The sequence below is a fragment of the Dermacentor silvarum genome, chromosome 1, assembly GCF_013339745.2.
Source record: "Dermacentor silvarum isolate Dsil-2018 chromosome 1, BIME_Dsil_1.4, whole genome shotgun sequence".
In the NCBI taxonomy this organism is placed as follows: domain Eukaryota; kingdom Metazoa; phylum Arthropoda; class Arachnida; order Ixodida; family Ixodidae; genus Dermacentor; species Dermacentor silvarum.
This window is the reverse complement of record NC_051154.1, coordinates 140,523,368-140,588,033: the sequence shown is the minus strand read 5'-3', so window position 1 is coordinate 140,588,033 and position 64,666 is coordinate 140,523,368. Positions and strand designations below refer to the sequence as shown.

At 46.5% G+C, this 64,666-nt stretch overlaps 1 protein-coding gene across 1 annotated transcript; it reads left to right on the top strand.

Annotated features, from left to right (window-relative positions):
- Positions 1-31,588: 31,588 nt before the first annotated feature.
- LOC119436145 (uncharacterized) lies at positions 31,589-57,058 on the top strand. Its single transcript, XM_037702907.2, has 4 exons — positions 31,589-31,766; positions 52,638-52,896; positions 53,767-54,035; positions 56,938-57,058. The coding sequence occupies exons 1-3, from the start codon at positions 31,755-31,757 to the stop codon at positions 53,997-53,999; spliced, it is 504 nt and encodes a 167-aa protein (XP_037558835.1). The 5' UTR covers positions 31,589-31,754; the 3' UTR covers positions 54,000-54,035; positions 56,938-57,058.
- Positions 57,059-64,666: the final 7,608 nt, after the last annotated feature.

Here is a 64,666-nt window from a genome sequence, read left to right as displayed (position 1 = left end):
ATACTCATTCTTGCAGACAAAAGGGCTGTGGTTTGGTGCCCTGTCAATCATATGCATTACCCTCGCACACAAACGCGACATTTTCTGAGGGGCGCAGAATATAACGCTGACCCCATACCTCTGCGCTAGATTCTTCAAATTGTGTGCAACTTTATGCTGGTACGGAATCACAGCATACGCTCTTCTTTCCTTGTTATTGGTGCAGGGTGTGTGCACACCACTACTCTTAACTTTCTTTACTAATTTATCACAGGTTGCTCCAATTACAGAGTTTGGGTATCCAGCATTCGTCAGCCTAGTCACTTGGAAACTAACACTTTCCGTTACTACATGAGGCCATGACTTCTGTAGTGTTGCATCTATGCAAGACAAGGTAATTCCACTCTTTACAATCTTTGAATGCCTCGAGGAAAAATTGAGGGGGGACTTATGGGACCTTGGTCAATAAAACCAACATGTACGGAACAACTCGAAACGCAGACGTATGTCTAGAAATTGCAATTCATTCTCGTGGGGAAGTTCTATACTAAAATTGAGGCCCAGCCCCGACCTACAAAAAGCTTCCTTCACTTGAGAGACAGTTCTTCAAGCCTACTTGAAATCAGGTAATCATCGACATAACGAAAGACACGGGAAGCCATACCACCGATTGTTTTATTAACAACCCTATCCACTTTAGCTAAGATGTTGCTGAGGGTAGGGGCCACCTTAGACCCTATGCACACCCCTGACTTCTGGATGTATTGCTGGCCTCGCCAGCATACACATGTAGACGACAAAAACATCCCAATAATTCCAAAAAGGCCTCAAGGGAACACACTGCAAGACAAACATATGTTCATCATTAAACTCAGTAATGCACTCTTTTACTGCCACCATGAATTCGCCTTGCGGAATTGCTTAAAACAAGTCCTCAACATCTAGGCTGAACGCTTGGTACCCTCCTGGGTTTTCCTTCTCTAGGTAGCGTACCAAAGCAGTAGAATTAGGCACCAAATACGGATCTGTTATCTCTAAATTGGCGAGGTGCTCTTGAAGGAACCCTGCCAACACGTACTGCCATGTACCCTTTTCCGAAACGATGGAACGTAAAGGCAAGCCTAGCTTATGGGTTTTCACAGAGAAAAACAGCTGGAGAGACAACCCGTTACTGTTCTTAACACACGAACGTAACTTACTGAGGTTCAGGTCTCCCCGAAAGGGCTAAAGCCCTGTCCTTAATCCTTTTGCACTTCACAGAGTCGGGACTGAAGTTTTTTGCCAATGCGGAATGGGCCTTGTCTAAATATGCTGCCTCTGGAACCACCACAAACATCCCCTCCTTATCGGACTGAAGAAGGCACAAATTAGAAGAAGTCAGGTGTTCAACAAGGCGGCTTAACGTTCCGCGAATCCCGTGGTCTTCCTGGTGCACACCTGAGGACCTGGATGCATTCCTGCGTGCACCTCAAGCGGACGTTTTCCGGCCCCTGACGGGAGATGCTCTTGCCATGGACATCTTGTCTGTGGGGGAAGGTGCCGGTTCCTGGCAAAATTCCGGGCCCAGTTGCAAAATCCTTTTAAGGTGCTGCGGTAATTCCGCATCATCCACACACATGACTTTTTCTTCCGGTGCACATGCTTTCCTTTTCCCTTTCTTCGGCAATAGAGGGAAAAAAGACGACCACAACGGTTACGTAGCTTTGTCTGCCTCTCTCTTCCAGTCCTTGAAGTTCCTGTCAATCCTTCGAGGTTCTTCCCATCTTTGGCGCAAGCAATTTTGCTTCTACACGCACATAAAATAAACATTAAAAAACGACAAACGTTTACTTATCTCTGACTAACGTGATGTGTAGTGTCATCCATTTATTGAAGAACTCAATGTATCGAAGTGGATTGAAAAGAGGAAAAAGGTGACACTGGTTTATGGCTAAAATTATAACAGCGCGGCCAAGACGAAGACGAATGCGAGCGACACCACTCAAGTGATGTACTACGGTGTAGTACACTAGAGCTGTGTTTTGCTTCGCTCGCCTTCATCTTCGCCGCGCTGCTAGTTTTGAGCGTGAACCACTGTTCAAGTGAAGGAAATGAAACAGATTACATATTAGTAGAGTCTCCTTAACCATTTCAATCTACTCGTGAGAGCGACGGTCCACTCACGTTATCAACGGGATCAGCTGGCCAGGAGCGGTGGATGATAAGACTAGTATCGAATAAAGCGTAACGCATTGCTACAAAATATCGGCCCTGGTAATCTGCTCCACCAAATTAGGAGGGTCATGCTGTTTATTATTTTCGGGAGGTAGGTGGTGTTCTGAAAACGAAACACTCTTCCTTGGCTGTACCCGTGCCGACTGTGTTACGAAATGGTGATGATGATGTTGATGATGATGATGATGATGATCATCATCATCATCATCAGCAGCAGCAGCAGCAGCAGCAGCAGCAGTTTATTTTTATGTACACTACAGGACTAAGGCTTCTCCTAGCGATCTCCAATCACCCCTATCTTGCGCTAGCTTATTCCAACTTGCGCCTGCAAATTTCCTAATTTTATCACCTTACCTGATTTTCTGCCATCCTCGACTGCGCTTCCCTTCCCTTGGCACCCATTCTGTAATTCTAATGGTCTACCGGTTATCTGCTGTACGTATTAAATGGCCTTCCCAGCTCCGGTTTGTTCTCTTAATTACAGCGAAGTTGTTAAAGGCTCAGTCTTCGATGGTCGCGTCCGGATGTAGAAAAAAATTCTCATTGGCCGCATGCTGTATGTGTGAGTGAAAGCGCGCGAGGGACGCGTGCTTTCACGTAGAGCGAACGCACGGCGGAGAGCAAACGCCACTTCTTCTGTCGCGCTAAAGGCCGTGGGGGGACGAAAGGGAGAGAGGGAGGGGAGGCGACGTTTAGCTGCGGCACCAAATGCGTATCTTGCGACCGGGCGCAAGGGGAACTGGCGACTCAATGTACCACGCGAAAGGAGGACAGCGGGAAGGCAGCGCGGGAGGGAGGGGTTGCGGCTTATGCTCTGCGAGCAACTTGTACTTTGCGCGGCGCCGGGCGGTCGCGCGCACGGTATCTTGAAAGCGATCTGCAACACGGCTCCTACTTTTGTATGCGCTGTGCTTTTGCCGCTCAGTTTCCGTTAAAGTGATAGACTGCATGAATCTTCGCTCGCTGCTGCTGGCGCGCTTTCTCACGCCAGCGTTTTGACAGCGATTGTGTGCGGTAACACAAACAACGCTCAGAACTGTTGTCAACTGCGGCGGCGTTTTGCCCGCGTTCGCACTGAACATGCGCGGAGTTGGTGACGTGTTTATGAAGAACGTGCCAACCTTTGCCGTACACCCTATGGCGGTGTACCGTAGCGACCATAAGGCCATGGTCCCTGTGGTCACTAAATAAATGAAAACCACCGGATCATATATATTTCGCATTATTTAATAGTCCAAATAACGAATTACACTATCACATCTTAATAGTCATAATTGGAAATACATAATTCCCACCATACTATAGCTTCGCTGGTCTTCCATCTCCACCCCAGTGGAAGGGCTGACAGTTTTTTAACGAGAGTATCAGCTAGTTGACATATCACTAGTTCACATAAGCTAGGTGACATAAGCTAGTTGACGAAGAGATAATTGCTTACAACTCCTCAAACACGAGCGCTCAATAAGACGCCTAGACGTCGACCAAGCACACGACCCACCTAATAGTGGAGATCACTTAACGCATGCGTATAGCAAACACGCACAGGCAAACGACCTGACCCATGAGCAGGCTTTATTAGTGCCAGAAAGTGGCTGCGAACGAATGTACGCACGTGCACAAATGAAGAGCTGTGAGAAACAGCGCAGGTGAAATGGAGCACGGCGCGACACGGGTGTGTCGTCTCGGGCGAGGACAGACGCGCAAGCGATCCCTGTCTCTGGTCACGCCGCACCAGAGGCAGGGAAAGCGTGCGCCCTCTCTTGGGCTGTCCAGAGGTCATTGCTCGCCTGCGCGGGACGTGTACACAGGACAGGAGCGGAAACGTGCTGGATGCGGACGTCGGCAGGGCAAATCGCAGAAAATGAGTATATCACTGTAAATATAATCTCCGTAACCAAAGATTTCAGTGGAGGCAATTATGTCTTTTTCTTCAACACATTATTAGCGGAATCGTGCGCCTCTATAGACGCATCGTTATAACTAAGCAACTAGTTAATCGTCTGATATTAACTAATTAACTGTCAAAGCGCATTACCGCTCAAGTTGAAATCGTTTTATTCAAGCAGGTTAGTGCCCAAGGCGTACCACCGCTTAGTGGAATTCCTGAGGTTAGGAGCGGCGTCGATACATATCTTTAACGACATCGCGTAGTAACGCATTCACACTTCATTCATTTGCCAACAAAGCCTTATTTTTCAATTACGCAATTATGTACGCTAAGGTTTTTACCAGTCCTTTGCAATCATCCTCAGCATTATCACTGCAGTACGACGGCATGTTCCTCCGATTTACAATTACCCCCGTCCTGAACCAGCCGACTCCCTTCCTATGTCTGCGAATTTCCTAATCTCATCACGTCACCTAATCAACTGCTTTCCTCAATTGCGCTTCCCTTCACTTGTCACCCCTTCTGTTTTTCACAGAAGGGGTGACCTTTACCGCACCTAACAAGCTCGCTAAAATATGTGCCGGGCTGGATCGTAGAATTCCATCAACAAAAAAATAAATAGGTAAAGTGCACGGTAAGGTGAGGTAAGGTAAAGTAAGGTGGGGGTAAGGTAGGGTAAGGTAAGGTGCTAGGTAAGTGCACGGTAAAGCATACGCTAGCCTTTTTCAAGTGTAGAACGTCCGTTGTATACTGTTTGCCCTATCTTGTGGAAAAGTATAGATCGGCTAAAAAGGTCGGTATACATCGGCTAAAAGGAAACATTCATTCCCACATTAAAGGGGATTGTTCACAGTGGGTGCTTGCCGCTTTTCAGTGATGCTACAGTTATGCCTCACCATAAGGATCAGCTTACCAAGGAAATAGTGAAAGCTTTCCACGTTAACAAAAGAAAAGAGGGTTGTATCAGTCAACCATCTGTTCTATACTCAGCCAATCGTAAGGTCACATTTTTGAAAGGTCACCAGATTAAATTTGTGAATAATAAAAATAAATGTGTTATGGTTGCAACGATTAGAGCACACCGTGTTAGATATGTTGCCTATCTTTGACGCCCGAGGGTGCGCAGGTATATAAATATGAAGTTATTGTTCTGAAATAAAGTAATGGCGAGTACAGCGAGTGTCGTGTATTCTTGTGTCTCTCCAATTTGTCCTGGTCAGTGCGCTGCTTCACCCACACGCTATGATGAATACACACAAAGTATTTTAAGGAAGCCATTACTCTCTGCCGGGACTGCCTGCCGCGGCGGCAACATTACGATGCGGACGCAATGCAAAAATGGTGTGTGCCGCGCTTTCGGTGCACGCCAAAGAAACCCAGGTATGACAGAAGTTATTCCGGAGAGCACACCGTGTTGTGTCTCTCCAATTGTCCTGGTCAGTGCGCTGCTTCACCCACACGCTATGATGAATACACACAAAGTATTTTAAGGAAGCCATTACTCTCTGCCGGGACTGCCTGCCGCGGCGGCAACATTACGATGCGGACGCAATGCAAAAATGGTGTGTGCCGCGCTTTCGGTGCACGCCAAAGAAACCCAGGTATGACAGAAGTTATTCCGGAGCTCTCCACCACTGCGCCTCTTAAACATTGTGTGTCGCTTTGGGATGTTAAACCCACCGATCAATCAACCTTATTTTCATTCCTGCTTCTTAATGAGCTAGTCAGAGAGCACAATTTATTATTATGAATGCAAACACCATAACGAGACGAAGACCACAATTTGTTCTGCAAAGTATCAATGTGTACTTCGCAAAGTGCATATTGCTATGATGCAAACTCTCTCGATTCATTGCGCTCAGTATGCAGCGCAGTGCGCAGGTGGAGGCCGGAGCACCCGTTGCCCTATATCGCAGCATAATGAAATGCAAACAGGCTCTCTCCCCTTGGTTGCAAAGTGCGTGGCCCTTTGAAGCCGCCGAAAACATATATACTTCAAGCCACACTACAGCCGGCGCTCATAGACTCCCCCCCCCCCCCCCCCCCCCCTTTACCTCCTCTCTTTGGAAGCCTTACCAAAACGCGATACAGCGGCGCGGCCTCTGAGACCGTCGAGGTGAATCGTTTCTCCTAAAAATGTTTACGCTATAATTTTTCCACGCGTGCCGCGCAACTTCTCCGTCAACGTAGGCAAGCCGCGCTGCTTGAAACCTGAGCGTCTCGCGATGAGGAAGCCAAGGGAGAAAAAGAGAAGTGCCAGACGATCGCGGAAGAGATGCCGAAAGCCCTTCCTCACAGGAGGCATAAAATGACTCAGAAGTGCGGAATGGCGAGGAGGAGACGGCTGCACCGGCGGCAAAATGAAGGCGGACGCGGCGAAAGCGCATTAGAATATCTGCGCACCTGTTGCGATTCTGCAGGCACTTGTCGAAGGTGTCCTAAGCTATCAGCGTGTGCTGTATCTTCAATTGCGAACGAAAAGCACAGTGTGTTGACTGGTTAAGTGCTATGCGATTCAAACCGCTCGAGCTGATGCCGGCGCATTTTCCACAGCGCGCGCTTGGTGGTGACTCTGCATGCAAGGAGAAAGTATGTGCATGACCGCAACGACGCCTCGGGCTAAGATGCAGAGGCGAGTGCTTACACAGATACACTTCCGTCGCGATGTCAAGCGTCTTGCACCGCCACTGATACGTGAGCTAAGTGAAAAGCGCAAAGCGCAACCTTAATGTGCGTCCTTCTAACGAGTACATCGTAGGTGATAAACACATCCGTAACCAGAGCTTTCTGGAAGCTCCCGCGCTTTTGTGCAATACTGTAGCGCATTTTATCTGGTCACTAGTTGACTGTGGTGCAACAACAATAAAAAAAAAATGCTGGTGTACACCAGTGACTGTTTCGCATGCCAAATATGCCAGGCAGGAGAATGAGCTGCTGCACCATCTCCAGCCTGGCATATTCGAAGAGAACCGCCGCGGTATATCTCAGTGGCTATATGACGTTGCGCTGCTGAGCTCGAAGTCCTGGTTTAAATAAAAAAGAAAAAGAGACGGAACCTATTCTCGCGAAATCATTGAAAATATAGTTTTCGAAGAATACTTTATCAGCGTAAACTGATTTGGTGTTTCCCTTCAGTGTCCCTAGGTGGATACACACGCGAGGGCAAAATCCCGCCTCCTCCGCGGGCCAAACAGTCACGTGATAACTTGAATCCGGCTCAGCCGAGTTAGGTCGCATTCCCACAGCCGGGGTGCTGTTTGCGGAATCCGCGTGCTTACTCTCGACACCAACGCTTAGCAGCTGCGCGTTTCATATTCCATAGTGCTGTGAATCCCTCAACAAGAGCCAAAAAAGTGACGGTTGCCTCTTCACTTAGCGTTTTCTTGTGCACCTCACTCATGTTGAGGTCACGCAGGCTGCGCGGTCTGAGTAAATAGAAATGCGCGCGCAGCCACGACTCGCCTTTCCCGCTGCACCACAACAAAAGCACATGCGGTCACTGCTGCACAACAAAAACACACGTGACTTCAAGCCAACAACACGCCATCGTAGCCACGCCAATTCGTCTAATGTTGATTTGACGCTGACTACGCTAAATTAGGTCAGACGACCGCCAAACGGACGGATGGAAATACCGGCGAGCATTTTCAATCCGGACCGCGAGAGGAGGAGGCCGGACAAGGCGAGGGCTGCACGTTTTGATGACGCGCGCGTCACGTGATACGCCATCCGCTGCGAAAATTCCTCCTCCGTCCGGTCGTGTAAATGCACCTTTAAAGAGCCCTAGGTGGTCAAAATTAATCTGGAGTCCCCCACTACGGCATGCGTCATAATCAGATCGTGGCTTTGGCCTGTAAAACATCAGAGTTTATTTAAAATAACTCTGATGGAGCTAAGCCGTGACGTCACTGCGCCAACCCACGGGATATATAGCTCAGCGTCGCCGCCGCGGCGACACAAAAACCCCGCCGTCTCCGCGCCGAGCACATCGCCGCGAAGATGAGGCAACCGAAGAAGAGCGTCACTCCCGAAGAAGAGGAAGCGCGGCGCAAAAGCCGCCACGCCGCTACTCGAGAGCGAGTGAGACGACTTCGTTCCGATCCCGAGTATCGCGCCGCCGAAGCGGCGGCGAAACGTCGGTGATTCGCGCAGAAGATCCGGAGTTACGAGCCCGCAAAACCGAGCAAAAGCGTTTGAGCGTCCAGATACTTTAACGACCGAGTGTTCGTTGCTCCTTGGGCTGTCGATGATTCCGGGGTGATCTTGCGCAAAACGTGGCCGAGTCTCGAAGCATAACCTCGCAAAAACTTGGCCGAACCGAGATAAAGCTAGGTGGGGTCGCCAGCTTCGCTTTTTGCCCAGTCTTCGCACCACTAGTGTGAAGCTGCCCCTAATTTTTTTCCTGAATGGTTCCGCTGCTGGATCCTCGTGTGTGTTTGCCAGAATTTTGATTTTCCCTTTACTGCGAAGCTATATATGGCTAGCCGATTCGTCCGCCCGTCGCCTGTACGCAGAAACTATCATCATCAGCAATGACTCGAGCGTCGTCGTCTTCTTCTCCAGCTGGTTCATTGGCGCCCCTCGGCGCAACCCTTACGAAAATGAATTTAGAGTTCCTTTAGAACTCCTAATGAGTTCCTATGAAGTCAAAAGGAACTCTATAGGAACTCGCGCTCTATACGAAGAATAAATAGAATCTCTATACGAAGTCTAAAGCAACCTGTCTATAGAAACATGTCATTTCACACACAATAAAAGTGCAATAGAGGGTGTATTGACGTTATATGTACTGAATTCTATAAAGTATTCTTTAAAGAACGTCTTTAGAACTTCTAACGTGACCTCTCTATAGAATGGCTCTCCATTGGCTTTCTATAAATGCTCTATAGAGGGTGTATTGATATCTTATGTACTAAATTCTATAGAGGAACGTTTATAGAGCGTTTTTAGCACTTCTAATGCGGTCTGTCTATAGACTGGCTCTCAATTAGCCCTCTACAAATGTTCTATAGACGGTGTATTGATATCTTACATACTCAATTCTATAGAAGAACGTTTATAGAAAGTTTTTTGCACTTCTAATGTGACTTGTCTATAGACAAGCTCTCCATTCGCTCTCTATAAACGTTCTATAGAGGGTGTGTCGATATCATATGTACTAAATTCTATAGAAGAATGCTTATAGAACGTTTTTAACACTTCTAATACTGCCTGTCTATAGACTGGCTCTCCATTCGCCCTCTGTAAAAGTTCTATAGAGGTTGCATTTACATCGTATATGTACTAAATTCTATAGAAGAATGTTTATAGAAAATTTCTAGCAGTTCTAATGTGGTCTGTCTATAGAGCGGCTCTCTATTCGCGCTCTTTAAGCATTCTTCAGGGTGTTTCACTTACCTTGTGCCAAACATAAAAAAATATGCAAATGCAACGTAGCTGGAGAGAACCAAGGTAATGTTTGCCGTCGCCCTCAGATGCTCAAATTATTTTTACATTCCGCCTAATTCGATAATTAGTCTTAATTAATTATTGAACTTCTCAAGTATTATAATTCGTCGTTTTCTTCCATAGCTGGTTCCGTTTCCGCTCATCATTCCAGCGTAGAATTTCACTTCTCTTCTGTCGTCTTTGTGGGGAGGCCGCGTTTGCAGGGGTATGAGCCATTGCTTAAGGGGCTATGAGCCATTCATTGTCTTACGTGAAGGATAGATTTAATTTTGAATCAATTTCTTTTTGAAGAATTGCAAGTGGCAATGCGACAACGGCGGACTGCGGGCATACCGTCAGTGACGTCGCTTTCTCCGTCGCAGCCGAACGTGTATGTAACCTCATTAAAAAACACAAAGACGTAACCAATAATTGAGAAATACTTTAATGTACCGTCAGGATTAACGCAGTGATTAACACCGGGGCCGCACGTTTCAGCTTCGCTGGTTCACCATCTGTACGGGGAGCTTGAGCGGTATTTCTTGTCTTGGCTCTTGACAATTATCATAGGCGAATCAATTACCATGTAACAAAAACATAACTCGCTCTATAGGTTTGTGTCAATATTTTCATAAAATAAAGAAAAAAGTGGACGTGGTGTAGTCGTTTGGGCACACGGCTTCTAGACGTTTGAGAGGTTGTTCGATTCCCCAGACATGTTTTTTTTTTTAAATTCAGTATGAGATGTGCCCGAAATTGTTGCCCTGTGGACGGAAACCTTCAGACTATTCCACAGCTGACAACAGCTGTTGGCAGTAAAATTCTTTTAGTTGACTGCATAGGATATCAACAAATGCTCCGCGCCTTCGTTTCTTTGCCCATAGATGTTGCGCGGGGCAGCGGTGCAATTTGCGCAACACGCCAGTTAAACCGAGGAGAGGAATGGTCTGTGACACACAGCACGCTGCGCGGCCACATACGCCCATAACACGCTGGCGAGCAACACACGGAATATCCAACCCTCTCGCACTATAGACTCCGCTCCGGCCATAGCAATCGCGGCGGCGGTATCACATTAACAGTTTCCAGGCTCGACTAGTGAAGTAAGCGAACGAAGCGCTTTCGTCCTGCCCTGCAGGCAAATGCAGATTGTGTTCTGTCTCCCTACGTTCTTTGCCAGTGGTTGGCCACGTAGACGAACTGCATGTCCGCAAAGCAACGCTGATTGTAACTCATACGCGGCTTGTCGATAAAACGACCTTCATCGGAAAACGTTAGGAATGTCGCTATCGATCGTTAGCGAGCCACTGCTACTTCTAGCGGATAGAAAAAAAGGTGCGCGGCCGTGAAATACGGCTGAAAGGATTCAGAAATTGTTGGGCATATCTAAATGCAAGCGCGCGTTTTTTTTCCCCTACCCTACCGGCTGCTCAACACATGGCAACCGCGGCCCAAGGTTAAAATGTTGATAAGTGTGCAACCGATACATTGGTCTTGCTATTGTGCTTCCTTCCCATAATATTTAACGCTCGAATGAAAGGACAACGCACATGCCTATATTGAGCTGGAGAGCAAGGCCAATTGTTGTTTTCATCGTACATGTCATGGTTCGTTCAGAAAAGAAAACTCCTTCGCTGCTTTTCGCAGCACGTTTGGCGTCTCTACTGTGTACGGTGCCGTATTCCTCTTCCCTTACAGGTATAATAAGCCACTGCAGCGCTTTAGCATGCTGACTGAATCGTGTTCCCAACTGTGCGACTCGTCAATTTGGCTTTTGCGCTGGCACTACTATATGCGAGCGCTGACCACACACTAAAAGGACACACATGACGGCACAACGCTCATTTTCTTCAATTAATTCCATCTCCTGTGGGCTTATTGCGACTCCGACAACGAAAGAAAAGCCGTGCTAGCTCTGAGATGTCTTTGTTTACTTAAGAGGAAGACAGAAAAACCCGTTTCGTGGCAGCGACTGAGCAGGCGGCCGTACTGAAAATAGCGCCCACCACGCCTTTGACTGATGATGGACAGCGCAGATGATAAATTGGAGCGATAAGAAAAGAGAAAACAACGGGCAGCAGTGGTTTGCCGCCGCAGAAAAAGACAAACAAACGCTAAGCGGGGCACCGCCGTTGCGGATAATTGATTCTGAATGCAGCAGAACAGTTCAGCCACGCGAAAATTGTTGGTCAGGTGGCTGCGGCGGTTCAAGTTTTTCTTCAAAAGCAAACATTTTTAAATGAAACTGCAGTACTTTGAACTGCCTATCTAACAACCGGTTGCTCACTTACTCACGCAAACACTCATTTTTTGCTCGCTCACAAACTCACTCACTCACTCACTCACTCACTCACTCACTCACTCACTCACTCACTCACTCACTCACTCACTCACTCACTCACTCACTCACTCACTCACTCACTCACTCACTCACTCACTCACTCACTCACTCACTCACTCACTCACTCACTCACTTTCACTCACTCACTGAAACCACTTCTTACAAACTTGTGTTCCTTAAAAATTGGCGCCTTGGAAGGGCAACTGCAGAAAGACCGTTATTTCAACGGCAAGTGAACAGTACGTTGCTTACTAATCTCTTGTATGACGCCCTTTGTTGCTTGCCTTCTGCTGTCAACGTAAAATATATTTTGAAAGCGAAGCTTTGTATGTCCAGGCGAAATTGCATATGGCCAGGCGAAATCGCCTGTGTGCAGAAAACTATCATCATCAGCACTGGCACGAGCGTCGTCGTCTTCTTCCGCAGCTGGCTCGTTGGCGCCCCTCGGGTTGCGCTCGTGCTCGCGCTCGGCACGCGCTCGTGCCACTGCTCCCACGTTCCTCGTCGTCGTCTTCTTCCACAGCTGGCGGCGTTGCCACTCCTCATTCCAGCGTAGAGTGCCAGTGGAGCCCTGGACTAGGGGTCCCAACCACGGGACCTCCAACTTTGTTTTATTCATTAAAGTTTATCTCTCTCTTCTGTCGTCGTAATGGGGAGGCCGCGTTTACGGGGGTATAAGCCATTGCTTAAGGGGGTATAAGCCATTCATCACGTTTCAGCTTCGCTGGTTAACCATCTTCACGGAGTGGAAGGGCCGCCGATTTTTTTTTTTAAATATAGCGGTAAAGAAGCCAGAACATCATATGCCAAATGTACCGCTTTCTATTTCTTAAAATTGCTAAAATTAATTGTGTGCTCCACTCGCGTACGAAAGCACCATGTTGCTGACTCCCTTGTTTAGTTCTGTCTCACCGTTAACTAGCATATCTGTGCTCCCCAGTAAGCTGAAGGCCTTTTTCTTCTGCGTGATCGACGGTCATGGAAATCAATTATTGGCTAAGCGTCTCTTGCTTTGTCAAGTATATATTCCTGCCTGTGTTTATTCCTGCTTTTCCTTGTCGTTTCTTGCATTCTCAGAGACAATAGACAAAAATGTTACCGTGGACGGAAGCTGAGAATGCTAGTTCAGCTGCACAGAATGCAAGCGAAAGTCCAAGTCACTCAGCACTTCAGGTCACTTAGACCTACAACAGCACGTTTGGCACATCACTTTCAAATGCAATTCAGTACGACTGCTTTCTACGAAACGAATCCTGTTTGGTAAAGCAGAGGTTAGCTGACTAGCACGCTTTCGCGTGACGAGAAGTCGTGCTGTGGAGATTTTGCTTCGTGCATTCGTCCCTATGCAATATCCGTTCACTCCGGAAAATGTTTTGCTGCTCAATTTCTCGTGATGTCAAAACCTGCTAGGGGAATCGTGTGTCCTCGCTATGTTGCGCTTAACTGCAAGACCACGCTGTCTTTACTGCTGATGTTTCGTTGCCTCCGGTTTCTTCACTCTGCTTGTTAACTCCGTTCCTCTCCGAGAAGCAGCAATGCACTCAGACAAGCGAAGTATTCGTCCAACTATGTAACACCTCATTTACGCCGCACGCGTTGAGCTACCTAACACATTTACGATGAAATAGCACACATGGACACGACGCATGCACGATGAAGAGGACGGCACAAGCACTTGCCTACGCAGGAAGGGAGCAAAGCATCGTGTTTTCGAAAGCGCAGCGCTCAAACGTATTACACAGCAAGTGCCCCACATAAAAAAAAAGAAAGAAAGAAAAATGCGGACGTGCGTGAGCCGGAGGTTCGTGCGAGAGAGCGCGGGTCTATCGAAGACACAGCGCACATGCTGAGCGTTCACGTGCACTGTTTTTATAAGGATAAATAAAACGTGCATGGATACAGCTCGGTGCATTGGCGCATTACTCGTTCTTATATGTAAGCCTAAACTCTTTTGTGCGACCTCCTTAAGTTAACTCGAAGTTAAGCTAGTTGGTTCATGATTTTACGCGTATGGTAAAATACTCGCGTTTAAGAAGGCTAGTAGAAATGAAATTTTCTTGTTTTCTTGTCTGGTTACGTTGCTGTCTGCAACGCGCTGTGCGTGGGGTATACGCTCTCTCGTTTTCTGCTGCACGCACCGAAGGAAACCTGACGCAGGCACTACCTCGGTCATGAATGGCCATTGCTTCTATCGTTTCGTGTGATAACCTGTTCTTCTCGAAGAGTTTTGCCTTGCGGGATTTGCCTGTGCAAGTGCAGTTCCTGAAATGTAACGTGAAATTTTCAAGGTTGACTTTTGAATTTCGCTTTTCGTGTACCCTTCTTCAACGCACCTTTTTTGACTAAAATACAAAACTTTGTTCGTCCAGTACTGTACGAATATTTCCAGTATTGCCAGCATTGCCGCGCCCAGTTCGTGCTTCTCTGTATCTATTTCCTGTTTGCTGGGCGTACACGTAGAAGCCTTAAATACTGCCATGTGCCGCTCCCGAAGCGCATATACTCGTATTGTGCGCTTGCGCGGAAAGGCACTTTGCCTATAGTTCCAACCACTCCCGTACAAAGACTCCGAGTGCGGAATCACATCAGGAGTGGCACATAATTGCTTAAGTCTCACACACAAATGCCCGGTCTCTACGTTTGTTGCATTTAGATCGGGATGTTATTAAGGGCATGGCCGATGTAAGCATGCACGGTCGAATGAAAGGAAGCGATAAAGTAGCAGCAATACTTACCACGGCGATCGCAGGAAGTTCTCTAGACACGGATATTTTCGTGACCTTCGTTTAGCGAGAGCAGCTTATTCCGTCATAGTCAATTATAGCACACGCGCGGAAAACAAACAGACAAGATATCGAGGGGGCTGGCGAACAGCCGTGGTAGAGGAAGGGTGTCCGGGGACACGTGCCGCCCGGCTCGCTCCACGTCGTCTGGCGACGGGAATCGCGAGGGAGCATCCCGCCGCTTCGGGGCTTGCAGAAGCGCACCGCGTCGGCCGCCCGGTAACATAGCATCCGCTGCGGCCCGGAGGCCGGACGGACTTGCCAGAGAAGCTGCGAGAAATGGCAGGCTAAATTTAGCCCGGGTGCCGGCCGAAACCGCGCCGAACTGCTGCGAAAAAGAGCGGCTGCTGTTTCGGAAGTTCCTAAAGGGAGACGCGAGCTGCCTAGTGTTCACGGCGAATTAGCGAGAGCCGGACCAATTAAGGCCCCATGCGCACACTTCCTCCTCCGCACGACGGAGATCCCCCGCCGACTACTCCTAATTCCATCGGCGGCGGGCGACCGGCGCAGGGGACAGGATTCCCCCTTCCCCGATGCCGATCGCTTCCTCTTCCCCGCCGCCACCGCCTGTGCTGTTCCGCCAGCCCGAGGGCCAGCAAAAGCGCTGGCCGCGCGCTCGCCTGCGTAGGCCGGGGGCGTCGCCGGACCAGCTGCACCCTTGTCGAGCACACGGAGCATGTCACGACGCTGGCGGCGGAGGTCACCGCGGCGGCGGAGTCGCTGTGGCCCCGGATTCAGCGGAGGCGCCTCTCTTGTCGTCCGGGTGCTGCCGTCGCCCTTGTATGTAGGAACGGCGCAAAATGCAACGCCACCCGCCGTTTTTATATATATATATATATACGCGCAGAACGGCAGCAGCGCGAAGCTGATACATACTGTGTCTTCTTGTTGCCCTTATGTATAGAGAAGCGTGAGGAAAGCGTTACGATGAAGGAAGAACCGGTGTATATCGCCTTGTTGCCAGGAAGGAGAGCTTCTGATATTTATTTACGGAAAAGTGCAGATTTTTTTTTTCGCGCAGTATAAGGTGGCGGAGTCAATAAAGGTGATGAATTTACAGACTCGAGGCATCTATGCCTGCAAGTTGGACAGGAAAGCATTTGCAAGCACGTGATAATATAGTATACCTAATCACGTGTTTGAATTAACGTATTTATTAGAAGAGCAAGGAACCTATCATTACGATTAGCACGTTGGCTGCACATGAACGGAGGAAAATGTTGTGAGGAGTAATTTCCTCCTCGGTTAGCAAACTCGGTCTGCACAGCATACTAGCTGATGCATATCCGGAACGCCGTTGTTTCTAAACATGAAATAAGAGCCAGAACTTGTTCTTGTGGCCTCAAATCGGACTCCTTGAAGAACACTCTCGCGAGTGTTCGCTTTTCCTTCCTCGGTGCCACTGAGATGGGCACGAGCCCTTGTGAGAGTCGTTTTGTTCACCTGTCCAGTGCTCCTGTTCACCCACTGGAACTCTCACATGAATTGCGAAGCGCCGATGGGGCATGGCGCTGTCAGCCACACGTCAAACAATATCAGTAGAATCTATCTACTGTTAAGTGCTGGATGGTGCTACGTGAGGCCATGGCAAAATACTCTCAGAGTGGACGTCGTCATCATCTGTTGATCAAAGCCAGTTACACGCTTCCCCGTCTAACCGCTCAATTTAATTATTTTTTAATAATCATAATAATGATTGATATAAATAAATAAAAATCTATCTATCTATCTATCTATCTATCTATCTATCTATCTATCTATCTATCTATCTATCTATCTATCTATCTATCTATCTATCTATCTATCTATCTATCTATCTACGTGACGTCGGCGCGCATGTAGAAACTGCCCCTGCTGAATGTCAACAATATAACAAAGAGTTATACTGCGAATGGAAGTATATTTGCTTTGCTACTACATTGCCTATGTTACGCGTCAATGTTTTGTTCACTTGCTTAATCAGCTACTTCAATGAAGTAATCATGAAACTTTTATTAACCACTTAATCACCAAAGGGGTAGCAATTAAATATCACAGAGCGATTCCAGAAAGGTCGGAGTTGAGGCAATCTAGCCCTGACGCAATTCTGTCGTAGGCCACAAAAGCAAGGCCCTGAAACAAGAAGAAAAAAAGAAGAAGAAAGGAATACGCATTTCACGCTTCCTCGTACCCCATCTAGCTTACTTTTCCCTCATCCTGGCGTAAGGAAAAAGAGAGAGCGATACAAGAGATACAGCAGCCTAAAGCATGCTCATTTTTAACCATCACTTTTTTGTACCATCATGGCGTCAGTTAAACCATGTTGTTAACCTACCCCTTCAGAACAACGCAAAAGTTATCTAACCACTTTGCGCGAACGTTTTGCGAACGTGGGTGGGTTTTTCACTTAGTGCGAACGTGGTGGGTTTTTCAACCCACCATGTAACCTTCTTATTGACACCTCTGTCATTAGAAACTAAATTAAGTTAGTCTACCGAATTACTAATCTTTGGTAGGGGTGTTCGAATAATGAAATTTTCGAACCGAATCAAATATACAAGCGAAAACGACTTTCGAATATCGAATCAAATACCGAATATTTTCTCATTTCTGAACAAAGTTAAATATACAATTTATATAATCTTCTACTTGCAGCGCACACACGAACGAGACACAAAGCTGACCATGCGCCACCAACTGCCCCAAGCAGCAGCCCGAATAAAATATCCATGATGCCCGTTCCGTAAAGAAAGAAAGAAAGAAAGAAAGAAAGAAAGAAAGAAAGAAAGAAAGAAAGAAAGAAAGAAAGAAAGAAAGAAAGAAAGAAATGAACGAAGAACCTATCTACATTTGTTGATACATGTCTCTAATGCCACTCAAAACTGAACGTCTGGTCAACAGAGGAGCATGCACATGGTAAACAACAGCTTTCAGTTATCAGGAGCGCTTATCACATTGCAGTAATGGAACAAGGGAACTGCACGTCACCAGATGCACCTTGAGTGCTGTGTTCGTTCAAGGAAAAAAGTGCGACACTACAGCACCTCACTTGTCCTAAAGCGATGCAAACCAGGTGAGACTAGAAAAGAAAAATTTGCTTTGGCTAAATCGAGAGAACGGTTTCGCAAGCCGCTTAAAAACGAGGCCTTCTTATTGAATGACTGCAAGTTATTCAGCCGAAGTTATCTGCCTCGTGCTTTCGCTCCGGAAATGCGGCCTCTGCGCAACAATCGTGGCTATTCTGCGGCAGAATCATTCGAAACCGTTCATCGATTTCCATCGGTCGTTCTCCCTCGAGGCTCCCATAACCTCTCCTATCCCACCTTCCTTTAGAACAAAAACGACTACTCCACAATTTCCGTATATCCTACCCGCAGCCCGAACATCGCATCGTACACGGCACACTTTCCAAGTGGGCCGCTCTCGCGTGCGCACTGTTACCTTTTCCGCCTCATTCTTTTACCGTGCTGCTACTGAGTGGAACAACCTGGCCCACCAAATTTCCGTCATCACCTGCCCTTCTACGTTTATGGAGTGGGCTACTGCGCACTTTTCACAATGAAACTGATGTGGCTCATGTTTAGCGTACTTAATTGCTCGTGCCCTTGTAGTTTGAATTATTTGGGTCTATGTATTTGTGTTTTACCTAATGTTGTTTCTTGTTGGTGTGCTCAATTAAGTATTATGCGAAGTTATGTACTGATGTATTTCCATTTCTTATGTAATACCCTTATCAAGGGGTCTTTAAGGTATTAAAGTGAAGTGGAAATTCGAATTGTGAATACTCTCGTCGAATACGATTCGAATAACGAAAAGGATATTCGATTCGTATTGAAAATTTTGAACATTCGCACATCCCTCATGTTTGGTTTTTGTGCAACAGAAGTTCTACTTGTGACCCTTCACTATATGTCAAAGTAGGATATCAAAGTATATGATCAGCATTCTCATGCGTGTGCACCTGACACAGAGCACCTGACACAGAGTCAAGATTTATGGTATTTACCCTGAACCTATTACGTCGCTTCTTCTAAGTAATCTTCGCAGAAACAATTCGGCATGGTCTTTGCCAGTGCCTGCAGAACAGTGTGCAGAGAGTGCAGACAGCACGGTTTCGGTCGTGCTGAAGCAGTTGAACGACCAGCCTCTGTCGGAACAAAGAATTCTGCAACATCGACGCGACACATCGCATCAGACGGCCGTGCAAGCGCTACTGCGCTTCTTGAGATCGACCGGCCTGTGTGAACACCTGTGATTGGAAGGCCTTTTCTGCTACCTGTTCCTGTTTTTTTAATTGTTTTTCTTTCTCTCTCTCTCTCTGTCTCTTTGGCATCTTTCCAACCGCTGTATCCCCCACCCCAGTGCAGGGTAACAAACCGGAAACTCGCCTCTGGTTAACCTTACTGCATTTCCTCTCTCTCTCTCTTCTGAAAGGTTGGTACACTCAACAATGGCTTCTGTGCGCCGAAGTAATCGAATTATACGAAGTAAACATTATATTATACGAAGTAAACATTATATTATTTTGAGTTTCATTCGCTCAACTCACATACTCTAATTGGTCTCCCCTATGAAATCTGGTAACAACGGCGACCACATTCACACTAATGTTCCGGGATGCTATAATTGATACTTCAGAGTAACTTGTACTCGTGTGGGGTAACATGGCCGTACCTAGAACGTGTTTCAAATTTGTTTTCTGGCTGCTCACGAATTCTTGGCTCATGAGGAAACGATACCCGAAGCTGACGTGTCCACTGCGTGCACCGGTGTAGATCGCTGAGGTAGCAGTCCACTTCACGCTGATGAAGCCAATATATCGCGCGTGTTCTCCTCCAGTATTTCGTTGCTGCTTCAACAAGGGCGATTGCCACGAAGGCCCGCATTCCTAAAGCAGTTTGTAGAGTGGTTCGTAATAACAGGGGCCGTCCATTCGTAATAACAGGCATAAATTAGCGAATGTGACGAGCCACTAAGAGCTCTTACGAGTGAAAAGCTTTCCGGAATTTTTAAAGATTGCCTGCGGCAGATAGCATAATTTTTGTCCCTGAGCTGGATTATTCGAAGAGGCAGACATTACTAGCACAAGAAAACGAAACACATATTAAAAAGGACCAAAAGTTCGTTAATTAACATTTTAATTATTGCAGAACATTTTGCAATTTAGGAATTCTAGCCAATGAGCTTGCAAGACGTATCCACTTGAAACGAATCTCTAAGATGACACCAGTTTCAATATATTATTTCTCAAAATGTGGGATGAAATACGTACATGGGCGTTCCAGTTACTTTTGTCCTTCAATGTATAAGAGAGCGTTTTGTTAAAAACGTGGAACAGCGCATTTTTACTGGGAATTTGATGGCGCATTTCTCCGAACTGGTGTCACTCTGGAAATTCATTCCAACTGGATACGCCTTGCAAACTCACCTGCTGCTGCACGTAAATTGAAATACGGGCGCCCCTTAAAGTGATTAACTAAGAAGTTAATAAGTAAATTTTTAATTAGCTGAGTATGTTTTTCGATTTCTCGGGCAAGTAATGTCCGCCTCTCTGAAAAATCCAGCTCGAGGACAAGAATTATGTTATCTGCAACAGATGATTTTAAAAAATTACGGCAACTTAAAAATTATCACCCCTTATTTCCTTCTTCCAGCCGCCTGACGCCACCGTTAAGTGAATCGACAGAAACAACCATCGTCTTTAAAAAATCTCGCTGCAGGCGTCCTTAAATTTAAGTTGAACTTTGAACTTTATTTGCGTCAAGTAGGCTTCACATGATGCGGGAGGCCCAACAGAAAAAAGCTCTCACAGATGACAGTTTGACGGAGCCCCGGGCTCGCCTTTACTGGCAGTAAGGCAGCGTACAAAAAAGCGACAAAACAAGTACCTAATATAATACACGTAATACATAATAAATGAATACATAATATATAGTACATAATAACCAAGTAGCAATTAAAATTGCGTGCACGTTAAAAGCAAATAACATAATTAACATAGAATGTAGTTAATTCCGATCAATACACACAACATAGAGCATATAAATGTAACATAGGAGTGCAATTTACGAAATGTAGGAAATGTAACATAACGACCGGGTAAGACAATTCAATATTACACAGAAAACAGAATAAACACCAAGGCAATTAAAACAAGAAGCAAAGAAGGAAAAATTAGTGTAACGTCATAAAAAAAGTAAGGGGGGTGCTATACTTATCAACGCTACAAAAGTATGGTATTTTAGTAAATATTAGGTATTTCTCGAAAAGAGAAGGTTTTAATGTTTATTGATCGACTGTGTAAATTGTTTAATAGTCGCAAAAGTATGTTTTGTTGCGTTCGAATGGACGTATGTTCTGAATGTTGCAACCATCCACTGCTCAATGTTGCGTGTATGGTTCATTGTAGCATTTTCTTGAAGATTCGCGAGTTGTCGTCAAGAAATTATTTTATTCTTTATTTCTTGTTTGTATGACTTTGCAAAGGCGATAGTCATACATATTGGAAAAAGGCTTTACATTGTATTTAATGAATAAGTTCTGAGTATGGAAGCTTGATGGCACATTTTCCATGCACGTAACAACTTTTTTTTTGTATTTTGTGTATTTTGACTAAGTTCTCTATAGTCATATAGCCCCATACCAGGTGGCAGTATGGAGTTAAACAAGGGCTGTGAGTTAAATAAGGCAGTGCCTTGTTATATGAGACTCGAGCTTGTTGCCTAAGGGCAAAAACAAACCGGAACAAGTATTCCCCGCAAGATGAGGCATGTGCATGCTGCAGCAAAAATCCTCAGAACACTCAGCTCATACTTATGGAATGCGAAGGAATTCACCCAGTGGTAACGTACCCTTTCCAGAAGCGCATAGATTTAAAGTGGATAGGAGCATCAGGCCGGTTAGCAGTCGAGATAAGCGAGATACGATTAGAGTATTGGTAGAAAAAAAAAGCAGGGAAGAGATTGATACGACCGGATCCGCTCCAAGCATAGGTAGCGGTACAAGGTAAATAGAGAAGTTTTGAGAAAGAGAAAAAAAATTAGGGAGATGTTTACAAAAATGCTAGAATGAAAAAGCATGTATAGCATACCTGATAACTCAAGCAGGCGTGACTGTTTGTCGCCGCCCCGTTTCAAAGGGGATGCCAATAAATCATCATCATCATCACGTTAAACAATGTGTTTAACAAGTTGTGCAGTCAAATCGGAGCGCCCACCATTGAAGAATAGCAGCACGAAGATTTCCAGAGAAGTTGAGAGCCAAGGGAAGCAAGGAACTTCGATGACGCCTTTCTTTGATAGAATGAGACTGAAAACAAAGCCAAGATACATGATGCTATCACTAGAGCGATCTACGCTAGTCTTTGTGAATTATTGTAAACAGCTACTGGGCGATATTTTTGCTAGCTCCGCAGGGCTACGTTCGTGCCTTCGCGGTAAAAGATAGCGCGTTTGCTTAGGCGCCATGAAACATGGGCGTACAATGTAATTAATGAACAATGCAGGGTGGATTTGCCAGCCACTCAGCTCACGTGCATTTTCACACTTGGTGAAGTCGAGGGCCAATTACGCTCTCTGCGTGCAGGCCCAAATGTCCATGGGGAGACGAGGCAGAACGTCTGATCTGGCTTTCGAAGTAAGCTGTACACCCGAAGTTCGTTAAATGACAGCATTTCTACGCTCCGAAAACAGGAACCTTTGTGAAGGGTGCACGTTTTCATAGTTTTGTATGTAAGAGGTGATCTTTAGAAAGAGCCACGCTTTGGTTATCGTTCGTTAGGTCTGAAGATAGCACTGACGTTATTAAAATTTGCAATATCAATGGTACACTTCAGCACCGGCCGTCATGTTATGCATGCTGTAACGTGCCAGCTGTCGCGGCAGTTAGATGTAGCTGGCTCCTGTAAGTCTCACTTCGATTAATGTATGCTTTAGACATCAGATACTGTGAGGCTCATGTTAGCAATATTTAGTGCACATTACCATTATTTAAAACATTGCCATTATCCAGGAAATATTATTCAGAACAAGAAGTACCAGTTACCTATAAAAATGAGAAATTGAACACCTTTAGAAGAGTTACCGTATGCAGGGTGTCCCAGCTATCACGCAGCACGATTTAAAAAAAGGAGAACGGCGTTACGCGAAGCAGACCTAGTGCTCCAGTACAGTGGAGTAGCCGCCAGTAATTTCTTTGATGCTGAGATCTAATTAGCTAATTGTAATGAATTATCTAACTCGAGAAGTACTGTCCTAATTGTCAAAGTGTCAATGAGAAAATTGTAGAGCAACATGAAAAACTACCGATACAGCTTTCTGTTGCTCAATACGTGCCACATAAATGTGTTTTTCCGAGTGTGAAAGAAGCCCGCGAATACACGCAGAATTGCCGCGCGACTGGTAGCTCGAGGCACTTTGCGTGTATTCGCGGGCTTCTTTCATGCTCGGAAAAACACTTTTATCTGGCACGTATTGAGCAACAGAAAGCTGTACCGGTAGTTTCTCATGTTGTTCTACAATTTTCTCATTGACACTTTGACAATTAGGACAGTACTTCTCGAGTTAGATAATTCATTACAATTAGCTAATTAGATCACAGCAACAAAGAAATTACTGGCGGCTACTCCACTCTACTGGAAACAATACGCACTAGGTCTGCTTCGCGTAACGCCGTTCCTCTTTTTTTAAATCGTGCTGCGTGATAGCTGGGACACCCTGTGTATATGTCAGGCTACCCTTCCTGCCCACTTTTATTCTTCAATGAACTGGCATATAAAGTATGTACAATCCCCAACAAGAATACATTTCAAGCCTGGTGCTCAGAGGAACGAACATTGTATATACTGTTAAACCACTTAGCATTAAATATAATACACACACTGGATGCAACGATTTGTGATGTGAGAATTTACACTCGCGAAGTGACACCAACGCTAGTTCACGAGTTTTCGTGTCCGGTAACTCCGTCACTGTCTTGCGCGCGTCAGTGCAAGATCGCGACATGTTGTACAAGAGTTTCAGACGATCGCTAAAGACAATTAGATTGGGTTAGGGAACTAAGACTTTGCACATATGTCGTGTAAAGTCTCTGTGAAAGTTCTAGAAATCAGCGGGAGTTATTAGAACAGTCACAATTCATTTCTAAGCGAAGCCAGGGTGCCATTGAACATAACGTAGTGGATACAGATTGGCTATACCGAGGCAAGGCGCACGTTTGCCGCGACGCCGCGACTCCTGACACTCGGTGATCGTTCTTAAACGGCTGCATTTAGAGAAAGTGCTGCCACGCATTTCCTTGCAAGCGCCCGCTAAGTCGACAGCCGTGTTCTGAGGACGGTCGTCTGAGGTGTTCGTCGCCGAGATGCGCTTGGCACATGCAAGGAAAGATCGAGCAGCGTCATCTTGCTCTGTCTCATTAAATGTGTCGGCTCAGTTCGTGCGTGCTGCGTTTGTTTTGCGGCCCGATTACACTTCATCGGATGCTGTAACCCACGGAGAGTTTCTTAAACCTGCAGTGGACTTTTTGTTATCCTTGTTTCTCAAAGGTTCCCAACTCATGGTCGAATGTTAGCTGCAGTGCATCTGCAAAGAATAAGTGTTCGAGTATATATTCCCTGAAATTGATATCACACCTCCATATTGTTCTCACGGTTGGGTAGGCGATACTGGTGTTAACAGACGGAAGTTGAACGCTGATGAGAAAATGGCTTAAGTTTGTCAATCTCGTTTGTGTGCTCGTGCTGTGCGTACGTGCGCCTGCCAGGGCTTGTGTGAGCAGACAAAAAAGACGATCGCGTGCTTAAATAGTAAAAATTTCCCACTCAGTTTTATAGGAAATGACACAAAGTATTTAATGAAGACTTTGCAGAACACACTTCTTTAAATTGTAGGGCTCTAAGAGACGTATTAAGCTAAGACGCTATTTATTACATCGTGTCTGATGAGGCGTGCTAGGCGAAACACTTAGTACGAATCAACCCTTTTAAGTGCGAGTCATATATAACTGCCAATCAGAATTTAAGTTAGTCGTATTTAGGGGATTAGATTTCAGGAACGATCCATTATATTTTCTATTCGTTCAGTCCTTCTTCATTGGCTCAGACGCCGCCGTGCCACCATTATAGCTCGCATTCGCCACAGCACGCGACGCATTTAGCCCTTTCAGCACCAATGACGTACCGGTACGTTTCTGTGTTTCTGTCCCGCCATATTTTTTTTTTCATTTCTGCGCAACCAAAAAATAAAGCGTTGAGTTCGTTTTATAATATTCGAGAGAAAAGCCCGACGTTGGGGACCGCGTCGCCTCCGAAAGAACCCGACAGTGAGAGGTTTAAGAAAAGGAGAATTAAATGAAACGTTACGAAATTCCGGAACACTGTTTGATCATTGAAAAACACTGACACACATTGATACCAAAATTCACTGATTTTGTTGCTTTGTAAATTGTATAGCGATGTTTGTAAATTGCACCATTTTACAAATTGCACGCCTTAAGACGAAGCTTGGGCTCCGGGGCTCCTGTCTTAATACATGGGAAATGACAAATCGTTTTCTCTGCAAACACTGCACCAAATTTGATGCCGCTATGTGCTTTTAAAAGAAAGCATTAAAATCTAGTGACTATTGGATGCGGATTTTTTTATTTAGGCCGTCTATGTTTTAATAAAAATGTATGAAAAGCGCAAATTTTCAGAAAACAGAACTATCAAGTTTACAACTCTGTAACTCGGCAATAAAAATGAAATCAAAATTCTGTAAATTGCTTCTAATAGTACATCTAAAGCGGACAAAGCTGATGTATTGAACATGGCTCTAAATTACGCCGCTATTACGTGAGTAGGACTTTTGCAAACCCTTTATATACATTGTAACCAATTCTCGTAAGATATAAATTATTATATGAAATTTGCTCACTTCGGATGTTCTAACGGATGCAGTTTACAGAACGGCGATATCGGTTCTTGGTGCAGAGTTGCGGATTTGTAAACTTGGTGCTTCTATTTTTTTTTCAACGTACCGATTTTTAGAAATATCTGTAAAAAACTTCAGCCCCCAAATAAAAGTGGAGTTTCCAACAGTCACTAGAATTTTTTTTGTTTCTCAAGCGCAACGAATTTCATTAAAATAGGCCCAGGAGTTATCTCAGAAAAGCATTTCTGCGCTTTACACGTATTTGAACAGGCGGCACCGGAATTGGGCCCGAGCTGACGCGAGTCAGATCACGTCCGCATTCTGAAATTCGCGGTCTGTGTATACCGCCGCGCACGGCCGCTTCGCACGGTGTGAGAGGCCCATGTGAAAACCGATGTGTTCGACTCTTGATGCTTCGCATCAGGGGATCATCAGACAGGACTGTGCACGCTTGAGCTCAGACGTGCGCGAACGTTAAAACAGGCACGCTGGTAAGACGCCGTTTAAACTGGAACGACCCGATGTTGAAGGCAGCGCTGGCTCTGCAGCAACTTCCCTGATGATAACGATGCGACCAGGCAGCGAGACGACGTACCACGTTGCCCATGGATGAGAACTGCGTTGCTCCGGTTCTCCAAACCATGACGAACACGAAGCTCTGCCGGGTGATTCACGGGGGCGAAACCAATCCTGCCTTCCTCTTCGTCAACAACTCACCCCGGCATCGTGCTGGTGTAACCTGTCTGCTAGAGGGACGGGCGTCGGCTTTTGATATTTAATCGCATGCGCATTGTCAAGCTGAAATTATATCAATACAGCCTGTAGGTGCTACACGAAAGCGGGACATTTTTGCCGGCGACGCTTTGACAGATGGGTGCGCAGAGTTATGTTATTACATTTTGAACAAATTAGTTTGTAAAGTTTGAACGCCGAAAACTAGCTTGCGAGGTGGCTCCGTGGCTATGGCGTTGTGCTTATGAGCACGAGGTCACGGGTTCGTTTGATGCATGTCAAACAATCCCAGGTGGTCAATAGTAATCCGGAGCCATCCACGACGGTGTCCGACATAACCCACTCTGCTGTTTCGAGACGTTATAAATACACCACAATTTAATTTTAATTTAGTTCTACTTCGAGGTCTCTGACCTTCCACTGTTGAGCGCTAGTTAGTCTGCAGTATCTGGTTGAGCGGTAGCCGTATTTCTAGCAAGATAGAATGCCAAGAGGCTAGCGCGCTTGTATTTAGACGAGCGCTTAAGAACACAGGAGGGCAAAAATAACATGTGTACATAACCACGGTAGTTCCTTATATCCCACAACGTAGTGTTGGGAGGTTAAAAGCTAATAAGTATTATTTATGAGGTCTCTGACCATTAAAAATTAAATATTCTAATTTACAGGATACGCCTTGCAAGCAACTGAACCAAATGTCTTCTCTTCTGATTTAAGCAAACGAAAACTTGGGCTTTCCGAACTGATTCTAAATCTTTTACCGAAACTAATTTATACCGATGGCATGAATGGCAGCGTGCTTCTTGTAAGACGATCGACAGCTAAACACACGCGTCTGAAGGCATGTAATGTAAGAATCGAGGTGTGTAGGCCACGTCCAGCCACAATTATAGGCTTCGAAGGAGAGTATCGACGGTACGCTGAGTCTATAGGTTGACCGAGCAGCGCCAGAAACGGGTCAATTCTATACAGCGATGATGTCTTCGTGCGCTCATTGAACCACGCGGCCACGCGCAGCCTTTTCCGCAAACTATACATACCCGCAGTTCGAAAACAGTCTCCTTCGAGAAGCGCCGGCAGCGTCTTCAGACGCCCTGGCACAAAAACAAGAGTAATTACATATGAGGCTCTGACATGCCCCGTAACAAAAACAAATCTGGATCAGATACTTGAAGTACTTATGAAAACGTCTAACAACTTACTTTATAGTTGCTCGTTCATGTTTATTCCATCATAAACTTGTTCTTCCGTCCGCTATATCCCATTTCTAAGGGAGCTGCCGTCTTTTACGAGCTTCCCCGACTGCTTTATCACTCTCCTGCTCTTTCCTAAGCTTCTTCGTATTGTGACCTTCCTCTTCTTAGGTCACTCTCGCTTGCTTTTGCCAGTAGAGTCAATCGTCATTGATTTCTTGCCGATGTAGCTTTCGTCCGTTCCCAAAACTCGCCCTAAACCATTGTCTTCCTCTTTGAAGCTTCGCTGCAATGTCGCATACTCCTACGATTCCTCGACTACTGTTCTGATCTCTGAACTTGCCTGTCACTCGGAAAAGCTATCGCAACATCGCCATTTCAGCCACATTCACCTTGGGAATAATACATTTCTCATTAGAATCGTTTCAGTTCCTCACAGCTTGCTAGTTCGTGTCGTAAATAAGTCCATTCAACTGGGGTTTTGTTGTGGTTCATGTACTCTGTTTTGCTTCTGCTGTTAATTGAACCCAGTTTCTCTAAACGCTTCCTTCGGTGGTCGAACTTCGCTTCAGTAACTTCTTTCAACTATGCATAGAGTAAAGAGTATCCACTCTGCATAGAGAACGTTGGAAGGCGCTTCTTTAAAATACTCCACGAGAACCATCACGGTGTTAATCAGGAAGCACCAAACATCAGCGCATCCTCTCGGCTACGCCGAAGGTTCCAGTATCTTCTAGGCCGGTGCGAACCTGCGGACTTGCTTCCTTGTACGTTTGCTTGATCAGAGGGACGTACTTCTCCCGGGTGTTCATTATTCTGAGCACCTCCGGAAAACAAGTCTCGGCTCTGTGTCACACGCGTCAACGAGTTTACACAACGTACACGCCTCAGGGCCGCCAGTGGCTCAGTGAGGCGCGTATTGAAAACAGAGGAACTAGACAGCAGTGTTCCTGTCCGCAGTATGAACCTAGGATATCCCGAAATTGAAAAACCGAAATGAATTCATACGACTGGAATTAATTAATTATTTATTTACTTATTTAAATGAAACTATAAATTGAAAAGTATTTGTCATCGTATGCTCGCGACGGCTACCCCATTTTGCTTAGTTGTAAAATAAAAAGGTTATAGTGAAAATATATATGCATTGTTACATAGTAACTTGGAAAAAAAAACGAAATTAATTTCCTGGAAATTAATTTCAAGTGTCTCGCAAACTCACTGGCTACAATCCGTAAATTGCAGTATGTGGCCTAAAGTAACGAATTAAGAAGTTAATTATCGTTTTGTGTTAATTAGTTGAACATGTGTTTCGATTTCTCGTGCAAGTAATATCTGCCTCTTCGAACAGTCCAGCTCAATGACAAGAATTATGCTGTTAGCACAGGCGATTTTCGAAAATTCCGGAAAGCTTTAAAATGATCACACCGTATATAGCGTGCGCCTCCGCTGTTGCAGGGAGTCTCACCGATCCTGCCGGCGCCACGCACGCTTTGCTTGTCATCTCGTCGTTTCAGCGCTCGTCTTGAGTCTGTCGCAGCTGCCTTGTGCGACCCGATTCTCCGTTTGCTCGTCCATGTTTCCCGGCAGGCTCCTCTTGTCGTGCACGCACTGCTTTGGCAACGGGACGTTTCAGCCCTCCTGTCTGCATCGCACGTCGAGAAAACGAGGCCTCGAGCGACTTAGTTCTCGAATCAATTGTTCGGCAGGTAACCCCTGCTTTGGCAGCGCATAACGGCAGCCGCTCGTTCAAAGCGAGTCTCGCTCCCCTCGGTAACAAGAACGCAGTTCGTTCTGCGCCGCGAGACGTTGACATATCATCATCATCAACCTCATCATCATCATCATCATCGCTGCGAATGAGCGCGTTCGACACTATACAGAATTCGTCCACGTAACGCGTGCTTCTCCCCGATCATTTGTGGTCTTATAGCTAATGTCGCTGTTGTGCCGAAGCCAACTGCTCAATGACAATACCTAAGTGGAAATAAATACTGTACGTTCGCCTCTTTCCTCTGAGATTTCTTTCCATAACCGCGCTTTCATAATCAGAACTGTTTGGTAGCCCGAGGATGCTGTGTGTGTATGTGTGCTTTTTTTTTTCCGGTACGTTTGAGGCCACAGCTTCAGCCGTGGGTATAAACACTGTAGCCTGTGAGACAGTGTTCTATAATAGAGTACAAGCCCTTCAAAATTTGCCTTATTGAACAACTATTTTGTGCATCTCACAACTTGACCCCCCTCCCTCCCCCTCATTCCTTTAAGAAAACAAAACATGGTGTATTAGTGAAGGAGTGATGCTGCCTGGCTGAATGACAGTGATTAGAAATCGTATGACGGGCCTGCGGACAAATCATCCATACTTCGTTACAGGGACGTGTGCACAACCTGCCCTTCACTGCTTCACGGGTTCTACTATTAGCGATATAATCGTGACACATTAGCAAAGAATTAAAATAGAGCAAATAAAATAGCGCAACGACCCCTCTGCTCAAATTTGAGCCAATTGTTATCGACCATCGAAGATGGTTGCTGACACGAGCTCAGTTTTGCCACTCCGCAACGCAGAAGCTCATACTTTATTTAAGGACATGCGTTATTACGGATGAAAAGTAAGAAAGTATAGAGAGAGGGAAGAAGGTATTCTCAGTGCGAACACGTGCGGTTGTTCATCGCTTCACAATCGATCAATGAGGCCAGTCGATTTCATGAATCGTAGCAACGCCCGCGTCGCTTTGTAAGCCTGCGACACGTGGGGCCATGGTCCAAGAAGCTTTGTCTCTGGAAATGGTCTGCTGTCTAATGGGTTTAACATACTCCGAAGAACATCTTAAAACCCTTACCCCTTGTAGGGTAGCAAACCGCACGTGCGTCTGGTTGACCTCCCAGCCTTTCCTTCCTTATTTTTCTCCTCCTCCTCCTCCTACTTTATTACGGAATTTCTTTGAGGTTAACGGTATAGTGCTGTTCATAGCAGCCTCTAACTTAAACTTCTTTACCGTCACAGTGGCTCAATATCTATGGCGTCCCGCCGGAGCACGACGTCGCGGGCGCGTGTCCCGGTCGCTGCTGTCGTATTCTGATGATGACGAAATGTAGAAATGATCGAGTACTGATCATTAGGTCACATTTAAGAAAAACGGGATGTCAAAATTAACCCCTTGCCTACCACTATACGGCGTCTCTCATAGCCCTCTGGTTACGTGGGAACGTTAACCCCATCAATAAATCAATTTCATTATCTTTTCTTTACATTCGTCAATAGATGTCTGTTGCTACGCCGCGCAAACCACAGGGTTGTCAGCACGAAATCAAGGGGCTCTCCAACGAGGTTAGTACTGTATAGAGGTATATAAAAAAAAAGAGAAGAGATAAAGTGCGTGATCTTACGAAGTATGCAGGGCGATAAAAACACACCGTAGTCACAAGGCGGATCCACTCCGTTCGCGTCTTTTATGCGAAAAAGAATGCCTTCCTGCATCTTTTCGAATACGCGCAAGCTTTCAAAGGCTTGCAAAGAAGCTTCGCGCCTCGGCAAGAATGCGGAAGCCGGACGCTAACAAGAACTCAGGTTTTCGTTAGAGAGCGTCGAGGTCGAAAGCAACGCGTGCTTTCCGGCATAACAGTTTATCGAGAAGTGGGGCTACGCGGAGCGCGCCTGTTCCGCGAGCAACACGTGAAAAAGAAAGCAAGTCGCGGGAGTCGTGTTTTACAAAATGACAGGCGAAGAATGACAAGAAGAAAGAGACGGGGAAGACGAAGAGTGCCGCCGCCGTGTCCTTTCCTCCTACTGACGCGGCAATTAAGCGCCTGCCCAGCGAGAGAGCCACGCGCGCTGCAGCCATGATGAGCGGAGGCAGAAGCAGCATCAAGAGAGACTCCTCGTACACACAAACACGCACCGGCACCACTCTGCGGTCTCTTCTTTCCCGCGTGTGTGTGTGTACGCATGCCCACGCGGGAGTGACGTGCGGGGCACACCCGGTGTGTTCGGCGCCTTCTATTTCGGCGCTCCGGCGGGTCGGCTCTTTCCCTTTCTGTTACAGTTTTCTCTAGGTCAGTTCCCGGCTGGAGGAGCGGACGCTTCCTCCTCCCGCTATATAAGCGCCGCTCGTCCCACCGCAGCATGCCAGTCGCTTCTGCCGGGTCCCGCCGCAAGCGATAGCAGCAGTATCAGCGCAGTGCGCGGCGCGCGTGCAACTCGTCCCCTTTGAAGTGTTCTCGAGGTTCGATCGCCTCGCCGAAGGTCACCAACTCGCCGCCGTGTGTTGTTTATCGGCGCACCGCTTGACACCGACTAGGATCATCATGAGAGGCGTGGTGAGTGGGAACCTGTCCTCCGGCCGCTCGTTCCGGTATATAGCGGACCTTCCGGTCGCGCTCGTGCATCTTCGACGGACGCTCCCGTGGCGCGTGAAATGAAGCAAATGCAACCGTTAGTCCGATATCTGACGTCTTCATATATATATTTATCCGTCGCGTATTGAAGGCATCCAAGAGTGCGCTTAGCCTGTTGAAAAGCAAACAGACTGTGTTTACACGCAAACCGGCACGCGAATGACTGTTCAGTCATGAACAGAGAGGACGCCCGTCCCGGCTACTTCTGTTTCCTACATGTGTCGTGTGTTGTGCTTCCATCACGCAATGTCTCCCGCCAACTAGCCGACCAGCAAACTATTCTTCGTAAAAGAGGACGCTTTGAGCGTCGCGGCACCGGTGGTACGAATCGGTTGCTTGATTTTATTCAAAATATTTGGCCTCGAGGCATGCAAGAAAAAAGGTAGAACAAGAACCATGCCGCTCCGCGCTGTACAGATATTGCAGCAACATCTTTGCTAAGTTGTCGACGGCCATTCAATGGTTGTAGTTGCTCACTGCACTGGGCTTCAGTCTCGCTTTTTCAAGTATCCTGAGCATGATGGTGTGTGTACCAGGACAGAGCCAAATGAAACGTCAAGCGTTTGCTTCAGCTAGAGAAACAGGGCACTTATGACACGATCCTTGGTCTCTAATTCGCGACAAAGATAGAAAAGACGGACACGTACCATTCCTAAAAATAATATATAAAAATTACTACAAGTTATGGTTGACCAACTTAGAGGAGTCCTTCGAGTAGAATAGGCGCCTTCTAGTTTCTGAACGGCTCGCCGTAAGCAGCTCAAAGTAGACTCGATTAAAATCACAGCGGATTAGAAGCAAACACAGCGGAAGGTAGTTCAGGGACACTAAAACTATCGCACAAGAGAATCGTGTACAGTGATTGATCTTCACGGTTCCCTAATAACGCTTCTTCTGCTGTCGTTCTCTAAGCGAAACTTCCCGTTTCTACAGAAACAACACCGATGCTTTTCAGCTTATACTATATAGGAATAACTGATAAGTAGTATACGAGCGCATGAGTTGAATCTTGGTCCGGTGCATTCACTGAACGAAAGCCCGCGCATTGAAAGCAGCGGTCCAATGTGAAACTCAAAGCTTTTGTATAATAGTTTTCTTCGGTTACGCGTAAAGTGAGATCAGGCTTTGCTCTTGAGGTAAAATTGTAGCTTTGGGTGAAGTCAAACTAACTGGCTGACGTTCACAAAACTTGACGTTCACAAAAAAGATGCGCTGATAATTCTACCGAAGCTGCATAGCTTCACTGCTACCCTTATACAGGCGCGTATGGACGAGATATATGTTATAGGAAAAACGAAGGACAGGACAAATGTACAACACTAAAAACAATAAGCAGAACGTGTTTGTGACATTATTGCCCAAGTGTGTCGTTGCTGCTTTACCGATGTTCGAGCGGGCTTTTGTGATGGTTCGCGATGAGGTAGGATGACCATGGAATCCGATGAGCTAAATCGTGAAACTAGGCAGCTTAGTATTACTTTTCGACTCTCATCTTTCGGATGTCTAAATGTTAAATTTAGCAATAATTAACTGTTTGTGAAGACTGACACGAGTGTTTATATATTCAAGTTATATATTTGTAGTCAACACTAGATTTCACTACTTCTTTTTAACCCCACCGCGGTGACTCAGTGGCAATGGCGTTCTTCTTCTTGGCACGAGGTCGCGGGATTGATTCCCGACCGTGGCCGCCGCATTTCTATGGGGGGCGAAATGCAAAAACACTCGGGTATATAGATTTAGGTGTACGCTAAATAACTTCAGGTGGTCAAAATTAATCCGGAGCCCCATACTGCGGTGTCCTTCAAAACCCACTGTGCACTTTATGGACGTTAAACCACGCAATTTGATTTTTTTAACAAGTAAGATTGCGCCCTTCAAGCATCAGGCGCTGAATTCACAAAGCGTGTCGTTCGTAAGTGCTCTTTGCCATTGGCTCGCCACCCCCGCTACTATTACGGCCAGCGTCAGGATTGGCTGGAATTTCCTCTTGAGAACGATTATTTCGAGCGTAAGAGCTCTTTGTAAATACGGGGCCCGAATTTAGCATGAGGGCAAAGAAACATAATGCTTAATGCAAAACAAATTCCTTCTACACAGGCGTGGTGTCCCCCCCCCCCCCCCCCCCCTCATTTCTGGGGTTTCATTCACGTGCCAAAACCACGACATGATTATGAGGCACGCACAGACGTGGTTATATGGGATTATGTTAGCATCGTTTGAACTCTCAAGGGATTTCGCCTACCTTATTCAAGAGCCTGATCAGATGGACGTTGAATTTTAACGACGGTCAAAGAGAGGCTTTATTACATTATCCTGTAGCAAGCGCACGTTACTCACAGAGTTATAGAGTAGTTCCTGTGAAGTGTCGTGATCAGACTTTATGACAAATCTCCATGAGTTTATTTATTGAACTTCTGACAATTCGCTCAACTCTCAAGACTGCACTATTCTGCTGTGCGCAGCCTTTTCTGACCACGGCTTCGTCAACAGAAAGCTGCAGTTTTGCAGAATAATGTAAAATATGCATGACAACTCCTCGTGTTTCAGCAGGCATCCGATGACCGATTACCGCATACATGTAGCAGCAAACGAAAAGGCACACAGATGATAATAACTTGAGGAACTGTGCATTGTCACGGCTTGTCTCGGTGAATTGTACCATGGCTACACAATAAGAAGTGCTGCAGTAACTGACGGGAAATATCTTGGCAGCTTTATTTCCATGCATGTTACCGTCAAAATTAGTGCAGTCTGTCACTTTTTTAGGGCGTACACCACGACGCACTGCACACGGCAGCCAATTGAATCGTGTTATTATCACGAGCTATATCTTTTTTTTTCTATTTCTTTTACATGTAGTATTCGGAACTCTCTCCTTCTCTCCTTGTTGACGGCGATAGAAACGTCTTGTCGGAATGACGCCGATGGCTTGTCAAAAATGATGAAGACATGACTGTTTGAGTGAGGGCTGGTTTTTACAGTGTACTTCAGAGTTCTTGGTTCACAGCCGAACGTGAAACCCATGAATACGTGCTCAACAACAAAGCGGAATTTGTTAACATCTTTTAAAGGAAAATTTCGAGTGTCCAAAGGCAATTACAATATGGTTGCTTGATGAGCAGCTATTTTTTGTACAGGCCAAAGCACCATTATTCCTGAGTAAACGTCTCGTCATCATATAGTTCGTATCTGAAAAAGTGACAAATTATCTGACAAATATGACGGCCCATGTTAAAAGGCGTGTAGCAACCTATTTGAGCATGTAAAATTAACGTCTTTAAAAAGCAGCAATGAACCCTTCCTTGAGTGCGTAAAGTGACATGCTGTACTTTCTGCAGATTTGGTAGCTATAGATTATCGCGTCGATGGGTCAGATTAGTTTTTGGCATTTGTAGTATCAAATAAGGAAATTACAAATGTTTTTTTGAAACATGATGTCTCGATCATCAATTTCAGCGTAAAGATTCGGATGTCCTATTTATTTTTTTTTTTCATTTCGATAGTAGCTTGCAATAAAGCATAATCTTTGATACGTGTTATACTATGTGGGCTGTGAGTCCTGTGTCATGCATTAATTCAAGCAGTCTTTTGCGGCATGTGTTGTGTACCCAGCGATATATTAGCTGGACGTGGTACTGTAGCGGAGGCAGAAGGAGACGGGAGCTTTCGGCTTGCGAGGCTGGACAAGTCCATATGACACTGGACAAGCAGTGATGAACAACTGCTTCTATTACTTTGGGCATGCTGCATCCAGTGAAAAGTGTGGCCACTTCCAAGTACACGTGACGCCGATGCAAGGGCCACCTCTCCCCGCAACCTCCTAAACGTATCCGCCACCCTAGTAAGGTGACAGAGAATATATATATATATATATATATATATATAGTGGTTCAGAGGAAGGAAGAAGATGCTATTTTCTGCTACGCATAAGAGAGCATGGCTCAGCATCAGGGGGGAGAGGGGGGGTAGAAGAAGAGAGATATAGAAGGAGTGGGAAGAAGTAGCTGAGGTATGGAAAGGTTCAGCTGCAAGCATTGTGCCATGGCAGGAGACCGCAAGGCTCGGCTATAGGGTGGCAAGTCCAGCCGCAGCAGCATACTCGAGGAAGGCTTGCAGTGCTGCGACTGACGATTGGCGGGGGATGAGCAGGTCCTTCACTGAGTTGGCTGGAAGGCCGAGGCGATGATATGCGGTCGTCATCGCCCGCCGTTGTGTAGCGAGGGCTGCGCATGGGCAGGACGTGGTCAAGGGTCTCCGGGGAGCCGCATCTCCGACAGGCAGGTGATGAAATGCGCCCTACGCTGTATTTTCTGGTGGCAGGCCATGCGCTGCCTGTCCTGAGACGTAGGAGAAGTATTTGTTCTTGCCTGTTAAGGGCCTTGCTCGGGCAGTGGCCGGTGGTTTGCCGCCGCTAGCCACACGTGTGTCTGGTGGGCTGCGGTCCACGTGAAATCGGATGCAGCTATTGGTGTAGTGACTCCGACAGGGTCATGATACGCTGCTTTGGCTGCTGCATCCGCTGCTTCATTTCCAGCTACCCCTACGTGTCAGGGAAGCCAGTGAAGTGAGAGGGGAGTGCCACTCCTTTGGATGGCTGTGAGCTTGGCCAGGAGCAGGGCAACTGTGACTCCCGGTCGGTCGGGTTCAAGTAGTGCCTGAAGACCTGGTTTGGAGTCTGTGATGATGGCCATGGGCAGCTGCGGTGGGTGTGCGGCGAGGTAGCCCGCCGCCAGATGGAACTTCGCAGGATGCTGCAGGAACTTCGCAGGATGCTGCTGCCGAGCCATTGGCAGAGAGGACAGACCGACCGGTCCGTGAAGACTTGCAGTCGTAGATCTAGTTCATACAACTTGGACATGACTGCCTGTATTAGTTCGCATGTGGAGGTCCTCTTCTTCTGATTGCTTTCCAGCTGGAGATGGACCTCGAGTGGCTGCTGGTGAGGTGAGGGGGGGGGGGGGGGCGTTACTGCTGTGGGGGGCTGACCTACCACCTTGTCATATAGTGAACAGATGCTGCCGATCCGGGAGGAGTGTCGGCTCCGAAGTCTGTGTACTAGGGTTTCGCCTTCCGGAGCGTGGTGCAGTCTGTCTACGCGGAGGAGCCCCAGCCGCAGCTTGAGGAGCGAGAGGGGCCAGGTACGGTGGCTAGAAGGGGGCCAGGCTTGGGCCTCTGCCAAGCATGCAGTCACCGGTGACTGGCGCGGTAGCCAAAGGAGTGTTCTAATTGCTGCCCTGTGCTGCAGTGCTAGCTGACTCTTGCGGGTCGGCGTCAGGTTTGCCAGCGGGAGCGCAGTGACAGTGTAGGGAGGAGACACGTGGCGGGATCATAACGCGTACATCCCACCGGAAGGAATTTCAAAGCGAATGGCTTTTTTTTTTTGGCTACCGTCTTGCATGGTTGGGTCGCGTATCTCGCCGGAGGGAAAGGGCAACGGGCGAGCGCCGGAGGTTGAAGGAAAGAGCGCTCGTTGTATAAGTCCCTACCGCGCTCGCTGAATGGCCCGTGCCAGCGCCTTCGTCCCGACTGACGTCTCTCGGAAAAGCCGCAGCCGGCGTTACCGGCGTCGGAGATATGACTCCGAAGGTAAGGGAGAGGGTTGTGAGGCACTTTCACCTACGAACGCCAGACCTAGTACATGCTCTCGCGCGAGAGCTTTGTGGTGGTCAGTGGTGGCGCTGTCATATCTCTCCACCGCCTGCGCTGACGATGTTGCGGGGGGCGTTCGTCGCTGTAGTCCGCTGCACGTATCTTGAGGAGATTCACCGTTTCGTCCTACGCTACGCTGCACAGAATGCCGAAGAAGGAGACCATCGTGTACTGCAAATGAATGTGTACAACGATGCGTAACGCTGGTGACCACAGATGAAACATTGTGTAGGGCTAATAAAGGATAATTTTACAATAATTTGCTTAAAGAACAGGTCGTAATCAATAAATGGGCCTTCCCAACTGCACTGTTCTTTGTTACAGCGGTTGTTTGCAGAGTTCATAAAAATATTATCAGCTTTCCACATGTATGAAGATACCGTAAGGTATATTTATCAAATAATAATAATATAATAATAATAATAATAATAATAATAATAATAATAATAATAATAATAATAATAATAATAATAATAATAATAATAATAATCAATCATTTACTTGCTGCGCCCAGGAACAACCATGAGGTCTGAGTGCTGGCGCACGCATACTTTAAAAAAAAGAACGGCAGGGGAATATAAGTAAAAAATGAATAAAAATAACAATCTTGAAAAGAAGCGAGTGCATACAATAAGGCGCAAGCTGAATACAAAAGAAAAGGGTGGAGAAGGGCAGTTGAACAATGTGTGAAACAATGACACAGCAACGCACAGTTTCAAAAAGAGTTAGAGCTATGAACAGTGGGTTATGAAAAATATTGATCATGAAAATAAGCATTATAAAGACTCAGTATTCTGTGGATGGTTGAGTGTTGGTGATGACAGGCAGGAACATGAAAAGGTCTATGTTCTCTGTTGACCTTGCACGGAATGCGAAACATGATAGAACTGAGGAGTTCGGGGCAGGTGAGACTACTGTGAAGGAATCTGAAAAGAAACAAAAGGTCAGCGCTATTACGTCGGCAGCAAAGTAAGGGCAATGACAATAACCCAACAGTGCTAGAACAAAGGCCAGTGTTCGTGTTAGCAACACTGGGATGATATATGTTTAGAAACGTTTTCTGGACCCGATCTATAATGTCACTGTTGGATCTAGAAATGCCATTCCAGATGACCGACGCGTATTCGAGTTAAGGAAGAGATTGTTGTGTACAACTTCCGGAAGGGTGCAGGAGAGTTGAATTCTCTCAATAGTCTGCAAACGGAGACAAGAGAGCGCATTTCCCGCATTGCAACGCGTTTAGTGTTAGCTGCAAAGTGTAAGGTTGTATGAAAAAGTAGACCGAGATCATTGATCTCACAGACCTTACACGATGGTACAGAATCTGCAGAATAGGAAAAATAAATGTTTGCGTTTTGAGTGTGAAAGTCATGACTTTGGCCTTAACCGCATTCAAATTGAGGATATTATCCTTGCACAATTTAGAAAAAGAAAACTGGTCAGACTGCAGAGTGCTAGCTGCCATGTAAAAAAAAAAAAAAAAAAAAGACGTTTGGCTATTGACGTTAACATAACATGAGCTATCAAGAAGATAACTGTGCAAGATATTGACACTTGACGAGTCAATACCAAAGTGCGTAAGCTTGATTAGAAGTGAGTGGCCGACCATCTGAAAAGCTTTGCTGAGGTCACAGTAAATGGTTTCAACTTGCCTCCTTTGAAGTACCGGCGCGGAGATCTGTGTCGTGAAACTTCCGAGATTTGTGATAGTGGAGTGGCTGGTGAGAAATTCATGCTGATTCGAAATAATGAATTCTTCACAGTGAAAGACAATATGTTGTGAAGAGCAAGCTCAAAAATCTTAGACGTACATGGCACGGAGAAGAGAAATCGTGCGATAATTTGAGACATCAGTTTTACAGCCAGACTTGAAAACAGGAAAAACACAAGCAGTTTTCCACATGTGAGGGAAAGTGCAAGTATTGAAAGAGTTATTAAATATAGATGTCAATACTGGGGCAAATATACTGCCGTAAGCTTTTAGAATTGCGGAGGAGATGCCATCAGGGTCGCATGATAGGGAAGGCTTCAAGCGCTTAGGGAATTCGCTGATGAGCTTTTCATCAAACAACACAGCACTAGATGTAGGAACCGCCATGTGCTGCCGACTGACAGCAGCGCTGAAAGCTGAAATTTTATATAAGGAGAGAAATGGGCAGCAATACAGTCCGCGACTGCATGGACTTCTACTCCGCTACAGTCGATCAGGCGAAAACACTCTCCACGTTTAGTAGAGTGCTTGCGGATATACATCCAAAATTCCTCCGGCCGGTCGTAGATGTTCTTTTCCAAGAATGAAATGCATGATTTATTATCCCGCTTATCGAGGCGTTTGCAGAGAGTCCTAAAAAAGCGGAATTCTTCGCTCCACTCATTAGGCACAGGACTTCTGGATTTACGGTGCGCGCGATCTTTATACTTTAGGGCAGATGTACGTTCAGATGAGAACCAGTGGGGATATTTAGAGCGTCTAGGACTGTACTTGGGAATGTATTGGCGCATACTGCTCAAAACAAGCTTCGTAAATTGATCTACTTTGTCATCAACATTGGTTTTGTCTGAGACCAGTGACCAATTGGTGGTGGACAAGAAATCATATAAACCAACCTAATCACCAAGCTTGAAAGCAAAGCGAGAGGACCTCATTTATGCCACTGGAAGAACTCTGCCTCAGGGCTGACACAGAGGCAGTTATTTTTAGCGACGGGCGAAACTTATTGGGACGCACAAGGGAAATGTCTGAACGAGAGACATCTATAACTTAATCATTCGAGAAGCAAAGGTCTGAGACGTTGCCGCGGGAATTGGCGATAAAGTTATGCTGCTGAAGGGAGCAGAAGGACAGAAAGTCCGAACATAGCTGCATGTTCTCTATGTAATGACTGTAATTAGAATATTTTAGTGTGTTTCAATCTTTTCCAGGTGTATTAAAATCACTACGAACGATTGCCTTGTGCTTGCTGTGGGATGATAAGACACTTTCAATAAAAGAGACGACCTCATCAAACAAGACAGGGGAAATGTTCGGCAGTTCATAGAAAGTTCCAATTCACAATTTTTCACAGCGCCCTAGGCTGACTTCAAGCCAAATCGACTCCCGTACACTTTCTATGTCGTTACGCCGAACACTTGACCGCGTAAAGACATTTCGGTATACTTCAAAGTTAACTTTCAGATAAGAATAACGAAAGTGTTCATTCAGAAAATGAATTATTTCAACGGTTTCTCAATAGCCTGGTAATATGAAGCGCGAGGTATAAACCTGAATCAACGGGTCCCTTGACACGCTCGTAGCTTTAGAAAAGAATAGAAACCTCAGGTTTCGGGTCACTGTCAAGAGTCATGTGCACATAATCTATTTACAAATATTTCAAATCAAGTGGAATGTTTTTTTTTTCTATTTAACGAATTAAGGACTGTAATTTATAATCTATTATGACAGTAAGGTTTCTGCGCGTCTTGTTTTTACTTGGCTCATAGACTTGTTTTTACTTGGCTCATAGATTATTCAGCTTTAACATATGAATTCTGTGATATGTCATACATCCCCCGGTATTTTTTTTTTCTTGCTATCATACTGTGGCGTAAGGAGCGGCTTGAACAGTTCGCCTCAGCCTATGGTATCGTTTGGCTGCGTAATACTTAGATTCTGATTAGTCCTCATGAAATACGTCACATTCATTTTGAGTAGCTCATTTAATGTGAAACATTCTTTGCCTCTTAGGCACTTCGTTGTATAGGTAGGTGCCTGCCTCTCCTCGTTTGAATCTTCTTCAATAGAGAATTGCGTGTCTAATGGAACGATTTGAACCAAGGTACCCCAGATCAAGATTCTCTACGCATTAGGCAACAGACGAATTCATAACACGAGCGCACAACAGTTTCACCGCTCTTATTCACCCGTGAAAGCTACCGCCTTGAGACGGTCGACACGTACGTCATGTAGCATAGTAGCCACCAGTGTCCCCCGCTCTCCCCTGTGGCATCGAGCGGTGTGAGATGCCACGTGACAATACACCCCTTTCAGTATCAACCATAACTGAACAGCTTGTTGTCTAATGCGTCTTCGCCTCAGGGCGATACCTCACTCGTCGTGTCATCGCAGTCGTCGTGCCGTCACATTGCCGTTGTCGCCACACGCACGCTTGCGTCGCACACACAAGTGCTTGCCTTACACGGACATATTGAGCCCCTACAGTGACACTTTGAGGAACCTTAAACGATGGTAGATAGCCAGCTATCTGCAAAATGCGTCGCATAACGTTGATTCCCACAATGCGTGGGATCTGCATAGCTTTCTTATTTTTATTGCGCGTGTTCTCGAACTTATCAACAGCTTTTTTTTTTTTATCGCTTGTCAATGTAACATCGGCTCTTGGTGTGCCAACGTTACATTTAGAGGAGAGCATAACAGCTGCCTGAACTTTTCATCTTTTTAATTCACTCCAGAGTTGATGAAGTTATGAGTTCAAATGTATTGGAATTTGTATTGCGCGTGCCAGGTTTTATTCGCGGCATGGGTTTGTACGTATGCCACGTGCTTATTGCAGATTAAACCGTCTAAGCTCTAGATAATATATATATATATATATATATATATATATATATATATATAAATATATATATATATATATATATATATATATATAGATTATAATGCTAAACGTAATTCCCAGCACCACCCTCGGATTTTCAACTTCGTCGTGCGCTGCTCCATATATTGTTGATTTTTTGTTGCCTGCGTTTCATGCAGGCAGCTATAGGGTTAGTAGCCTGGACTGGCCAGTTGCCCTGCCTGAGTGGCATTTTAATTTTTCCCTTTTAAAGCGTTAGCTTTTCTCAGCTCGTTCCTCAGTTTCGTGTCGTCCGCCCCGTACGCCCGTACAGCGTTAGCCTTCTATCAGCATACAGTATATTCAGATGCGAACAAGTCTAAAACGACTAACATGCATTGTGGCGCTTCTACGTTCGCCTACATTTATAAGTTGCTTGATTCAGGTTTCAACAAGTATATTTGAGACTACACCGATTACAGAACGCTTCTAAGTCGCCATCCCATGTAATTGCATGAAAAAGCATTGTGATCAGCCTTCTTTATTTTTTTTCTGCTTGCGTTTAAATTTACGCTGATAATACAGCTGTGTAGCGGCGTACAAATTGATAAAATGTGCTCAGCTCACGTTGTTTGGAGCGCAAGTGACCGTATGAGCCCTCCAAACAACATGGCGGTTCCAGAGTTTTGTGCGCGCATCTTCAGGAAAATGGACGTTTCAGTAAAGGACACCTAACGCTGAGGGTGTGGCATTAAAGTTGCACGACGACCAAGACTCAAATATTAGAATCATCACGATGCAAGATTTAATGTGCGCCGTCCGTGACCTAGAACCCTTTGATGCCTCGCATTGCAATGAAGCGGCTGCATTTGCAAACAGCCAGTCCCAGAAGATGGAGCTGGGTGACAGCACTCTCTTCCTGTTAAGAAAAGCTGTTTTTTTAACAGCGAAGCTGTTTAAGCTCTTGGTTAGGCCGCGTAGTGCGAACACAAATTGTTGGTCGATCCTGGAGGTAGGGCAGAAAGGGTCCAAGCACAATGGCACATACCCCTGTGAACTAGCGAAGCTGTTTTAAGCTCGAGGATAGTCCGTCGAGTGTACACCGCAAAACCTCCGCCTGGCGATGACGTCACCATGCGTCGCCTCGCAACGCTTCGCCCCAGCTGCGCCGACAGCGCCGAGCCTCGCCACAGCTGCGTGAGCCGTGACGTCATCGCGCGCCCCGCATCGCTTCGCCTTATATAGCTCTGCCGAGCCTTGACGTCACCGCGCCGTGCGAAGTGGTTGCCGCGACTGCGCAGGCATGTAGCTAAGCCGTGACGTCACTGCGCTGATCCACTGGATATATAAGCTCGGCGTCGCCGCCGCGACGACGCCAAAGCCCCGCCGTCTCCGCGCCGAGCACATCGCCGCGAAGTTGGGGCGGCCGAAGAGCGTCACTCCCGAAGAAGAGGAAGCGCGGCGCAAAAGACGCCGCGCCGCTACTCGAGAGCGAGTGAGACGACTTCGGTCCGATCCCGAGTATCGCGCCGCCGAAGCGGCGGCGTAACGTCGGTGATTCGCGCAGAAGATCCGGAGTTAATTACGAGCCCGCAAAACCGAGCAAAAGCGTTTGAGCGTCCAGATACTTTAATGACCGAGTGTTCGTTGCTTCTTGGGCTGTCGATGATTCCGGGGTGATCTTGCGCAAAACGTGGCCGAGTCTCGAAGCATAACCTCACAAAAACTTGGCCGAACCGAGATAAAGCTGGGTGGGGTCGCCAGCTTTGCTGTTTGCCCAGTCTTCGCACCACTAGTGTGAAGCTGCCCCAAATTTTTTATTGCGATAGCAATTATATGGACACTTCAACCGGATTTCTGCCGTCGGCGTCGCCGTCGCTGTGAGGTTCCGTATAGATAAAATCTTCGCCGCGCGCCGTATGCCCGAGCGGAAGCGTGCGGGGACGCGCGCTATCACGGAGAGCGAACGCACTCAAAATCCCACGCGCAAGCAAGGAAGCGGGAAGCCAGCGCGGAGGGAGCGGGGGGGGGGGGGGGGGGCACTTCTACTCTGCCAACAACCGCGCTCGTCGCTCGCCCGCACCGTCTCTTATCTCCACACGGCTCTGACATTTATGCACTGTGCATTCGCCGCTCAGTTTCTGTTGAAGCGATAGACCGCACGTACCTTCGCCAGCCCGCTGCAGCGTATGCGCTTGCTGCCAGCGTTTTGACAGTCGTTGTCTGCAGGCATTCAGTGTGATCTATTCATGTTTGTTTGTGCGCGCTCACACCACGCTTGTTCATTCAGTTAGTAATAGTCGGGCCACATTTTCCAACGCATGCTACACATGTAATACTGCCCGGATCGGTAGTGCAGCGCTACAGGTGTGTCGCTTCGCACGCGCTGCCCACGGGAAGCGCTTCTCATCAACACCACCGTTTCACACGCGCCTTCTCGTGGTCATCGAGTCTCTCTTCATGTCGGTCTACTTACGCCACAGCACACCTGCTTGCTTAATCAGCTCTAGTTTACTACACTTCATATTGCTACCAAAGCCGCCCACCTTACTTCGTATGACATTGCTGTGTTGCTATCGCATTCATTGCTTCGCCCTTAGGGCGAAACTGTGACATTTTTTTTATATGGCTTTAGTTTAATTCGCTTCCGTAGCTAACGCGGAAAATCTGCAGCCCTCATATTACTTTGCAAGAACTAAACAATTGATGTTTGAAGGGGGCAACCAAGGAAAGCCAATTTAACGTTTACGCCGATGGACGCTGCGACCTGTGATAATGCAAGAGTTTACGCGTAGGTCCAGTTTCAACGAGATGCTCAACACGCTTTAAAAATAAAAATCCAGAAAGGGGTTGGGGGAGGAGGATGCGGCATGAACAAAGTTAAACAAGGCATGTGACTGTCAGTTACGTTCATAAGAAACAAAAGCAATGAGGGAAATAAAGCATCGGAAAAGAGTATTCCCTGCTATCCCTCCGTCCCTACTATTTCGTTTTCTACCTCGTAAACAAGCTGGCAAAGAAAAAGAAGCCATTGGCACAGTCTAGAGAGTTTCGTTTTAGACTCGACTAATTATTTTCTTAACTCACCCGATTTTTGGCCAATCCCCGATAGTGGGCATCAGCCACTCTCGGAGGCAAACAAACAAACCATCTAGAGAGCAGTAAAGAAAGACTGGTATTCTCATTCTCCGAAAAAAGAAACAAAATAGGCCTTGTTATAAAAGCATCTCGTCGCCGAGGAAGCGCAAAAGCGATAACAGCCACCGTTGTACAGGCAATGCGAAGGACACCTCGGAGCCGACTGTACGGTAGAGAGGAAAGCAAGCAAAACAAGGCAGCAAAGAAAAAATACAAGGAGAAGCAGGCGGCAAAAGCAAACAAGACGGCTTGAAAGGTTCCTCGAGGGGTCGTCGGCGAAAATTGCCCGCCAAACAGCGTTAGGAATGCGCGGCAGCCTGCAGCGAGAAACGAAAAACGAAAGCGCGTCATGATTCTTCTTTTCTCGTCTTGCAGCACGGAATAAGGACGGCCGGCGCGTGCTTGATGGTGTTCCTCTTCCCCCCTGCAACAACCACCTCCACGCGGCGGCCACTGCCTCGGGCGCACCAGCCCGCAGAAAAGCGCCGGTTTGCCACCCTCCCTCCAACGCGCATCGGCCGGGCTATAGCAGGCTCGCGGTGATAGAAAAAGATGATGGTGGCGCGTTCTCTTTCGGCATCGCCAAGGTGAAGGCCGGCGATACGCCAATCACGCAGGGTCAGCGACTCCTGCATCGCGTACTACCACGCGCGCGCCTGTGAAAGAGGGGCGTAGCGGAAAGTCGGGAATTGGACAGCCGGGTCCCCCCCTCCGAGCCCCTCGCCGTTGAACGTCGCCTTACAACCTGGCCTTCGCTTCCTCCCCTCTTTTGCGAGGTCTTGAATTTGGGTTATCCGCGGACCAGCGAATCTTATGCAGATCCACTCCTCGCTGTTTAGTAGTGTCTCCCTCACTTCAACCCCCTCCTCTCCCCCTTTCGTGTTGGTTCGTTACAGCTCGCTGTTGGCAGCGAGGTGTTCGAACGAGCCGTGCAATGGATGCCGCGCTGGAACCCGAAACGAGTTCTCCCTTTGGCGGCGGAGCATGTGAGAGCGCGCACCCTGCGTCCAGCTCCGAAACGGCTGCCGCAGCAATCGCCGCCAGCCTGTCAGCCGCCCAGGGAAGCGATGGCTCGCGGTGCGCCTGCTTCGCGTCCAAATGTGCCATTTAGAGTGATACCGTGACCGCGGCGTCTATTATTGAGGAGTATCGCCGGTCATGCGGCGCGATGCCTATCGGGACGCAACGCGCCGAACGGTGTTCGCAAACAGCCTGTCACGAACGGACTGAATATCACGGCCTCAATCGGCCAGAGATTGTGCCTGCCAAGTTTTATTGTGTAGATGACGGCCCATACCGCGCAGGACCATGGCTGCCCGTGGCGATCCTCCTCGAATCGGCCGCCATTCACCACGGGGCCGCTATGCTGCCGCCGTAGTCGCCCATTCACGGGTGCCCGAATTTGTCAATAGCCCGTAGTCGAGGCACTCTTCCACTGCTTGCGTTCTCTCGAGCAGATCAACTGGAGCATAACTGCCGTGCCCGTCTAGCATTCAATCAGAGAGATGCGCTAACCCTGCCATAATATAGAATGGATTGCGTTAGCAGCTTTGGAAGCCTGGATGGAATAGCGGACGAAACGAGCGTGAATTTCCCAGCTAAGTACCCAAAAGAAGTAAACTGAAAAGCATCCTGGGCATCAGGCGATCAGAACATGGTCGTTAATTGTGTTTCGTAGGAGTGCCGCAGCAAACTTTTGTAGCTGATTTATCCAGAAAAGAAAGACGAATAAAGAGAGAAAGCCGGTGGAAGTGCATTACTGTAAGTATAATTTTTTGGCCACGTGTGTACAATAACGATCCTGTAAAACGTGCTTGTCTTTGCCGAAGAACGTCTGGCGTGAATTCCCAAATACCGCCCTTGTCATCATCGACAAATGCGTGACATAGACTCTGCATTGTTGTGATACCAGTTAATCAACACATAAGGAACTTGTTCATAACTTTTTACGTGGCTCAATTACCTGGCAAAGGCAATGCTGCCGCAGTGTCACGATTTGGGTCTTGTGAAGCATTTATAATTCTTCAGAGCAATTCCTCATAACCAATATTTACTAGGATTTTAAACTTGTCTACGCTCGTGTACGCATAATAAAACGATCAAGCGCAATGACTTCGGAGCACGTACCCCTCCCTATATTACTGCTTTCGACCGCTACTTGCTTCGGTAAAGTACCTTTTCCGAATCACTTTGAAAGTTCAGCGGTATACTATAGAATGCTACGATCGACTGGGATTTATATCTATTTGTGGGATCATCAGGCGGCGAATGAAGAATGAAGAGTGCTTCAGTAGCGAAGAACTCACCTCGTCCTCTATCGATTGCAAACACAGAGGATGGGGCGCCTCCTTCGAACAGATGGCCTATGTGAACGCGTGCACAGTTTAGATTTATTTATTTATTTATTTATTTATTTATTTATTATTTTCCCCCGCCGCTGTGTTGTATTCGCGGGGATGATGTTGCATTATCTTGCTTCCTTTACTGTTTTACCCTTCCCTTTTCCCCTCCCCGTGCGAGATACCAAAGCTGAATATTCCCATTTGATTAACCTCCTTGATATTCGTATATTTCTTCTCTCTATCTTTTTCTACGCTAAGTTACAAATAGAGAGTGTAAGTTTGTGCGCCGTTCAGTTTCCCTTATCGCAAAAATAGACGAAATTTCTAAAGCTCACTGTGGCACTCGCTTGCTTACCTTCGTGTAGTGAGAGGCTTGACACCTGCCTAAACAGCACATTAGTTATTGTAATGGAAAGTAAAAGAATCAAGAAAGAAAGAACAAAGAACAAAATGTGCTCGTTCTTCGCAGTTTTCGACATTACCCAGGCGTAATAGCATTTCAGCCAGCAGCGCACTAACTTGTTATCACACATGCACGAATCGCGCACAATAACCAGGGCACCTATAACCTGAATGTAGTTAAAGCGCAAGGCTAAACATCGACAGAGACAAGAAAGAACGCGGACAGCGCTGCATGGCTAACCCACGGCGTAAACACACCTAGCATAAGTGTGACCTCAAACAGAACCTGCTTGACGCTGTTGTCACCGCGTCTTTCCTTCCGCTCTCTCTCTCTCTTTCTCGTCTTTCCATTCCCCATTTTCCATCCCCCAGTGTAGCGTAGACTACTAGACACATTTCTGGTTAACATCACTGCCTTCTCCCTTTCTTGCCATTTCCTTCTCTTTTGCTGTTGTTTTCTCTGTCCAAGTTTAGCCTTGCGCTGTAAGTACATTAAAGATGACCCACCAACTAGCCCCAAACGTTCACCTATTACTGCTACCATCCCATCAAAGGAAATATTTAGGAATTAAAATTCAGCATGTATTCTTAAGTACGAGCTTGATTGGCGGAGCACGTAAAAGAGCCACTGTCGTGAGAACAAAGTAATAACGACATTGGTCAAACGGGTATTTGGTGCGATTTTTAAACTTTGCAATACACTCTCCCCCCCCCCCACCCCTCCCTATAACAATACGAAAAAAAAAAAAACATGGGCAGCTTGCACTAGTGGTGCAAGGCTGGACTAGACAGCGGAGCTGGTGATCGACCTAGCTATTCGTCCAGGTTTTACTAGGCTTGGCTAAGTTTTGCTAGGAAATGCTAAGTGCTGCTAGGCACGGTATTCCGGATCGGCTCGCCGCCGACGCGCAGATTCTCACTTGGCCGGGCGACGCGCTTCAAAATGAGCGGTTTTTTCTTCGGGTGTCCGGACCTTCTTTAGTCGTCCCATATCAAGGGTACATGTACTCGCCACAGAGTCCACGAGAGTTCTGCCGCCGTCGCGGCGGCTCCAAGCTTTATGTCGCCGGTGACATCACGGCCAAGCTGCGCCTCCACACTTGCCGGGACGTGGCTGGTCGAAACCTGCCAAGCCGACGCCAGAGGCGCCTGCTGCAGTCACGGACACCACGCGCGTACGAAATGCGGGGGGCGTCGGCAGAAGTTCTGCATTTTACCTTGTTGGTGCTGCTACAATTTCTTTCTCTCTCTCGCTCTCATCTTCTCTTTCTCTCTCCCGAGCGTTGCGCGCGACGCGCGCATGCTCTCCTTCCCTCTCCTTAACGTCCCACGTCAAGGCAACAGGTGCACGGTACGGAAAGGAGGCGAAGCATACGCCGCTCCGCGAGGTGGTTGCTAGGCAACGCAGTAACGTCATAGCTTGGCGAGGTTTTGCGACTCGCGGCACAACTTACGGTCGACTTAAACACTTAAACAGCTCTGCTGTTAAAAAAGGGCCCCTCAAGACAAATCAGCAAACGAAAGAGTGCAGCAACACCCATGCCATGCGATAGAAATAATCATACATAATCAGAATTCGTATAGGTGACTGAAAAAAAAAGGAGTTAAATTTAGTTAAAGTTCTATTGACGTCAGCACTTGCGTGATGTCGAAGCCATAGCGCACATCTTGAGGCAAATTTTATGGAAATTACAGGACATTCTGCGTTTGAAAACTTGGAGCATGGAAAATTCCGTGCCTCCCTCTTACGCGCCATCATCATGACGAATGGTGGCATATCAGAACGGCTCGAGAGTGTGACACAGCTATGTGCACCGGTGAGCTAACAACGCAGTTGATCACCATTTCCTGCGCGAGGCAGTAGATTTTAGACAGTTTGACTCCCCGAAGTCATCTGTCATATGACGTAACAGCACAGTTACTCTTACAGGGGCACACCAACCGAACTAAACATGAGTTGGGACAATTTAATTTGAAAAATGGCACTGGAAATGGGAAGTTTTCTTTCCTATTCTTTTGCAGCTATTAACATCAAAGTATTTCTCTTGGGAAGGCATGCTGCACTTCGTGATACGGTCGTGCGGCGATTGGAACTATTCTTGAAATTCTTGTTCAACAAGTGCTCCATGGTAATGTGACGTTGCATAAAAATTATTCCGGTACCTCATGGTCTTCACGTTTCCTTTCATAGCCTAGCTGTAACCTTTGGGCATTAAGCCACATAAAAATAAAGAAAAAGATGATAAATTCTGTAAGCTAAATTGTCGCACCGTGTAGCTGTAGAGGCAAGTGCACTGGCGACTTCACACATACACTACGAATATTTAGGAAAGTATTACAGGTCTAGCGTTGACTCGCCAGAACTATTCAGCCCCTCTCACATGTTAGTCACCAACCACATATAGCCAGACAAACAAAAATAAAATAAAATATGTTTTAGGTATCAATTATCCGTTGTCGACAAAACAATGATGAATAAATGGATGAACGTTTATTGAAGTAACGATCACGCTTGGCATAATTATTGAGAACGAGGGGATTAGAAAATGGGCGCATTTGCAGTGAAGCCGACTCCTCCTCAGGCCTAGATACGGTGGACGACGTTTGTCCCCCTCGCGAATGCCAGGAGGCTGAGCAGTATATAAGGTATCCTAGCCAACGTTAGCCAAGCTGTTGAACGAATATATATATATATATATATATATATATATATATATATATATATATTTGGAAAAACATGGTGCAAGATGCGATTTTAAGACCTGTATTGTTCGGTTGTCAAAATTATTTCGACAGAACACCGTAGGTCTTACAATCGTATCTTGCACTGTCTTTTTTAAATCGTTTATTTTTGTGGAACAGTTTGGCCAACGTTAGCTGGGAAACACTGTATATACGTATACATGTATGTATACAGTCGCCGGTGATTTGAAGGTGATCGGCTGCTTGAAAGGCTTTCGCGTTAACAGCTCCTAACTGGTAATAAGGCAGCTATCTTTCCTATCATATCAGATGCTACCTAAGTCAGTTATACTTTTAACCCCCTCGTGAAAAGAAGCAACCTTGACACGCTTTATGCCAATACAGTAATGATTAAGGTGACCACCTTCATAAAAGTGGCAACTGTACTTTCTTTATTGTAAGAGGTACATACTGTTGCCCACATTTTTTCGTCAGAGGAACGTGATACCTCCAATTAAAGTGGGTGAAATCTCGAAGTGGGTGCTATCGCAATAAAATAATCGAGACGTATTATCGGCCACTCTTAGGTGATCCTGGCAGAGGGCCACGGACTATGGCTTGGGCCGGCCCAACCAGACAGTTGACCCGTGTTTCAGCGCATGCACACATCTACCCGCTGGATTAAAAAAGCACGACCCGTTTTCACAAAGAGTTCTTACGCTAAAGCTGCTCGTGACAGAAGATTCTAGCGAACCGAGCATATAACCGGGCATATAGTTAGCCATCATGGAGTCATGAGGGAGGTCATGACAGTCATGTAAGAAAAGTGTACAATCATTGCATTCTACTGGTGCTAACTTATGGGGCAGAAACTTGGAGGTTAACAAAGAATCTCGAGAACAAGTTAAGGACCGCACAAAGAGCGATGGAACGAAAAATGTTAGGCCTAACCTTAAGAGACAGGAAGAGAGCGGTGTGGATCAGAGAGCAAACAGGCATAGCCGATATTCTAGTTGACATTAGTAGGAAAAAAAGGACTGGGAAGGCCATGTAATGCCTAGGATGGATAACTGGTGGCCCATTTGACTTACAGAATGGATACCAAGAGAAGGGAAGCGCAGTCGAGGACGGCAGAAAACCAGGTGAGGTGATGAAGTTAGGAAATTTGCAGGCGCAAGTTGGAATCAGCTAGCGCAAGACAGGGGATCATTGGAGATCGCAGGGAGAGGTTTTCGTCCTGCAGTGGACATAAATATAGGCTGGTGATGATGATGATGATGATGATGATGATAGTTAGCCAAGGAGGCCAGCCAATGCTAAAGAGTACTCGCGAACGAAAACCAATAAGTAACAGAATTACTTAAACTGAGGAAATAATTGCTTTGTTTTTCTATCAAATGATGTCAGCCTGTGCATACAACTTATCTGCAGTGGTGTAGTTCGAGTAAATTTTGTAGGATTGTTTAGAGAAGAAAGTGCTCGAAGTAAAAAAAAGAAGCAAAACATCATAACCACAGTAACAACTCGACATACCCGTCACACTCATCCTTTTACTATTATTCCGTATTCCATTGAACAATAGCAGAATGGAATGCACTTACACGTGCATGGTTTCACTCTCTTGAAAGCTTAGAATCCACTCTGTAGTTCTGTCTAGATTTTTCTTACTGCTGTATTTCTTGCTTCTAATGCTTGGACATTCGATGCCTTGCAGTATTCGATAAATAAATAAACAATTACGTGGGACTCACTGCCCGAAAAAAAGAAAGAAAAAAAAAGAAAGAAAGAAAAGAAAAGGCGCCTATATATTTCTCGCCGGCGTGAACCGCGTACCTTAAGCGGGCCCCTGAAACCAGAAACGCGAGCTGACATGGCTCCTGGCCTATGGTCGAAAGACGTCCCCGGTTCATCGTCTGGATAAAGCATTAGAAGCGAGTAACCCGTAGTGTGGTCCTACGCCTCTCTGTTTCCGTTTCCTTCTTTTGCCGTTGGCTTAAGGGCACAACCACTATTCTCTACCGCAGGCACTGTCTGCCCTGTGCCTCCTGTGCGCCCTGGCCCACACCGAAGCCGGCGGCGGCGGTTACGGGGGAGGCGCCGTGGCCGTCGCGACTCCGGTCGTCGCGAAGACCACGCCCGTCCTCGTCGCGGCCTCCAAGCCCGTCCTGCCTAACCTGGGCAACGCAGGCCACTACCTCGGCTACGCGGGCAACGTCTTCGAGCAGCTGCTGAGGTTTAGCGGACACTACGGCCTCCCCAGCGGTGGCGGGGGAGGGGGCAAAGGTACGGGCCAGTCTGGCCTGCGTAATCCGAGGTGGAAGAGGATCCCCGAAGAGAGCGGTATACGTGGTAGTCGAACAGGTGGCGGCCGCTTCGTAGTCGCCCGGACCGTTGAGGTATCGCGCGAGGTAGACATTGAAGCTTGAGCGCGCTTCTGCATTCAGAAAGAAGCCCTTTATTTAACCTACGCTGAGGCGCATGCACTCGTTAACAGAAGCTTACGGTAAGCAAATTTACGCAGGCGTACAAAGGCATCGTTGGTAGACAAAAAGCGTTTAGCAAAATGGGCGCCTGCCAGCAGTGAGAAAGCGCCGGCCAAAGAAAACTACTCGTGAGCGGGAAGGTGTCGTAAATATATATGGCCCTTAATCTGCTAGCGAGTTTAATGCGGAGCGCGAAAGCTTTTGAGATTCATTGAAGCGCATCATTCTATAAGAGCGGTGCTGTGCCATCGACGCCGTCATGAAAGGAGGGTTAGCTACTATTTAGAAAGGTTCCGTTTGAATTTATGTTATTTATTATTATTATTATGCGTCGCGCTGAGCGGCCAATACCGAGGATAACGACGTCGCGACGGCCTCCGAGCCGCATCTGAGCCAAAGACGTCGGGTGAACAGAATGAAAAGGAAAGTACGACCCTAGAACGCCCAGTTTTAATGACATGCCACGGAGAAAAGGCGGGGAAAAACGCACGCTATTGTGACACGCTGTCAGGGGACCTCCTTCAGTCTTTGATGCGGCCAAATGAGCGATATGGTTGGCACTCGGGCCGCGCATGGCCGGATGGACGACCAACGCTGTGAGGCGACTTCGCTGCGAGGCGAGATGCTTACAGGCACGCGCTTCGTTTGGCTCCTTTTTCTTGTTCGCCAGGTCGGTGGCGTGCTGTCAGTGTGCCCGTGTTCAGCGGCAGTGGGATGCTGGGCCACGGCCTGGGTCGTGGCGGTGGCGGCGGCGGCGGCGGTGCCTTCCTTCTGGGCCACGGCGGCGGCTTCGGTGGTGGTAGCGGCTTCGGCGGCGGATCCATCAAGACCTACAAGTTGGCCCACAGCTCTTATGGCGTTCCCGTCGGCCTGCCCGTCAGCTTGGCCCACGGATGGCACTGACACTACGGGAGCTGGCCCTCCCGACATTTCCTCAGCGTGAGTGCGGGAGTTTCCGCTGTTTGGTGCACTGACAGCTGTAGCTCCCGCACACGTTTGACGCTGTCACATGGTTCTGATAGCACTTTGGATATCTCCTAAGGATACGCGTACGTGCAAGAAGGCTTAGCACGCAATTACAACGCAAGAGCAGCTATTTTTAAAGTTCTGCGTATAACGTTTCCTCGTTCATCTTTCAAGGTCTGTACACGAGAGTCTTAGGTTGCCACCACGCCGCCTTGCGCCCCACTGTGCGTTATTGCTGCACTTACGATATGGATCGGTGATGCTCTCGTTTAGAGTCCGCTATAGCCGTGAGTCGCTCTGTGGGGGTTTACATTCAGCCTTGTGTCTAATCTACCTGCAGTGTGAAGGCTTACTTGACCAGTGAAACCGATATAGTTGCCACGCCCACTGCTTTCTTCTTGTAGGCATGAAGATTGTCATCCAGTGAATGAGCGATCGCTTAGTGTTTTCATTTAAATTTCTATAAAAACTCCGCTCTAAGAAAGCACTGACTGCGACGCAAACTCGCACAGGCGTGATGTACGCATGTGCGAGCGCGCATATGCAAGTTTACGCCGCAGGATGCCGCTTAAGAATCGTATACCTCGCCAAACACTTTTCTTATTGCATATAGCATCGAACGTGTATACGCTTATCACTTGCATTATCTCGTGAAAATTTTAATGGCAGACAGTTTTACTGGTTTTTGAAATGTTAAGCAATGAAAAGTGTTTGAAGTATGATGGAAGCGTATTGTTACGAGCCGTTTCCTTGTAGTAAAGAGAGAAACAGCTGCTAGGAAGACGACGATCGGCGCAATGTTGCACGCACTGGATGCCCTGTGAGCAGCTTGGCTACATTTATCTGCAAACAGACTGCACATAAACATTTTGTTACTTTTCTCTTATTTGTCGTTTCCGTCACGATATGCGGGAGATCTGTTAATGTACTGATGTGAAATTCAATTAATGAATGGTTTCCGGACTCGAGTATTGCGCATCATAGTCGGATGCACAGTACGCCGTACAGCAACTGCTATATACGATTGATCGCCAGCCGAAATTGATACAGCTTTCTCTATCTACATCCACTCACGAACACCCACTAGTTCACAAAATTAAGCGCTATGCTGTGAGCGAATAAACTGGAAAGGAAGTCTTGTGAACTAGAGGATGAAAACACAAGTTAAATGCGTTGATCGTATCTTCGCTATAACCATGAAATTTGGGGCATCTAGTTTAGTTCGCCCTCTTCGCCAACACGTGGCTTAGTAGACCCTTCAATATGAGAAATTCTCGGCGCAATACGCGGAATGGCGTTAACTATACTGTGTTCGACCAGCGACATCAGCGATCAGCGGCTAAGCAGCGACGAGCTGGTCACAACGACGGATTGGTCAAAATAGCGCACCTACCCCCGAATTGAATCACTGAACTCGCGAAAACTGTACAGGTCCAACGCACATGTTTGGAATCTATGTGAAGAAAAGTATTCATGAAGCCGTTAATGAAATGCTATAAATCTGCCCATTTCATTCCTGCGTCTTTGACGTGAAGGAAACTGGTGCATGCGCATGTGCTCTCGCGCACCCGTTCTACGCAATGTGAAGCACGCGGCGCTCATGTCGAAGAGCTTGGTGGCTTTGACAGGATAGAAGTATACGCGTATGGGCGATTATCGGGCTGCTGTGCTGGTGGACAGAGGTTAAATCTCATCGTCGGGCTACGTAATTCAATTTTTTAAAGTGTGAGCTATTCGGCAAGACAGCAGCAGCATCTAACAGCCATGGTCAGGAAACAGGAAAATCTGGGAGGGTTCGCAAAAAAAGTTTAATTGTTTGATAAAATTTAATTAGCAATCGAAACCACCGGTACGCTGATTCCATAGACACTTCTGATCAGGGTCCATACGCTATACCCACACTTCTGTGTTCAATTTTGACACCGTGTTGTGAAAACTGTGATTTTTAGACATATTTTGGATGTACGTAGCGCTTTAGATAGACATAAGCTAAGTCCCTAAACTACAGTACACAGACATTTGGAATTGCCAAATTACATGGAAGTTTCTTTCCGCAATTATTGCTTTTCGCGAACAAAGGTTATTACCAATTATCATTATATCTATGGGTCATAATAGGTTGATCTTCGCATGTTCGGAGCGGGAATTCAGCTGTAAAATACAGAGCTTGTGAATGCGTGATGCGCGGCTCATCCTAAAGACGCAAATTCTTGTGGCAGTTTCTGATTCGTTGCCTGCGCGACTGCAGCTATTCGCGAAAAACGGCGTTTTCTTAGTTAAATCGCACCTGTTTTCAATCAGTTGCTGTTCGTGTCCCCAATTCCTGGACTTGATCTTACATAAGTAGAACTACTTATTGTTGCTTTTCTTTAATTACATGTGAATCAGGAAATATTGGCATCTGCAAGGTGATGCCTGCTACTCATCTTTCCTGGTGGTCGGTAATAGAACACACAGTGTGATTCATCTCTATCTGGCTGTTGCACACGCACACACACGGAAAAAAAGAAATCGCGAAGAAAGTTCGCGCGCCATTTCACAAGCCTGCGCTGACCAGAGGCTCTTTTCTCGAGATATTGAAGCATGTTCTTGCAAAACTGTCACAGTGAAAATACACCACTGCAAGAGCGTTGCGTACTGTAACGTCATAGTTAACACACCAGTTGAAAAATGCCACCAGAAACACATCATTACAAACATATCAATGCAGAAACAGGACATATGTGTCATTAGTCTATAAAATAGCTTGAACGAATCCACACTCAATAACTTTGGAACAAAACGATCGACATAATTTGATTCATTTGCAACGAAATAACTACAATTATTTCTTATTGCTGTATATTTATGCTTTTTTACTTATTCTTTTTTGCAGGTAACAAACGACACATCAGCCATCTGAAATCCTGGAGGACACCTGTACATAATGTTTCACATTACAGCTCATTACGTTTTCTTTTTGTTTAATAAAACACGTTCTATTTTTGCTGTTTAAACGAGTGTTTCTTTCAATGGATTTTACCTAGGCATACGCGCTGCGGTGGAGGAAAAGAGAAAGTTACTGCTGTGAACGAACACCATAACATAGGACATGAAACCTACTCTAGACGCACAATATATGCACACTTAGGTGCGGTAGTGTGTTCAAGGCGTACAGTAAGGCCTTCCTATAATCCGACTCGCCAATTCCGTGCAGTACAGAGAACGCTATCAGCTGCGTTAGCCATCCAGAAAAGAGAGTCAGAAGAACGGTTCCTCCACTGCCCACTGTTGATCTCCCTCTGCGTGACGCCGACTGAAAGGAAACTTCACGGAAGGATTATTGGCGGGCAATGAGCGAGGCTCTCCGGCATTCTTTCTGAGAACGCACAGCCGGCTCTCGTTAATGATTGGCTGACATGAGCCTGGCGTTCGCCGCACTGCACGGAGTTGGTGAAACGCAGTATAAGTGAACACCTGTGCCTAAATCACCCTGTACAGAGACAGAGAGAGAGAAAGCGAGATTAGCCAGTGTAGACAGGCTGGCTGCCCTGTGCTGGGGTAAAGGGTAAACAGAATTAAAGAGGATAAAAAGACCACGAGCAAAAAAGAAAAAAAAAAAAACTTGTACATGATTGTCATGTGACGCGCGACACCTGTCAAGTGTCGCGCGAGAAAAAGCACAACAGCGCCGTTTAACGCCTTCTGTACTGTGCCTTCTGCCCTGTATAGGCTTTGTAGTAAGTATAGGAGCTTAGCGAGTTGTAAAGCACTGCCTCAATACAGGTGCCCGCCTATTGAGTTACCTCAGTGGAGTATTTGTTCTGCTCAGTAAACGTTAGGTCAAGCACCTTCTCTTGAAACGCGCCTCCGGGGCACGTGCACATGACATGCCATCGCATTCCCGGGAGATCAGAGAACAGAATTACTTTCTGGCAGCCTGTGAGCGAGCTCTGCCACAAGTTCCTTATCATGTCAGAATATCAAGTGTACCGACTGATCGTGCATGAGGCGTTCAAGGAGTGCAACGCAAAAGCAAATTTTATTTCCCGACGTCATACAGAAGCTAAGCGCATTCATTAGGCGCGCTGCATGGAGATCCTACGTACAGCTCCTGAGCACGAGCGAGCAGCAGATAATACATGTGCATGGGGGCATCTAACAACGGAGTATGGTGACGCTAAGTAGCACAGCCTGGTGCCGCGTTGAAAATTAACGGAATAATGGAAAACAAGGGAAGCGCCCCAAATATCTAGGCACACCGAGGATGTTTCACTTAAACGTGTCATAAAAGAAGCTCCAGCTTTACACGTGTTCTCTGGTGTATGAGCGCCTTGCGGCTATGTGGCTGCAGGAATGTCGTTCAACATGATAGCAAAACAGGCGGAAACAAGAACGCAGCGAAGCCCCGGGAAATCGTGGACAGTATATTACATAAGTTCTTGCTCCGCTAAGCACCTCCGCTTAGGGTGCTGCCACCCTTTGAAGGGGGCGTGGCACCACTCTTTAAGCACGCCGCCGCCATTATTTGGCCCGCTCCTCGCTGCGTAGCCAGCAGTGAGCGTGGATAGTTGCTTTGTTAGCGCGTTCCCTTCGCAGTATGCGCTGGGTGTATGCATTATCCTGAGCAGCAAGCATCCTAGAAATGGTGGGAGAGTGTTTCATTTTAATAGAGGTTCGAAAATAACGCTTGTATGTGTCTTGAAAAGTGAAAGGCCATGCCACAGTGTAGTGTCGATTTCTTCGCGATCCCTTTTGTCGGTGCGCGTTATGGTTTTAAGCTCACGAGCGGCGCCAAGTGTCACGAAAGAAAAACGTATAGTTTTGGTCGTTTGTTTTGTTTGACGCCGACAGAGGCTCAGCCTGGAGCTGAGTTACTTAATGTAAACCAGAATGGCATTGTCCCTATGATGCGCCTGATCCATTATTATCACATACGTACGTAGAAAACACTTTTAATTGTTTGTAAAGTTTGCATGACAGGGCTTGTCATACAAATTACACGCGCCGACGAAATGCGTAGTAGATTGTGCAGGTTGCGATTGTTGTGTTCCAAATTCAGCCCTACCCCTATTCTTGCCGGTAGTGTATTCCTCAGCGTCCATATTCGTGTCTGCCGTTTTTACATCGCACCACCGCATTAACATTATTTTAGCACTTTCAAACCGACCAGCAGGTCACGATGAACTCAGATTCGAACAAAACTGGGCAGAGAGGTGAAAGAAGTTCAAGCCAACGACGATACTATTCAGAAAGGATGTCACCGCTGGTATTCGGTTCACAAGACACATCAATATGCTAAACAGCTAGTGGTTGAGGTTCTGACTATGTTGCAGAAAAAAAAAAAAGTGAAACGCGCATGCACCAATTCGCCTTGTTTCTTTTTTTAATAGTTTATGGGTACTTACCACAGAAGCGAAAGAAAACGTTCTGCGAAACAATGCCCTTTGTGCTTCTGGTACTGGTGGCCATGTCACGCACATTTTGTGTTTGTTCCTTTACCTAAAAAGCAAAAGCCAGGGGAAGAGAGTTGCGCCTGCAGCGTCTGATGAAAACGTGAACGAGCCACATTATGAAAAAAAAAAAATCCACGCAGAAACTCCTCTGGGAGTTGTTGTCTAAGTATGCGTAAGCATTATGCCACTTGCTCATCTTCACGCAGCCCCTTGTCATATTCAGTGTTATGAAACTTGGGTAGGTATTTTGTAGCGATGCCTTTCCGGTGCTAATGCCTTTTCGCGCTTATCGCGCTTTGTTAGTGGTCAGAGAGACGGTCTGCTCGCGTTATCAACGACGGGATCAGCCGGCCGTGAGCGGTGGATGATAAGACTAGTATAGAATAAATCATAAGTCATCGCTACAAAATACCGGCCTTGGTCCGACCAGTATAAACCCTTCTCAACCCATATCGGTCGTTATAAACCTTATTGGACTAGATCCGACCCTTATCAACCCTTATCAATTGTTATCAACTTTATTTATTTCATTATACTGTTGGCCCTCAGGCTGTTACGAGGGTGGGTTACAGTAAAATTATAAATACAGGTCACTCGTACAGCATTATATGAAGTGCGCAATTCAACTGCTATTTGCAAGTACAGTAATTCGATGGTACATCAGTGCAATTAGTACGTCAATTTTACACAATTCAACAGCAATTCAAGGGCTACAGTAACGCAATCAGTACTTCAATTTTTAGTTAACAGAACATGAACACGGAAAAATAATATCAGCTTTGTGAAGCAATGAGTAATCAATTTGTACGGTGCAATCAGTACATCAATATTTAGTTAACACAACATGTTAGAATAATATCAGCTTTGTAAACCAGACTGCGAAAAGAATTCCTTGAACCCTTTCACAAAATTTTCTAGAGAGCTACATTGGAGCAGTGTTAATGGCAATGAATTCCATTGTCGAGTTGTTTTTGGAAGAAATGAATTTGCATATGCGCATACATTGATACGCTGTTGAGGTACTTCATACGTATGTTTATTTATTCTTCTGAGAATTCTTCCTTGGTTCTGAGTTAAGTATTGTGTTATATCTAAGTTTAGTTGCTTTTTTGACAAGTAGAAGAATTTTTTGTGTATGTTGTTGATGTTCTGCTAATGTGGGAAGTTCTAAAAGACGTAACATTTCTCTTAGTGACTCTGTCGACGAGTATTTTGAAAGAATGAATCTAGCGGCCCTCCTGTGCACTAGCGGCCCTCCTGTGCACTCTGTCTAGCATTTTCGGAGTGGTCCCATATAATATTTGCATATTCGAAAGTTGGCCTTAAATACGTTAGATACGCGGGTAGTTTAACCGGGGTGGTAGCAAGCTTCGATTTCCGTCGTAGGTGCCACAGCTTTTTTTCCGCTGCTGAGCAAATGTTTTCGATATTTCTCTTCCATTTTAAATTGCTGGATATGGTTAAACCTAAGTATTTTATTGCGTCAACAGTAGAGAGAGAGAGAGAGAGAGGTAGAGCCTATAGTATAATTGTAAATGAGCACGTCTTTACTCTTATTTGTCACACGTTGAGCAATAGTTTTGGCTTGATTTATCTCCATTTTCTAAATAGCGCACCAATCACTCACAACTGCAAGAGCGTCATTAAGCGCTTTCTGGTCATTTGCGTTGTTTATAACTTTATAAATTAAGCAGTTGTCTGCAAAAATTCGCACCGTTGTGCTTATATCAATGTTACCTGTAATATCATTGATATAGATAAAAATTATATTGGGTCTTTGACAGAGCCTTGCGGGACTCCTGAAGTTATTTGTATTTAGTCAGATAAAGCTCGTGTAAAGTCATCGATAGCTTCTAGAAGTTGGTTTGTTGTAGAGAGATTTTGTCGAAACCGGGCTGATTGGGAAGGAGTGTTTTTATTGGACTCGATCCGAGCCTTATCAATCCGTATCAGTCGGTATCAACCTTATCGCAATCGATACGATCCTTATCAATCCTTATTTGATCTTATCAACTTTATCGGACAAGATCCGACCTTTCTCAACTCTCATCGGTCCTTATCCACCTTATCGGACTTGATCCGACCCTTATCAACCCTTATCGGTGCTCATTAACTTATAAGAATCGCTCCGATCGTTATAAGCCTTCATCGCTCTTTAGCGCCTTATCCATCCGCGTCGAACTTTATCAACCGTGATGAGACCCATATAACGCCTCATCACTACTTATCAACTTATTGACTGCTTATCAGCCTGTGTTGCGCGACGTGAAGCGCATGAGCCATCTGAGATTAGAGGCCGTTCGGTGGTTCGGTTCGTAACGGAACGCCCCAACGGAAAGCGCATCCTGCGACCACCGAAAGGTATCAGGGATGGGGCGTGTTTGGCATTAATTTTCGCAAAATCTGGATTTTCCTGACGTCTACAATGCTCCAAGTCGGCTCTACATGGGGTCCTAAAGATGACTTTTATTCCACCATCACCAAATCTTTCAACAAAGCCTCATCGAAACTGTTCTCCCTTGACATTTGTTTTGTACCGCCGGTACAACACATTCAAATGGTTCAGATATATTCACCTTCTACACGCATGGGTGTATTTAGCCTAGTGGATAAGACCCTCGATTTCTGAGCGGTGGGGGCGTGGGTTCAAAGCTCACCACCGCCGGCGTTTTCCCTTTCTGATTTATTTTACTTTGTACATTAATAATTATTACGCATTAAAAAAAAGAAGAAAAAAGAGAAGAGATCCTTATGCTGCGGTAAAAATTATCCCCGAGAAAGCTGAACTCAACGCGGTGCTTGTGGTACCTGAACAGATTGCTGACTGCAAGAAAAAGTACGCCGAAAGCAGTACAAGCAGTACTTTCCTCATAAGGAGGAGGAGGAATAAACTTTACTGAAAACCAGCAATTTGAATGGCCCGGCCTAGGCCTTCCACGTGGGGACGTCGAGGTCTTGCCTTTTCGCCGCCTCATGAGGAGAAAAAAAATTCACTAAAAGTGAATGCAAAGCGACATATTTTGCAAAGAACGCACTCTCTCCTCACCCCCCCCCCCCTAAAAACGTTTCTGTAAAAAAAAAAGGGGGGGGGGGACCTAGCGAAATTTTCTTTTTCACAAACACCGCGCGCAATTAAAAGCTTGAAAATTATGTTTGCTTGTTGAATAGCAATGTACATGACACTCAATATCCACTTTGAAAAGAGCCTTAAATTTGAAATATTGATTCATGAATTATAGCTATGGATATAAATGTATTCATCTACCAAGATTTATTCAAACTATCAAATGCACCAGCCACTGCGTGAAACACCTCGTGTGCGCGTGTTTTCATACGTAGATGGGGAGAACCGCCCCCCCCCCCTTTTTTTTTGTGTGTGTGTGTATGCTAACGTCAGTTGTCTTTTTTTTTTTTTTTTTTTCAGGCGGAAGGGGGAGGGGGGTACATTACGGTCGGAAAACTTGTCGGCGCCGTAGCTGTGATCATGCAGCTGTTGCGGTTGACGTTTCACTACCATTTACTATTGTTGCTGCGCATACCATAAACAAAGCTCACAGTTATCAGAAATTTCGTTTAAGTCTCGTACCACGTAACTACATTATGCAGATCGTTTCTGTACGCTTCAATTAAGACCAAAAAATTGCTACAGAAATTCGAAGAATTGTCTATTAATGCAAAGCGTTCTTTGGCTGTACTGCTATACTTCGCTTTTGTTTACTTATAGCACAGCTATATCTTATGCATGCCTACCCATCGCATCAATCATCTACTATTACACTGTTATAACGATTACATGTGTTAACTTGATAAATTATGCATTTATTTTGCAGATATATCGTATCAACTGAGCCGAACGAAACACCGTCACAACCGAGTTTTTTTTTTCTTTTTTTTTCTCTTTTTTTTTCGGGGGGGGGGGGCACAACACAGCTTTATTTTTTCCTACTTTTATTTTCCTTTTTGTTACTACCGTGAGTAGTAGTATGTGGTTATTGTGGGGAAATGAAGATATAAGCACAGTGCCGTAACTGTCTCTCTCTAGGAGGACACCTCAACAGCACTGCACGGGGGAAGGGGAGGAGGGGTATGAAAGAGATGATAGAGACAAGGGGTGAGGTAGGAAGACGACGGCCGGCAGCAGGAGAGAGAGAGAGAGAGAGAGAAAAAAAGGCATGTGATGAAGAGGCGGATGCGGGGCTTAGAGCCGCGCTCTGAGTTTTGTGGCACTGCAAAAGTCTAGCAGTGCCGAAAGGACCCGTTTGACCAGGGAGCTGTGGGCATCCGGGAAAAGTAGGTCCTTGAGTGAGTTGGCCAGGAGACCGTATCGGCGATAAGAGTCCGTGAGCACCGCTCTCTCAACACCGAAAGCATGGCAGTGTAGAAGGAGATGCTCCAGCGTTTCCCTGTCGGCACAGTTGGCACACACCCCACTGCCGATTCCCCTGAGTCTATGAGTTCGCGCAGCAGCTCGGTGGCACCCGATGCGCAAACGAAGGAGAAAGGAGCGGTCCGCGCGAGACAGGCCGGTGCGCGGGATGAGACGGGGGGGGATACCCTGAAGCCACGCGCGCGTCGGGGTGTTGCGCGGAGAGGCTGCGCAGTATCGTCGTCCTGGCCGCGTCGAAGCTCGTGACCAGAGGGGAGAGGGGGAAGCGCTCAGCGTGTGCCTCCTTGGCGAGAGCGTCGGCGTGCTCGTTGCCCTCTAGTCCGATGTGAGCCGGAACCCACTGCAGGATCAGGTCGCAGCCTCGGTGGTCGAGGTGGTGGAGTTTAGCGCTGACTCGCTGAACCAGCGGCCCTCCGACGAAGTCCCTCGCCAGCAAGGAAAGAGCCACACGAGAGTCGCTGAGTATAGCCGCCGCCACAACGTCAGGCTGCTGCAGGAGCAGGTCGGCCGCGAGGTCGATCGCAGCGAGCTCGGCCACCGTTGACGACACGGCAAAGCGAAGGCGACACTGCCGCGCTTCGCCGATGTCCGGTGCCGTGCAGGCTGCAGCGCCAGATCCGTTCCTTGCCACCGAGCCATCGGTGAATACGAGCAGGCGGCCTCCCAGCTGTTCGTGCATTAGCGTGGCTGTCTCCTGCCGCATGGCGCAAACAGCCGTCTGGCGCTTGGATGAGACACCAGGCACTTTGATGTTGACTTTGAGAAGGCTGGAGGCGTGCGGC

Bases quoted from the DNA above. Each gene is read 5' to 3' on its own strand.
- LOC119436145 (XM_037702907.2), top strand. The intron at 52,897-53,766 runs GTACGGGCCAGT...CTTGTTCGCCAG, and splicing joins TGGCGGGGGAGGGGGCAAAG to GTCGGTGGCGTGCTGTCAGT.